The sequence below is a fragment of the Taudactylus pleione genome, unplaced genomic scaffold (assembly GCF_031769625.1).
Source record: "Taudactylus pleione unplaced genomic scaffold, aTauple2 ptg000473l, whole genome shotgun sequence".
Classification (NCBI taxonomy): domain Eukaryota; kingdom Metazoa; phylum Chordata; class Amphibia; order Anura; family Myobatrachidae; genus Taudactylus; species Taudactylus pleione.
The window spans coordinates 6,028,442-6,089,019 of record NW_028284875.1 but is presented as its reverse complement, the minus strand read 5'-3'; the positions used below and the strand labels follow the sequence as shown (position 1 = coordinate 6,089,019).

The window sequence follows — 60,578 nt, the reverse complement described above, 5'->3', positions numbered from 1 at the left end:
CTATCACCCCAGATGGGACTTGAACCCACAATCCATTAGGCCACTGGGGCTTAGTAACATCTTTGAGTGAAACTGATTTATTCATTAGTATAATCATTAATTGTTGCGATATAGGAAAGCCGTTTATTTGTGTTCTTTGCTTTACAAATCCCAGCATGAAATGTGATTGTACTATCCAGACCTAATAGTGTGGACCCTCATGTTACATTGCAGCAAAACAGATTGATGCAACTCTTTTACCAATAAAGAGGTAGTCTTTTGCATTCCATTTTGTTGACTAACTAAAGTAATGTTTAAAGTGCATATGAACCAAAGCAGCTGTGTGTACTGGTACCTTAAAAACAGTCATGTTTGTGTTTTTTTTCTGCCTTCATATCAGGATGTTCAGGAAGCAGATGATAATCATTAACTGTTGACATTAGAAAAAAAATTACATTTGCTCCAGGTGAGGCTTGAATTCACAACCTCAGGATTGCTCAACAGATACTGTCTTATAAGTACCGCGCACAGACCGATTGCGGCACAGAGCACATGGTCAAAGCGCATTATTTTTAGTTGAGTGATTTTAGCATCGAGTTGACTAAGTAAGTTAACTTGGTTTATTAATTTTAAATTAGTTACTTTTTAAATCCACTAAACTACTGCACCCAATACTAAAGTACCTAATAAAAGTAATATTCTAATCATAATTAATCAATTATATTGTGCATTGGTGTTATTGCCCAGTTTTATGTATCCATAGGTGTATATTGCAATGAATTCATGCCATTGTTGTACAGTTCAATATTATCAAAATTGTAAAATAATTCCTGTTTATCTATCTTAAATAATATTTGGTATAGATATATGAAACTTTAATGTTGCATAGGGAAAATATACACTATATTACCAAAAATGCAGTATCTTTAAATAAAAATAAGTTAAATCTCACTTGTGCTCAATATTTAAAGGTAAACATTGTTTTTTTGGTCTGTAGCACCTAAATTGTCAGTAAAGTCAGTGTCCAAAGAAATATAAAAAGCAGAAAATTACCCTTTTGATGACAAGGATGAAAGGACTTCAAGAAACCCATCAGCAATTGCAATAGACATTGTTATTTTGTAGCCACTCTGATATTAAATTGCAATTAAAACTTAATAGGTATGTTTTGGTATATATGGATTTTCTGCAATACCATTAAGACAGTCACCTGCATTGAAAAAAAGCATAACTTCTAGAATGAGTATGAGCAACAAAGGAACATGCATCCTAGATGGGACTTGAAGCCACTGTCCCAGGTGATAGTAAACTTTTCAGGAAACTAATCCACAATGTCATTAGGATAAATGTCTGCTTTTAGATACTGGGCCATAATTTTGCAAGCTGAACAGTTCCAGATTGTTAAGCAGATTAAAGTTTCTGGTGGAGCCATTTGTGCAGTATGAAGCAAGAATAAAAGGAACATCTACAAAATTATTTGAATGAAATAACGCCTATCTCCCCAGATGGGACTTGAACCCACAATCCCTGGCTTAGGAGGCCAGTATCTTATCCATTAGGCCACTGGGGCTTAGTAACATCTTTGAGTGAAACTGATTTTTTCATTAGTATAATCATTAATTGTTGCGATATAGGAAAGCCGTTTATTTGTGTTCTTTGCTTTACAAATTCCAGCATGAAATGTGATTGTACTATCCAGACCTAATAGTGTGGACCCTCATGTTACATTGCAGCAAAACAGATTGATGCAACTCTTTTACCAATAAAGAGGTAGTCTTTTGCATTCCATTTGATTGACTAACTAAAGTAATGTTTACAGTGCATATGAACCAAAGCAGCTGTGTGTACTGGTACTTAAAAACAGTCATGTTTGTGTTTTTTTTCTGCCTTCATATCAGGATGTTCAGGAAGCAGATGATAATCATTAACTGATGACATTAGAAAAAAAATTACATTTGCTCCAGGTGAGGCTTGAACTCACAACCTCAGCATTGCTCAACAGATACTGACTTATAAGTCCTGCACACAGACCGATTGCGCCACAGGAGCACATGGTCAAAGTGCATTATTTTTAGTTGAGTGATTTTAGCATCGAGTTGACTAAGTAAATTAAATTGGTTTATTAATTTTAAATTAGTTACTTTTTAAATCCACTAAACTACTGCACCCAATACTAAAGTACCTAATAAAAGTAATATTCTAATCATAAGGTAATCAATTATATTGTGCATTTGTGTTATTGCCCAGTTTTATGTATCCATAGGTGTATATTGCAATGAATTCATGCCATTGTTGTACAGTTCAATATTATCAAAATTTTAAAATAATTAGTGTTTATTTATCTTAAATAATATTTGGTATAGATATATGTAACTTTAATGTTGCATATGGAAAATATACACTATATTACCAAAAAGTGCAGTATCTTTAATTAAAAATAAGTTAAATCTCACTTGTGCTCTATATTTAAAGGTAAACATTGTTTTTTTGGTCTGTAGCACCTAAATTCTCAGTAAAGTCAGTGTCCAAAGAAATATAAAAAGCAGAAAATTACCCTTTTGATGACAAGGATGAAAGGACTTCAAGAAACCCATCAGCAATTGCAATAGACATTGTTATTTTGTAGCCACTCTGATATTAAATTGCAATTAAAACTTAATAGGTATGTTTTGGTATATATGGATTTTCTGCAATACCATTAAGACAGTCACCTGCATTGAAAAAAAGCATAACTTCTAGAATGAGTATGAGCAACAAAGGAACATGCATCCTAGATGGGACTTGAAGCCACTGTCCCAGGTGATAGTAAACTTTTCAGGAAACTAATCCACAATGTCATTAGGATAAATGTCTGCTTTTAGATACTGGGCCATAATTTTGCAAGCTGAACAATTCCAGATTGTTAAGCAGATTAAAGTTTCTGGTGGAGCCTTTTGTGCAGTATGAAGCAAGAATGAAAGGAACATCTCCAATATTATTTTAATGAAATAAAGCCTATCACCCCAGATGGGACTTGAAACCACAATCCATTAGGCCACTGGGGCTTAGTAACATCTTTGAGTGAAACTGATTTTTTCATTAGTATAATCATTAATTGTTGCGATATAGGAAAGCCGTTTATTTGTGTTCTTTGCTTTACAAATCCCAGCATGAAATGTGATTGTACTATCCACACCTAATAGTGTGAACCCTCATGTTACATTGCAGCAAAACAGATTGATGCAACTCTTTTACCAATAAAGAGGTAGTCTTTTGCATTCCATTTTGTTGACTAACTAAAGTAATGTTTACAGTGCATATGAACCAAAGCAGCTGTGTGTACTGGTACCTTAAAAACAGTCATGTTTGTGTTTTTTTTCTGCCTTCATATCAGGATGTTCAGGAAGCAGATGATAATCATTAACTGATGACATTAGAAAAAAAATTACATTTGCTCCAGGTGAGGCTTGAACTCACAACCTCAGCATTGCTCAACAGATACTGTCTTATAAGTCCTGCGCACAGACCGATTGCGCCACAGGAGCACATGGTCAAAGCGCATTATTTTTAGTTGAGTGATTTTAGCATCGAGTTGACTAAGTAAATTAACTTGGTTTATTAATTTTAAATTAGTTACTTTTTAAATCCACTAAACTACTGCACGGAATACTAAAGTACCTAATAAAAGTAATATTCTAATCATAAGGTAATCAATTATATTGTGTATTTGTGTTATTGCCCAGTTTTATGTATCCATAGGTGTATATTGCAATGAATTCATGCCATTGTTGTACAGTTCAATATTATCAAAATTGTAAAATAATTCCTGTTTATTTATCTTAAATAATATTTGGTATAGATATATGTAACATTAATGTTGCATAGGGAAAATATACACTATATTACCAAAAATGCAGTATCTTTAAATAAAAATAAGTTAAATCTCACTTGTGCTCTATATTTAAAGGTAAACATTGTTTTTTTGGTCTGTAGCACCTAAATTGTCAGTAAAGTCAGTGTCCAAAGAAATATAAAAAGCAGAAAATTACCCTTTTGATGACAAGTATGAAAGGACTTCAAGAAACCCATCAGCAATTGCAATAGAAATTGTTATTTTGTAGCCACTCTGATATTAAATTGCAATTAAAACTTAATAGGTATGTTTTGGTATATATGGATTTTCTGCAATACCATTAAGACAGTCACCTGAATTGAAAAAAAGCATAACTTCTAGAATGAGAATGAGCAACAAAGGAACATGCATCCTAGATGGGCCTTGAAGCCACTATCCCAGGTGATAGTAAACTTTTCAGAAAACTAATCCACAATGTCATTAGGATAAATGTCTGCTTTTAGATACTGGGCCATAATTTTGCAAGCTGAACAATTCCAGATTGTTAAGCAGATTCAAGTTTCTGGTGGAGCCATTTGTGCAGTACGAAGCAAGAATGAAAGGAACATCTCCAATATTATTTTAATGAAATAAAGCCTATCACCCCAGATGGGACTTGAACCCACAATCCCTGGCTTAGGAGGCCAGTGCCTTATCCATTAGGCCACTGGGGCTTAGTAACATCTTTGAGTGAAACTGGTTTTTTCATTAGTATAATCATTAATTGTTGCGATATAGGAAAGCCGTTTATTTGTGTTCTTTGCTTTACAAATCCCAGCATGAAATGTGATTGTACTATCCAGACCTAATAGTGTGGACCCTCATGTTACATTGCAGCAAAACAGATTGATGCAACTCTTTTACCAATAAAGAGGTAGTCTTTTGCATTCCATTTTGTTGACTAACTAAAGTAATGTTTACAGTGCATATGAACCAAAGCAGCTGTGTGTACTGGTACTTAAAAACAGTCATGTTTGTGTTTTTTTTCTGCCTTCATATCAGGATGTTCAGGAAGCAGATGATAATCATTAACTGATGACATTAGAAAAAAAATTACATTTGCTCCAGGTGAGGCTTGAACTCACAACCTCAGCATTGCTCAACAGATACTGTCTTATAAGTCCTGCGCACAGACCGATTGCGCCACAGGAGCACATGGTCAAAGTGCATTATTTTTAGTTGAGTGATTTTAGCATCGAGTTGACTAAGTAAATTAACTTGGTTTATTAATTTTAAATTAGTTACTTTTTAAATCCACTAAACTAATGCACCCAATACTAAAGTCCCTAATAAAAGTAATATTCTAATCATAAGGTAATCAATTATATTGTGCATTTGTGTTATTGCCCAGTTTTATGTATCCATAGGTGTATATTGCAATGAATTCATGCCATTGTTGTACAGTTCAATATTATCAAAATTGTAAAATAATTAGTGTTTATTTATCTTAAATAATATTTGGTATAGATATATGTAACTTTAATGTTGCATATGGAAAATATACACTATATTACCAAAAAGTGCAGTATCTTTAATTAAAAATAAGTTAAATCTCACTTGTGCTCTATATTTAAAGGTAAACATTGTTTTTTGGTCTGTAGCACCTAAATTGTCAGTAAAGTCAGTGTCCAAAGAAATATAAAAAGCAGAAAATTACCCTTTTGATGACAAGGATGAAAGGACTTCAAGAAACCCATCAGCAATTGCAATAGACATTGTTATTTTGTAGCCACTCTGATATTAAATTGCAATTAAAACTTAATAGGTATGTTTTGGTATATATGGATTTTCTGCAATACCATTAAGACAGTCACCTGCATTGAAAAAAAGCATAACTTCTAGAATGAGTATGAGCAACAAAGGAACATGCATCCTAGATGGGACTTGAAGCCACTGTCCCAAGTGATAGTAAACTTTTCTGGAAACTAATCCACAATGTCATTAGGATAAATGTCTGCTTTTAGATACTGGGCCATAATTTTGCAAGCTGAACAGTTCCAGATTGTTAAACAGATTAAAGTTTCTGGTGGAGCCATTTGTGCAGTATGAAGCAAGAATGAAAGGAACATCTCCAATATTATTTTAATGAAATAAAGCCTATCACCCCAGATGGGACTTGAACCCACAATCCATTAGGCCACTGGGGCTTAGTAACATCTTTGAGTGAAACTGATTTATTCATTAGTATAATCATTAATTGTTGCGATATAGGAAAGCCGTTTATTTGTGTTCTTTGCTTTACAAATCCCTGCATGAAATGTGATTGTACTATCCAGACCTAATAGTGTGGACCCTCATGTTACATTGCAGCGAAACAGATTGATGCAACTCTTTTACCAATAAAGAGGTAGTCTTTTGCATTCCATTTTGTTGACTAACTAAAGTAATGTTTACAGTGCATATGAACCAAAGCAGCTGTGTGTACTGGTACCTTAAAAACAGTCATGTTTGTGTTTTTTTTCTGCCTTCATATCAGGATGTTCAGGAAGCAGATGATAATCATTAACTGTTGACATTAGAAAAAAAATTACATTTGCTCCAGGTGAGGCTTGAACTCACAACCTCAGCATTGCTCATCAGATACTGTCTTATAAGTCCTGCGCACAGACCGATTGCGCCACAGGGGCACATGGTCAAAGCGCATTATTTTTAGTTGAGTGATTTTAGCATCGAGTTGACTAAGTAAATTAACTTGGTTTATTAATTTTAAATTAGTTACTTTTTAAATCCACTAAACTACTGCACCCAATACTAAAGTACCTAATAAAAGTAATATTCTAATCATAAGGTAATCAATTATATTGTGCATTTGTGTTATTGCCCAGTTTTATGTATCCATAGGTGTATATTGCAATGAATTCATGCCATTGTTGTACAGTTCAATATTATCAAAATTGTAAAATAATTCCTGTTTATTTATCTTAAATAATATTTGGTATAGATATATGTAACTTTAATGTTGCATAGGGAAAATATACACTATACTACCAAAAATGCAGTATCTTTAAATAAAAATAAGTTAAATCTCACTTGTGCTCTATATTTAAAGGTAAACATTGTTTTTTTGGTCTGTAGCACCTAAATTGTCAGTAAAGTCAGTGTCCAAAGAAATATAAAATGCAGAAAATTACCCTTTTGATGACAAGGATGAAAGGACTTCATGAAACCCATCAGCAATTGCAATAGACATTGTTATTTTGTAGCCACTCTGATATTAAATTGCAATTAAAACTTAATAGGTATGTTTTGGTATATATGGATTTTCTGCAATACCATTAAGACAGTCACCTGCATTGAAAAAAAGCATAACTTCTAGAATGAGTATGAGCAACAAAGGAACATGCATCCTAGATGGGACTTGAAGCCACTGTCCCAGGTGATAGTAAACTTTTCAGGAAACTAATCTACAATGTCATTAGGATAAATGTCTGCTTTTAGATACTGGGCCATAATTTTGCAAGCTGAACAGTTCCAGATTGTTAAGCAGATTAAAGTTTCTGGTGGAGCCATTTGTGCAGTATGAAGCAAGAATAAAAGGAACATCTCCAAAATTATTTTAATGAAATAAAGCCTATCTCCCCAGATGGGACTTGAACCCACAATCCCTGGCTTATGAGGCCAGTGTCTTATCCATTAGGCAACTGGGGCTTAGTAACATCGTTGAGTGAAACTGATTTTTTCATTAGTTTAATCATTAATTGTTGCGATATAGGAAAGCCGTTTATTTGTGTTCTTTGCTTTACAAATCCCAGCATGAAATGTGATTGTACTATCCAGACCTAATAGTGTGGACCCTCATGTTACATTGCAGCAAAACAGATTGATGCAACTCTTTTACCAATAAAGAGGTAGTCTTTTGCATTCCATTTTGTTGACTAACTAAAGTAATGTTTACAGTGCATATGAACCAAAGCAGCTGTGTGTACTAGTACTTAAAAACAGTCATGTTTGTGTTTTTTTTCTGCCTTCATATCAGGATGTTCAGGAAGCAGATGATAATCATTAACTGATGACATTAGAAAAAAAATTACATTTGCTCCAGGTGATGCTTGAACTCACAACCTCAGCATTGCTCAACAGATACTGTCTTATAAGTCCTGCGCACAGACCGATTGCGCCACAGGAGCACATGGTCAAAGCGCATTATTTTTAGTTGAGTGATTTTAGCATCGAGTTGACTAAGTAAATTAACTTGGTTTATTAATTTTAAATTAGTTACTTTTTAAATCCACTAAGCTACTGCACCCAATTCTAAAGTACCTAATAAAAGTAATATTCTAATCATAAGGTAATCAATTATATTGTGCATTTGTGTTATTGCCCAGTTTTATGTATCCATAGGTGTATATTGCAATGAATTCATGCCATTGTTGTACAGTTCAATATTATCAAAATTGTAAAATAATTCCTGTTTATTTATCTTAAATAATATTTGGTATAGATATATGTAACTTTAATGTTGCATAGGGAAAATATACACTATACTACCAAAAATGCAGTATCTTTAAATAAAAATAAGTTAAATCTCACTTGTGCTCTATATTTAAAGGTAAACATTGTTTTTTTGGTCTGTAGCACCTAAATTGTCAGTAAAGTCAGTGTCCAAAGAAATATAAAAAGCAGAAAATTACCCTTTTGATGACAAGGATGAAAGGACTTCAAGAAACCCATCAGCAATTGCAATAGACATTGTTATTTTGTAGCCACTCTGATATTAAATTGCAATTAAAACTTAATAGGTATGTTTTGGTATATATGGATTTTCTGCAATACCATTAAGACAGTCACCTGAATTGAAAAAAAGCATAACTTCTAGAATGAGAATGAGCAACAAAGGAACATGCATCCTAGATGGGCCTTGAAGCCACTATCCCAGGTGATAGTAAACTTTTCAGAAAACTAATCCACAATGTCATTAGGATAAATGTCTGCTTTTAGATACTGGGCCATAATTTTGCAAGCTGAACAGTTCCGGATTGATAAGCAGATAAAAGTTTCTGGTGGAGCCATTTGTGCAGTATGAAGCAAGAATAAAAGGAACATCTCCAAAATTATTTTAATGAAATAAAGCCTATCACCCCAGATGGGACTTGAACCCACAATCCCTGGCTTAGGAGGCCAGTGCCTTATCCATTAGGCCACTGGGGCTTAGTAACATCTTTGAGTGAAACTGATTTTTTCATTAGTATAATCATTAATTGTTGCGATATAGGAAAGCCGTTTATTTGTGTTCTTTGCTTTACAAATCCCAGCATGAAATGTGATTGTACTATCCAGACCTAATAGTGTGGACCCTCATGTTACATTGCAGCAAAACAGATTGATGCAACTCTTTTACCAATAAAGAGGTAGTCTTTTGCATTCCATTTTGTTGACTAACTAAAGTAATGTTTACAGTGCATATGAACCAAAGCAGCTGTGTGTACTGGTACCTTAAAAACAGTCATGTTTGTGTTTTTTTTCTGCCTTCATATCAGGATGTTCAGGAAGCAGATGATAATCATTAACTGTTGACATTAGAAAAAAAATTACATTTGCTCCAGGTGAGGCTTGAACTCACAACTTCAGCATTGCTCATCAGATACTGTCTTATAAGTCCTGCGCACAGACCGATTGCGCCACAGGAGCACATGGTCAAAGCGCATTATTTTTAGTTGAGTGATTTTAGCATCGAGTTGACTAAGTAAATTAACTTGGTTTATTAATTTTAAATTAGTTACTTTTTAAATCCACTAAACTACTGCACACAATTCTAAAGTACCTAATAAAAGTAATATGCTAATCATAAGGTAATCAATTATATTGTGCATTTGTGTTATTGCCCAGTTTTATGTATCCATAGGTGTATATTGCAATGAATTCATGCCATTGTTGTACAGTTCAATATTATCAAAATTGTAAAATAATTCCTGTTTATTTATCTTAAATAATATTTGGTATAGATATATGTAACTTTAATGTTGCATAGGGAAAATATACACTATATTACCAAAAATGCAGTATCTTTAAATAAAAATAAGTTAAATCTCACTTGTGCTCTATATTTAAAGGTAAACATTGTTTTTTTGGTCTGTAGCACCTAAATTGTCAGTAAAGTCAGTGTCCAAAGAAATATAAAATGCAGAAAATTACCCTTTTGATGACAAGGATGAAAGGACTTCAAGAAACCCATCAGCAATTGCAATATACATTGTTATTTTGTAGCCACTCTGATATTAAATTGCAATTAAAACTTAATAGGTATGTTTTGGTATATATATATGGATTTTCTGCAATACCATTAAGACAGTCACCTGCATTGAAAAAAAGCATAACTTCTAGAATGAGTATGAGCAACAAAGGAACATGCATCCTAGATGGGACTTGAAGCCACTGTCCCAGGTGATAGTAAACTTTTCAGGAAACGAATCCACAATGTCATTAGGATAAATGTCTGCTTTTAGATACAGGGCCATAATTTTGCAAACTGAACAGTTCCAGATTGTTAAGCAGATTAAAGTATCTGGTGGAGCCATTTGTGCAGTATGAAGCAAGAATAAAAGGAACATCTCCAAAATTATTTTAATGAAATGTTGCGATATAGGAAAGCCGTTTATTTGTGTTCTTTGCTTTACAAATCCCAGCATGAAATGTGATTGTACTATCCAGACCTAATAGTGTGGACCCTCATGTTACATTGCAGCAAAACAGATTGATGCAACTCTTTTACCAATAAAGAGGTAGTCTTTTGCATTCCATTTTGTTGACTAACTAAAGTAATGTTTACAGTGCATATGAACCAAAGCAGCTGTGTGTACTAGTACTTAAAAACAGTCATGTTTGTGTTTTTTTTCTGCCTTCATATCAGGATGTTCAGGAAGCAGATGATAATCATTAACTGATGACATTAGAAAAAAAATTACATTTGCTCCAGGTGATGCTTGAACTCACAACCTCAGCATTGCTCAACAGATACTGTCTTATAAATCCTGCGCACAGACCGATTGCGCCACAGGAGCACATGGTCAAAGCGCATTATTTTTAGTTGAGTGATTTTAGCATCGAGTTGACTAAGTAAATTAACTTGGTTTATTAATTTTAAATTAGTTACTTTTTAAATCCACTAAGCTACTGCACACAATTCTAAAGTACCTAATAAAAGTAATATTCTAATCATAAGGTAATCAATTATATTGTGCATTTGTGTTATTGCCCAGTTTTATGTATCCATAGGTGTATATTGCAATGAATTCATGCCATTGTTGTACAGTTCAATATTATCAAAATTGTAAAATAATTAGAGTTTATTTATCTTAAATAATATTTGGTATAGATATATGAAACTTTAATGTTGCATAAGGAAAATATACACTATATTACCAAAAAGTGCAGTATCTTTAATTAAAAATAAGTTAAATCTCACTTGTGCTCTATATTTAAAGGTAAACATTGTTTTTTTGGTCTGTAGCACCTAAATTGTCAGTAAAGTCAGTGTACAAAGAAATATAAAAAGCAGAAAATTACCCTTTTGATGACAAGGATGAAAGGACTTCAAGAAATCCATCAGCAATTGCAATAGACATTGTTATTTTGTAGCCACTCTGATATTAAATTGCAATTAAAACTTAATAGGTATGTTTTGGTATATATGGATTTTCTGCAATACCATTAAGACAGTCACCTGCATTGAAAAAAAGCATAACTTCTAGAATGAGTATGAGCAACAAAGGAACATGCATCCTAGAAGGGACTTGAAGCCACTGTCCCAAGTGATAGTAAACTTTTCTGGAAACTAATCCACAATGTCATTAGGATAAATGTCTGCTTTTAGATACTGGGCCATAATTTTGCAAGCTGAACAGTTCCAGATTGTTAAGCAGATTAAAGTTTCTGGTGGAGCCATTTGTGCAGTATGAAGCAAGAATGAAAGGAACATCTCCAATATTATTTTAATGAAATAAAGCCTATCACCCCAGATGGGACTTGAACCCACAATCCATTAGGCCACTGGTGCTTAGTAACATCTTTGAGTGAAACTGATTTTTTCATTAGTATAATCATTAATTGTTGCGATATAGGAAAGCCGTTTATTTGTGTTCTTTGCTTTACAAATCCCAGCATGAAATGTTATTGTACTATCCAGACCTAATAGTGTGGACCCTCATGTTACATTGCAGCAAAACAGATTGATGCAACTCTTTTACCAATAAAGAGGTAGTCTTTTGCATTCCATTTTGTTGACTAACTAAAGTAATGTTTACAGTGCATATGAACCAAAGCAGCTGTGTGTACTGGTACTTAAAAACAGTCATGTTTGTGTTTTTTTTCTGCCTTCATATCAGGATGTTCAGGAAGCAGATGATAATCATTAACTGATGACATTAGAAAAAAAATTACATTTGCTCCAGGTGATGCTTGAACTCACAACCTCAGCATTGCTCAACAGATACTGTCTTATAAGTCCTGCGCACAGACCGATTGTGCCACAGGAGCACATGGTCAAAGCGCAATATTTTTAGTTGAGTGATTTTAGCATCGAGTTGACTAAGTAAATTAACTTGGTTTATTAATTTTAAATTAGTTACTTTTTAAATCCACTAAACTACTGCACCCAATACTAAAGTACCTAATAAAAGTAATATTCTAATCATAAGGTAATCAATTATATTGTGCATTTGTGTTATTGCCCAGTTTTATGTATCCATAGGTGTATATTGCAATGAATTCATGCCATTGTTGTACAGTTCAATATTATCAAAATTGTAAAATAATTAGTGTTTATTTATCTTAAATAATATTTGGTATAGATATATGTAACTTTAATGTTGCATAGGGAAAATATACACTATATTACCAAAAAGTGCAGTATCTTTAATTAAAAATAAGTTAAATCTCACTTGTGCTCTATATTTAAAGGTAAACATTGTTTTTTTGGTCTGTAGCACCTAAATTGTCAGTAAAGTCAGTGTCCAAAGAAATATAAAAAGCAGAAAATTACCCTTTTGATGACAAGGATGAAAGGACTTCAAGAAACCCATCAGCAATTGCAATAGACATTGTTATTTTGTAGCCACTCTGATATTAAATTGCAATTAAAACTTAATAGGTATGTTTTGGTATATATGGATTTTCTGCAATACCATTAAGACAGTCACCTGCATTGAAAAAAAGCATAACTTCTAGAATGAGTATGAGCAACAAAGGAACATGCATCCTAGATGTGACTTGAAGCCACTGTCCCAGGTGATAGTAAACTTTTCAGGAAACTAATCCACAATGTCATTAGGATAAATGTCTGCTTTTAGATACTGGGCCATAATTTTGCAAGCTGAACAGTTCCAGATTGTTAAGCAGATTAAAGTTTCTGGTGGAGCCATTTGTGCAGTATGAAGCAAGAATAAAAGGAACATCTCCAAAATTATTTTAATGAAATAAAGCCTATCTCCCCAGATGGGACTTAAACCCACAATCCCTGGCTTAGGAGGCCAGTGTCTTATCCATTAGGCCACTGGGGCTTAGTAACATCTTTGAGTGAAACTGATTTTTTCATTAGTATAATCATTAATTGTTGCGATATAGGAAAGCTGTTTATTTGTGTTCTTTGCTTTACAAATCCCAGCATGAAATGTGATTGTACTATCCAGACCTAATAGTGTGGACCCTCATGTTACAGTGCAGCAAAACAGATTGATGCAACTCTTTTACCAATAAAGAGGTAGTCTTTTGCATTCCATTTTGTTGACTAACTAAAGTAATGTTTAAAGTGCATATGAACCAAATCAGCTGTGTGTACTGGTACTTAAAAACAGTCATGTTTGTGTTTTTTTTCTGCCTTCATATCAGGATGTTCAGGAAGCAGATGATAATCATTAACTGATGACAATAGAAAAAAAATTACATTTGCTCCAGGTGAGGCTTGAACTCACAACCTCAGCATTGCTCAACAGATACTGTCTTATAAGTCCTGTGCACAGACCGATTGCACCACAGGAGCACATGGTCAAAGCTCTTTATTTTTAGTTGAGTGATTTTAGCATCGAGTTGACTAAGTAAATTAACTTGGTTTATTAATTTTAAATTAGTTACTTTTTAAATCCACTAAAATACTGCACCCAATTCTAAAGTACCTAATAAAAGTAATATTCTAATCATAAGGTAATCAATTATATTGTGCATTTGAGTTATTGCCCAGTTTTATGTATCCATAGGTGTATATTGCAATGAATTCATGCCATTGTTGTACAGTTCAATATTATCAAAATTGTAAAATAATTAGTGTTTATTTATCTTAAATAATATTTGGTATAGATATATGTAACTTTAATGTTGCATATCGAAAATATACACTATATTACCAAAAAGTGCAGTATCTTTAATTAAAAATAAGTTAAATCTCACTTGTGCTCTATATTTAAAGGTAAACATTGTTTTTTTGGTCTGTAGCACCTAAATTGTCAGTAAAGTCAGTGTCCAAAGAAATATAAAAAGCAGAAAATTACCCTTTTGATGACAAGGATGAAAGGACTTCAAGAAACCCATCAGCAATTGAAATAGAAATTGTTATTTTGTAGCCACTCTGATATTAAATTGCAATTAAAACTTAATAGGTATGTTTTGGTATATATGGATTTTCTGCAATACCATTAAGACAGTCACCTGCATTGAAAAAAAGCATAACTTCTAGAATGAGTATGAGCAACAAAGGAACATGCATCCTAGATGGGACTTGAAGCCACTGTCCCAGGTGATAGTAAACTTTTCAGGAAACTAATCCACAATGTCATTTGGATAAATGTCTGCTTTTAGATACTGGGCCATAATTTTGCAAGCTGAACAGTTCCAGATTGTTAAGCAGATTAAAGTTTCTGGTGGAGCCATTTGTGCAGTATGAAGCAAGAATAAAAGGAACATCTCCAAAATTATTTTAATGAAATAAAGCCTATCTCCCCAGATGGGACTTGAACCCACAATCCCTGGCTTAGGAGGCCAGTGTCTTATCCATTAGGCCACTGGGGCTTAGTAACATCTTTGAGTGAAACTGATTTTTTCATTAGTATAATCATTAATTGTTGCGATATAGGAAAGCCGTTTATTTGTGTTCTTTGCTTTACAAATCCCAGCATGAAATGTGATTGTACTATCCAGACCTAATAGTGTGGACCCTCATGTTACATTGCAGCAAAACAGATTGATGCAACTCTTTTACCAATAAAGAGGTAGTCTTTTGCATTCCATTTTGTTGACTAACTAAAGTAATGTTTACAGTGCATATGAACCAAAGCAGCTGTGTGTACTGGTACCTTAAAAACAGTCATGTTTGTGTTTTTTTTCTGCCTTCATATCAGGATGTTCAGGAAGCAGATGATAATCATTAACTGTTGTCATTAGAAAAAAGATTACAATTGCTCCAGGTGAGGCTTGAATTCACAACCTCATGATTGCTCAACAGATACTGTCTTATAAGTACCGCGCACAGACTGATTGCGCCACAGGAGCACATGGACAAAGCGCTATATTTTTAGTTGAGTGATTTTAGCATCGAGTTGACTAAGTAAATTAGCTTGGTTTATTAATTTTAAATTAGTTACTTTTTAAATCCACTAAACTACTGCACCCAATACTAAAGTACCTAATAAAAGTAATATTCTAATCATAAGGTAATCAATTATATTGTGCATTTGAGTTATTGACCAGTTTTATGTATCCATAGGTGTATATTGCAATGAATTCATGCCATTGTTGTACAGTTCAATATTATCAAAATTGTAAAATAATTAGTGTTTATTTATCTTAAATAATATTTGGTATAGATATATGTAACTTTAATGTTGCATATCGAAAATATACACTATATTACCAAAAAGTGCAGTATCTTTAATTAAAAATAAGTTAAATCTCACTTGTGCTCTATATTTAAAGGTAAACATTGTTTTTTTGGTCTGTATCACCTAAATTGTCAGTAAAGTCAGTGTCCAAAGAAATATAAAAAGCAGAAAATTACCCTTTTGATGACAAGGATGAAAGGACTTCAAGAAACCCATCAGCAATTGCAATAGACATTGTTATTTTGTAGCCACTCTGATATTAAATTGCAATTAAAACTTAATAGGTATGTTTTGGTATATATGGATTTTCTGCAATACCATGAAGACAGTCACCTGCATTGAAAAAAAGCATAACTTCTAGAATGAGTATGAGCAACAAAGGAACATGCATCCTAGATGGGACTTGAAGCCACTGTCCCAGGTGATAGTAAACTTTTCAGGAAACTAATCCACAATGTCATTAGGATAAATGTCTGCTTTTAGATACTGGGCCATAATTTTGCAAGCTGAACAGTTCCAGATTGTTAAGCAGATTAAAGTTTCTGGTGGAGCCATTTGTGCAGTATGAAGCAAGAATAAAAGGAACATCTACAAAATTATTTGAATGAAATAACGCCTATCTCCCCAGATGGGACTTGAACCCACAATCCCTGGCTTAGGAGGCCAGTATCTTATCCATTAGGCCACTGGGGCTTAGTAACATCTTTGAATGAAACTGATTTTTTCATTAGTATAATCATTAATTGTTGCGATATAGGAAAGCCGTTTATTTGTGTTCTTTGCTTTACAAATCCCAGCATGAAATGTGATTGTACTATCCAGACCTAATAGTGTGGACCCTCATGTTACATTGCAGCAAAACAGATTGATGCAACTCTTTTACCAATAAAGAGGTAGTCTTTTGCATTCCATTTTGTTGACTAACTAAAGTAATGTTTACAGTGCATATGAACCAAAGCAGCTGTGTGTACTGGTACTTAAAAACAGTCATGTTTGTGTTTTTTTTCTGCCTTCATATCAGGATGTTCAGGAAGCAGATGATAATCATTAACTGATGACATTAGAAAAAAAATTACATTTGCTCCAGGTGAGGCTTGAACTCACGACCTCAGCATTGCTGAACAGATACTGTCTTATAAGTCCTGCGCACAGACCGATTGTGCCACAGGAACACATGGTCAAAGCGCATTATTTTTAGTTGAGTGATTTTAGCATCGAGTTGACTAAGTAAATTAACTTGGTTTATTAATTTTAAATTAGTTACTTTTTAAATCCACTAAACTACTGCACCCAATTCTAAAGAACCTAATAAAAGTAATATTCTAATCATAAGGTAATCAATTATATTGTGCATTTGAGATATTGCCCAGTTTTATGTATCCATAGGTGTATATTGCAATGAATTCATGCCATTGTTGTACAGTTCAATATTATCAAAATTGTAAAATAATTACTGTTCATTTATCTTAAATAATATTTGGTATAGATATATGTAACTTTAATGTTGCATATCGAAAATATACACTATATTACCAAAAAGTGCAGTATCTTTAATTAAAAATAAGTTAAATCTCACTTGTGCTCTATATTTAAAGGTAAACATTGTTTTTTTGGTCTGTAGCACCTAAATTGTCAGTAAAGTCAGTGTCCAAAGAAATATAAAAAGCAGAAAATTACCCTTTTGATGACAAGGATGAAAGGACTTCAAGAAACCCATCAGCAATTGCAATAGACATTGTTATTTTGTAGCCACTCTGATATTAAATTGCAATTAAAACTTAATAGGTATGTTTTGGTATATATGGATTTTCTGCAATACCATTAAGACAGTCACCTGCATTGAAAAAAAGCATAACTTCTAGAATGAGTATGAGCAACAAAGGAACATGCATCCTAGATGGGACTTGAAGCCACTGTCCCAGGTGATAGTAAACTTTTCAGGAAACTAATCCACAATGTCATTAGGATAAATGTCTGCTTTTAGATACTGGGCCATAATTTTGCAAGCTGAACAGTTCCAGATTGTTAAGCAGATTAAAGTTTCTGGTGGAGCCATTTGTGCAGTATGAAGCAAGAATAAAAGGAACATCTACAAAATTATTTGAATGAAATAACGCCTATCTCCCCAGATGGGACTTGAACCCACAATCCATTAGGCCACTGGGGCTTAGTAACATCTTTGAGTGAAACTGATTTTTTCATTAGTATAATCATTAATTGTTGTGATATAGGAAAGCCGTTTATTTGTGTTCTTTGCTTTACAAATTCCAGCATGAAATGTGATTGTACTATCCAGACCTAATAGTGTGGACCCTCATGTTACATTGCAGCAAAACAGATTGATGCAACTCTTTTACCAATAAAGAGGTAGTCTTTTGCATTCCATTTGATTTACTAACTAAAGTAATGTTTACAGTGCATATGAACCAAAGCAGCTGTGTGTACTGGTACTTAAAAACAGTCATGTTTGTGTTTTTTTTCTGCCTTCATATCAGGATGTTCAGGAAGCAGATGATAATCATTAACTGATGACATTAGAAAAAAAATTACATTTGCTCCAGGTGAGGCTTGAACTCACAACCTCAGCATTGCTCAACAGATACTGTCTTATAAGTCCTGCGCACAGACCGATTGCGCCACAGGAGCACATGGTCAAAGTGCATTATTTTTAGTTGAGTGATTTTAGCATCGAGTTGACTAAGTAAATTAACTTGGTTTATTAATTTTAAATTAGTTACTTTTTAAATCCACTAAACTACTGCACCCAATTCTAAAGAACCTAATAAAAGTAATATTCTAATCATAAGGTAATCAATTATATTGTGCATTTGAGATATTGCCCAGTTTTATGTATCCATAGGTGTATATTGCAATGAATTCATGCCATTGTTGTACAGTTCAATATTATCAAAATTGTAAAATAATTACTGTTCATTTATCTTAAATAATATTTGGTATAGATATATGTAACTTTAATGTTGCATATCGAAAATATGCACTATATTACCAAAAAGTGCAGTATCTTTAATTAAAAATAAGTTAAATCTCACTTGTGCTCTATATTTAAAGGTAAACATTGTTTTTTTGGTCTGTAGCACCTAAATTGTCAGTAAAGTCAGTGTCCAAAGAAATATAAAAAGCAGAAAATTACCCTTTTGATGACAAGGATGAAAGGACTTCAAGAAACCCATCAGCAATTGCAATAGACATTGTTATTTTGTAGCCACTCTGATATTAAATTGCAATTAAAACTTAATAGGTATGTTTTGGTATATATGGATTTTCTGCAATACCATTAAGACAGTCACCTGCATTGAAAAAAAGCATAACTTCTAGAATGAGTATGAGCAACAAAGGAACATGCATCCTAGATGGGACTTGAAGCCACTGTCCCAGGTGATAGTAAACTTTTCAGGAAACTAATCCACAATGTCATTAGGATAAAAGTCTGCTTTTAGATACTGGGCCATAATTTTGCAAGCTGAACAGTTCCAGATTGTTAAGCAGATTAAAGTTTCTAGTGGAGCCATTTGTGCAGTATGAAGCAAGAATAAAAGGAACATCTACAAAATTATTTGAATGAAATAACACCTATCTCCTCAGATGGGACTTGAACCCACAATCCCTGGCTTAGGAGGCCAGTATCTTATCCATTAGGCCACTGCGGCTTAGTAACATCTTTGAGTGAAACTGATTTTTTCATTAGTATAATCATTAATTGTTGCGATATAGGAAAGCCGTTTATTTGTGTTCTTTGCTTTACAAATCCCAGCATGAAATGTGATTGTACTATCCAGACCTAATAGTGTGGACCCTCATGTTACATTGCAGCAAAACAGATTGATGCAACTCTTTTACCAATAAAGAGGTAGTCTTTTGCATTCCATTTTGTTGACTAACTAAAGTAATGTTTACAGTGCATATGAACCAAAGCAGCTGTGTGTACTGGTACTTAAAAACAGTCATGTTTGTGTTTTTTTTCTGCCTTCATATCAGGATGTTCAGGAAGCAGATGATAATCATTAACTGATGACATTAGAAAAAAAATTACATTTGCTCCAGGTGAGGCTTGAACTCACAACCTCAGCATTGCTGAACAGATACTGTCTTATAAGTCCTGCGCACAGACCGATTGCGCCACAGGAGCACATGGTCAAAGCGCATTATTTTTAGTTGAGTGATTTTAGCATCGAGTTGACTAAGTAAATTAACTTGGTTTATTAATTTTAAATGAGTTACTTTTTAAATCCACTAAACTACTGCACCCAATTCTAAAGTACCTAATAAAAGTAATATTCTAATCATAAGGTAATCAATTATATTGTGCATTTGAGTTATTGCCCAGTTTTATGTATCCATAGGTGTATATTGCAATGAATTCATGCCATTGTTGTACAGTTCAATATTATCAAAATTTTAAAATAATTCCTGTTTATCTATCTTAAATAATATTTGGTATAGATATATGAAACTTTAATGTTGCATAGGGAAAATATACACTATATTACCAAAAATGCAGTATCTTTAAATAAAAATAAGTTAAATCTCACTTGTGCTCTATATTTAAAGGTAAACATTGTTTTTTTGGTCTGTAGCACCTAAATTGTCAGTAAAGTCAGTGTCCAAAGAAATATAAAAAGCAGAAAATTACCCTTTTGATGACAAGGATGAAAGGACTTCAAGAAACCCATCAGCAATTGCAATAGACATTGTTATTTTGTAGCCACTCTGATATTAAATTGCAATTAAAACTTAATAGGTATGTTTTGGTATATATGGATTTTCTGCAATACCATTAAGACAGTCACCTGCATTGAAAAAAAGCATAACTTCTAGAATGAGTATGAGCAACAAAGGAACATGCATCCTAGATGGGACTTGAAGCCACTGTCCCAGGTGATAGTAAACTTTTCAGGAAACTAATCCACAATGTCATTAGGATAAATGTCTGCTTTTAGATACTGGGCCATAATTTTGCAAGTTGAACAATTCCAGATTGTTAAGCAGATTAAAGTTTCTGGTGGAGCCATTTGTGCAGTATGAAGCAAGAATGAAAGGAACATCTCCAATACTATTTTAATGAAATAAAGCCTATAACCCCAGATGGGACTTGAAACCACAATCCATTAGGCCACTGGGGCTTAGTAACATCTTTGAGTGAAACTGATTTTTTCATTAGTATAATCATTAATTGTTGTGATATAGGAAAGCCGTTTATTTGTGTTCTTTGCTTTACAAATTCCAGCATGAAATGTGATTGTACTATCCAGACCTAATAGTGTGGACCCTCATGTTACATTGCAGCAAAACAGATTGATGCAACTCTTTTACCAATAAAGAGGTAGTCTTTTGCATTCCATTTGATTTACTAACTAAAGTAATGTTTACAGTGCATATGAACCAAAGCAGCTGTGTGTACTGGTACTTAAAAACAGTCATGTTTGTGTTTTTTTTCTGCCTTCATATCAGGATGTTCAGGAAGCAGATGATAATCATTAACTGATGACATTAGAAAAAAAATTACATTTGCTCCAGGTGAGGCTTGAACTCACAACCTCAGCATTGCTCAACAGATACTGTCTTATAAGTCCTGCGCACAGACCGATTGCACCACAGGAGCACATGGTCAAAGTGCATTATTTTTAGTTGAGTGATTTTAGCATCGAGTTGACTAAGTAAATTAACTTGGTTTATTAATTTTAAATTAGTTACTTTTTAAATCCACTAAACTACTGCACCCAATTCTAAAGAACCTAATAAAAGTAATATTCTAATCATAAGGTAATCAATTATATTGTGCATTTGAGATATTGCCCAGTTTTATGTATCCATAGGTGTATATTGCAATGAATTCATGCCATTGTTGTACAGTTCAATATTATCAAAATTGTAAAATAATTACTGTTCATTTATCTTAAATAATATTTGGTATAGATATATGTAACTTTAATGTTGCATATCGAAAATATACACTATATTACCAAAAAGTGCAGTATCTTTAATTAAAAATAAGTTAAATCTCACTTGTGCTCTATATTTAAAGGTAAACATTGTTTTTTTGGTCTGTAGCACCTAAATTGTCAGTAAAGTCAGTGTCCAAAGAAATATAAAAAGCAGAAAATTACCCTTTTGATGACAAGGATGAAAGGACTTCAAGAAACCCATCAGCAATTGCAATAGACATTGTTATTTTGTAGCCACTCTGATATTAAATTGCAATTAAAACTTAATAGGTATGTTTTGGTATATATGGATTTTCTGCAATACCATTAAGACAGTCACCTGCATTGAAAAAAAGCATAACTTCTAGAATGAGTATGAGCAACAAAGGAACATGCATCCTAGATGGGACTTGAAGCCACTGTCCCAGGTGATAGTAAACTTTTCAGGAAACTAATCCACAATGTCATTAGGATAAATGTCTGCTTTTAGATACTGGGCCATAATTTTGCAAGCTGAACAGTTCCAGATTGTTAAGCAGATTAAAGTTTCTGGTGGAGCCATTTGTGCAGTATGAAGCAAGAATAAAAGGAACATCTACAAAATTATTTGAATGAAATAACGCCTATCTCCCCAGATGGGACTTGAACCCACAATCCCTGGCTTAGGAGGCCAGTATCTTATCCATTAGGCCACTGGGGCTTAGTAACATCTTTGAGTGAAACTGATTTTTTCATTAGTATAATCATTAATTGTTGCGATATAGGAAAGCCGTTTATTTGTGTTCTTTGCTTTACAAATCCCAGCATGAAATGTGATTGTACTATCCAGACCTAATAGTGTGGACCCTCATGTTACATTGCAGCAAAACAGATTGATGCAACTCTTTTACCAATAAAGAGGTAGTCTTTTGCATTCCATTTTGTTGACTAACTAAAGTAATGTTTACAGTGCATATGAACCAAAGCAGCTGTGTGTACTGGTACTTAAAAACAGTCATGTTTGTGTTTTTTTTCTGCCTTCATATCAGGATGTTCAGGAAGCAGATGATAATCATTAACTGATGACATTAGAAAAAAAATTACATTTGCTCCAGGTGAGGCTTGAACTCACAACCTCAGCATTGCTGAACAGATACTGTCTTATAAGTCCTGCGCACAGACCGATTGCGCCACAGGAGCACATGGTCAAAGCGCATTATTTTTAGTTGAGTGATTTTAGCATCGAGTTGACTAAGTAAATTAACTTGGTTTATTAATTTTAAATGAGTTACTTTTTAAATCCACTAAACTACTGCACCCAATTCTAAAGTACCTAATAAAAGTAATATTCTAATCATAAGGTAATCAATTATATTGTGCATTTGAGTTATTGCCCAGTTTTATGTATCCATAGGTGTATATTGCAATGAATTCATGCCATTGTTGTACAGTTCAATATTATCAAAATTTTAAAATAATTCCTGTTTATCTATCTTAAATAATATTTGGTATAGATATATGAAACTTTAATGTTGCATAGGGAAAATATACACTATATTGCCAAAAATGCAGTATCTTTAAATAAAAATAAGTTAAATCTCACTTGTGCTCTATATTTAAAGGTAAACATTGTTTTTTTGGTCTGTAGCACCTAAATTGTCAGTAAAGTCAGTGTCCAAAGAAATATAAAAAGCAGAAAATTACCCTTTTGATGACAAGGATGAAAGGACTTCAAGAAACCCATCAGCAATTGCAATAGACATTGTTATTTTGTAGCCACTCTGATATAAAATTGCAATTAAAACTTAATAGGTATGTTTTGGTATATATGGATGTTCTGCAATACCATTAAGACAGTCATCTGCATTGAAAAAAAGCATAACTTCTAGAATGAGTATGAGCAACAAAGGAACATGCATCCTAGATGGGACTTGAAGCCACTGTCCCAGGTGATAGTAAACTTTTCAGGAAACTAATCCACAATGTCATTAGGATAAATGTCTGCTTTTAGATACTGGGCCATAATTTTGCAAGCTGAACAGTTCCAGATTGTTAAGCAGATTAAAGTTTCTGGTGGAGCCATTTGTGCAGTATGAAGCAAGAATAAAAGGAACATCTCCAAAATTATTTTAATGAAATAAAGCCTATCTCCCAAGATGGGACTTGAACCCACAATCCCTGGCTTAGGAGGCCAGTGTCTTATCCATTAGGCCACTGGGACTTAGTAACATCTTTGAGTGAAACTGATTTTTTCATTAGTATAATCATTAATTGTTGCGATATAGGAAAGCCGTTTATTTGTGTTCTTTGCTTTACAAATTCCAGCATGAAATGTGATTGTACTATCCAGACCTAATAGTGTGGACCCTCATGTTACATTGCAGCAAAACAGATTGATGCAACTCTTTTACCAATAAAGAGGTAGTCTTTTGCATTCCATTTGATTGACTAACTAAAGTAATGTTTACAGTGCATATGAACCAAAGCAGCTGTGTGTACTGGTACTTAAAAACAGTCATGTTTGTGTTTTTTTTCTGCCTTCATATCAGGATGTTCAGGAAGCAGATGATAATCATTAACTGATGACATTAGAAAAAAAATTACATTTGCTCCAGGTGAGGCTTGAACTCACAACCTCAGCATTGCTCAACAGATACTGTCTTATAAGTCCTGCGCACAGACCGATTGCGCCACAGGAGCACATGGTCAAAGTGCATTATTTTTAGTTGAGTGATTTTAGCATCGAGTTGACTAAGTAAATTAACTTGGTTTATTAATTTTAAATTAGTTACTTTTTAAATCCACTAAACTACTGCACCCAATACTAAAGTACCTAATAAAAGTAATATTCTAATCATAAGGTAATCAATTATATTGTGCATTTGTGTTATTGCCCAGTTTTATGTATCCATAGGTGTATATTGCAATGAATTCATGCCATTGTTGTACAGTTCAATATTATCAAAATTGTAAAATAATTAGTGTTTATTTATCTTAAATAATATTTGGTATAGATATATGTAACTTTAATGTTGCATATGGAAAATATACACTATATTACCAAAAAGTGCAGTATCTTTAATTAAAAATAAGTTAAATCTCACTTGTGCTCTATATTTAAAGGTAAACATTGTTTTTTTGGTCTGTAGCACCTAAATTGTCAGTAAAGTCAGTGTCCAAAGAAATATAAAAAGCAGAAAATTACCCATTTGATGACAAGGATGAAAGGACTTCAAGAAACCCATCAGCAATTGCAATAGACATTGTTATTTTGTAGCCACTCTGATATTAAATTGCAATTAAAACTTAATAGGTATGTTTTGGTATATATGGATTTTCTGCAATACCATTAAGACAGTCACCTGCATTGAAAAAAAGCATAACTTCTAGAATGAGTATGAGCAACAAAGGAACATGCATCCTAGATGGGACTTGAAGCCACTGTCCCAAGTGATAGTAAACTTTTCTGGAAACTAATCCACAATGTCATTAGGATAAATGTCTGCTTTTAGATACTGGGCCATAATTTTGCAAGCTGAACAGTTCCAGATTGTTAAGCAGATTAAAGTTTCTGGTGGAGCCATTTGTGCAGTATGAAGCAAGAATGAAAGGAACATCTCCAATATTATTTTAATGAAATAAAGCCTATCACCCCAGATGGGACTTGAACCCACAATCCATTAGGCCACTGGGGCTTAGTAACATCTTTGAGTGAAACTGATTTTTTCATTAGTATAATCATTAATTGTTGCGATATAGGAAAGCCGTTTATTTGTGTTCTTTGCTTTACAAATTCCAGCATGAAATGTGATTGTACTATCCAGACCTAATAGTGTGGACCCTCATGTTACATTGCAGCAAAACAGATTGATGCAACTCTTTTACCAATAAAGAGGTAGTCTTTTGCATTCCATTTGATTGACTAACTAAAGTAATGTTTACAGTGCATATGAACCAAAGCAGCTGTGTGTACTGGTACTTAAAAACAGTCATGTTTGTGTTTTTTTTCTGCCTTCATATCAGGATGTTCAGGAAGCAGATGATAATCATTAACTGATGACATTAGAAAAAAAATTACATTTGCTCCAGGTGAGGCTTGAACTCACAACCTCAGCATTGCTCAACAGATACTGTCTTATAAGTCCTGCGCACAGACCGATTGCGCCACAGGAGCACATGGTCAAAGTGCATTATTTTTAGTTGAGTGATTTTAGCATCGAGTTGACTAAGTAAATTAACTTGGTTTATTAATTTTAAATTAGATACTTTTTAAATCCACTAAACTACTGCACCCAATACTAAAGTACCTAATAAAAGTAATATTCTAATCATAAGGTAATCAATTATATTGTGCATTTGTGTTATTGCCCAGTTTTATGTATCCATAGGTGTATATTGCAATGAATTCATGCCATTGTTGTACAATTCAATATTATCAAAATTGTAAAATAATTAGTGTTTATTTATCTTAAATAATATTTGGTATAGATATATGTAACTTTAATGTTGCATATGGAAAATATACACTATATTACCAAAAAGTGCAGTATCTTTAATTAAAAATAAGTTAAATCTCACTTGTGCTCTATATTTAAAGGTAAACATTGTTTTTTTGGTCTGTAGCACCTAAATTGTCAGTAAAGTCAGTGTCCAAAGAAATATAAAAAGCAGAAAATTACCCTTTTGATGACAAGGATGAAAGGACTTCAAGAAACCCATCAGCAATTGCAATAGACATTGTTATTTTGTAGCCACTCTGATATTAAATTGCAATTAAAACTTAATAGGTATGTTTTGGTATATATGGATTTTCTGCAATACCATTAAGACAGTCACCTGCATTGAAAAAAAGCATAACTTCTAGAATGAGTATGAGCAACAAAGGAACATGCATCCTAGATGGGACTTGAAGCCACTGTCCCAAGTGATAGTAAACTTTTCTGGAAACTAATCCACAATGTCATTAGGATAAATGTCTGCTTTTAGATACTGGGCCATAATTTTGCAAGCTGAACAGTTCCAGATTGTTAAACAGATTAAAGTTTCTGGTGGAGCCATTTGTGCAGTATGAAGCAAGAATGAAAGGAACATCTCCAATATTATTTTAATGAAATAAAGCCTATCACCCCAGATGGGACTTGAACCCACAATCCATTAGGCCACTGGGGCTTAGTAACATCTTTGAGTGAAACTGATTTTTTCATTAGTATAATCATTAATTGTTGCGATATAGGAAAGCCGTTTATTTGTGTTCTTTGCTTTACAAATCCCAGCATGAAATGTGATTGTACTATCCAGACCTAATAGTGTGGACCCTCATGTTACATTGCAGCAAAACAGATTGATGCAACTCTTTTACCAATAAAGAGGTAGTCTTTTGCATTCCATTTTGTTGACTAACTAAAGTAATGTTTACAGTGCATATGAACCAAAGCAGCTGTGTGTACTGGTACTTAAAAACAGTCATGTTTGTGTTTTTTTTCTGCCTTCATATCAGGATGTTCAGGAAGCAGATGATAATCATTAACTGATGACATTAGAAAAAAAATTACATTTGCTCCAGGTGAGGCTTGAACTCACAACCTCAGCAATGCTCAACAGATACTGTCTTATAAGTCCTGCGCACAGACCGATTGCGCCACAGGAGCACATGGTCAAAGTGCATTATTTTTAGTTGAGTGATTTTAGCATCGAGTTGACTAAGTAAATTAACTTGGTTTATTAATTTTAAATTAGTTACTTTTTAAATCCACTAAACTAATGCACCCAATACTAAAGTCCCTAATAAAAGTAATATTCTAATCATAAGGTAATCAATTATATTGTGCATTTGTGTTATTGCCCAGTTTTATGTATCCATAGGTGTATATTGCAATGAATTCATGCCATTGTTGTACAGTTCAATATTATCAAAATTGTAAAATAATTAGTGTTTATTTATCTTAAATAATATTTGGTATAGATATATGTAACTTTAATGTTGCATATGGAAAATATACACTATATTACCAAAAAGTGCAGTATCTTTAATTAAAAATAAGTTAAATCTCACTTGTGCTCTATATTTAAAGGTAAACATTGTTTTTTGGTCTGTAGCACCTAAATTGTCAGTAAAGTCAGTGTCCAAAGAAATATAAAAAGCAGAAAATTACCCTTTTGATGACAAGGATGAAAGGACTTCAAGAAACCCATCAGCAATTGCAATAGACATTGTTATTTTGTAGCCACTCTGATATTAAATTGCAATTAAAACTTAATAGGTATGTTTTGGTATATATGGATTTTCTGCAATACCATTAAGACAGTCACCTGCATTGAAAAAAAGCATAACTTCTAGAATGAGTATGAGCAACAAAGGAACATGCATCCTAGATGGGACTTGAAGCTACTGTCCCAAGTGATAGTAAACTTTTCTGGAAACTAATCCACAATGTCATTAGGATAAATGTCTGCTTTTAGATACTGGGCCATAATTTTGCAAGCTGAACAGTTCCAGATTGTTAAACAGATTAAAGTTTCTGGTGGAGCCATTTGTGCAGTATGAAGCAAGAATGAAAGGAACATCTCCAATATTATTTTAATGAAATAAAGCCTATCACCCCAGATGGGACTTGAACCCACAATCCATTAGGCCACTGGGGCTTAGTAACATCTTTGAGTGAAACTGATTTTTTCATTAGTATAATCATTAATTGTTGCGATATAGGAAAGCCGTTTATTTGTGTTCTTTGCTTTACAAATCCCAGCATGAAATGTGATTGTACTATCCAGACCTAATAGTGTGGACCCTCATGTTACATTGCAGCAAAACAGATTGATGCAACTCTTTTACCAATAAAGAGGTAGTCTTTTGCATTCCATTTTGTTGACTAACTAAAGTAATGTTTACAGTGCATATGAACCAAAGCAGCTGTGTGTACTGGTACTTAAAAACAGTCATGTTTGTGTTTTTTTTCTGCCTTCATATCAGGATGTTCAGGAAGCAGATGATAATCATTAACTGATGACATTAGAAAAAAAATTACATTTGCTCCAGGTGAGGCTTGAACTCACAACCTCAGCAATGCTCAACAGATACTGTCTTATAAGTCCTGCGCACAGACCGATTGCGCCACAGGAGCACATGGTCAAAGTGCATTATTTTTAGTTGAGTGATTTTAGCATCGAGTTGACTAAGTAAATTAACTTGGTTTATTAATTTTAAATTAGTTACTTTTTAAATCCACTAAACTAATGCACCCAATACTAAAGTTCCTAATAAAAGTAATATTCTAATCATAAGGTAATCAATTATATTGTGCATTTGTGTTATTGCCCAGTTTTATGTATCCATAGGTGTATATTGCAATGAATTCATGCCATTGTTGTACAGTTCAATATTATCAAAATTGTAAAATAATTAGTGTTTATTTATCTTAAATAATATTTGGTATAGATATATGTAACTTTAATGTTGCATATGGAAAATATACACTATATTACCAAAAAGTGCAGTATCTTTAATTAAAAATAAGTTAAATCTCACTTGTGCTCTATATTTAAAGGTAAACATTGTTTTTTGGTCTGTAGCACCTAAATTGTCAGTAAAGTCAGTGTCCAAAGAAATATAAAAAGCAGAAAATTACCCTTTTGATGACAAGGATGAAAGGACTTCAAGAAACCCATCAGCAATTGCAATAGACATTGTTATTTTGTAGCCACTCTGATATTAAATTGCAATTAAAACTTAATAGGTATGTTTTGGTATATATGGATTTTCTGCAATACCATTAAGACAGTCACCTGCATTGAAAAAAAGCATAACTTCTAGAATGAGTATGAGCAACAAAGGAACATGCATCCTAGATGGGACTTGAAGCCACTGTCCCAAGTGATAGTAAACTTTTCTGGAAACTAATCCACAATGTCATTAGGATAAATGTCTGCTTTTAGATACTGGGCCATAATTTTGCAAGCTGAACAGTTCCAGATTGTTAAACAGATTAAAGTTTCTGGTGGAGCCATTTGTGCAGTATGAAGCAAGAATGAAAGGAACATCTCCAATATTATTTTAATGAAATAAAGCCTATCACCCCAGATGGGACTTGAACCCACAATCCATTAGGCCACTGGGGCTTAGTAACATCTTTGAGTGAAACTGATTTTTTCATTAGTATAATCATTAATTGTTGCGATATAGGAAAGCCGTTTATTTGTGTTCTTTGCTTTACAAATCCCAGCATGAAATGTGATTGTACTATCCAGACCTAATAGTGTGGACCCTCATGTTACATTGCAGCAAAACAGATTGATGCAACTCTTTTACCAATAAAGAGGTAGTCTTTTGCATTCCATTTTGTTGACTAACTAAAGTAATGTTTAAAGTGCATATGAACCAAAGCAGCTGTGTGTACTGGTACCTTAAAAACAGTCATGTTTGTGTTTTTTTTCTGCCTTCATATCAGGATGTTCAGGAAGCAGATGATAATCATTAACTGTTGACATTAGAAAAAAAATTACATTTGCTCCAGGTGAGGCTTGAATTCACAACCTCAGGATTGCTCAACAGATACTGTCTTATAAGTACCGCGCACAGACCGATTGCGGCACAGAGCACATGGTCAAAGCGCATTATTTTTAGTTGAGTGATTTTAGCATCGAGTTGACTAAGTAAGTTAACTTGGTTTATTAATTTTAAATTAGTTACTTTTTAAATCCACTAAACTACTGCACCCAATACTAAAGTACCTAATAAAAGTAATATTCTAATCATAATTAATCAATTATATTGTGCATTGGTGTTATTGCCCAGTTTTATGTATCCATAGGTGTATATTGCAATGAATTCATGCCATTGTTGTACAGTTCAATATTATCAAAATTGTAAAATAATTCCTGTTTATCTATCTTAAATAATATTTGGTATAGATATATGAAACTTTAATGTTGCATAGGGAAAATATACACTATATTACCAAAAATGCAGTATCTTTAAATAAAAATAAATTAAATCTCACTTGTGCTCAATATTTAAAGGTAAACATTGTTTTTTTGGTCTGTAGCACCTAAATTGTCAGTAAAGTCAGTGTCCAAAGAAATATAAAAAGCAGAAAATTACCCTTTTGATGACAAGGATGAAAGGACTTCAAGAAACCCATCAGCAATTGCAATAGACATTGTTATTTTGTAGCCACTCTGATATTAAATTGCAATTAAAACTTAATAGGTATGTTTTGGTATATATGGATTTTCTGCAATACCATTAAGACAGTCACCTGCATTGAAAAAAAGCATAACTTCTAGAATGAGTATGAGCAACAAAGGAACATGCATCCTAGATGGGACTTGAAGCCACTGTCCCAGGTGATAGTAAACTTTTCAGGAAACTAATCCACAATGTCATTAGGATAAATGTCTGCTTTTAGATACTGGGCCATAATTTTGCAAGCTGAACAGTTCCAGATTGTTAAGCAGATTAAAGTTTCTGGTGGAGCCATTTGTGCAGTATGAAGCAAGAATAAAAGGAACATCTACAAAATTATTTGAATGAAATAACGCCTATCTCCCCAGATGGGACTTGAACCCACAATCCCTGGCTTAGGAGGCCAGTATCTTATCCATTAGGCCACTGGGGCTTAGTAACATCTTTGAGTGAAACTGATTTTTTCATTAGTATAATCATTAATTGTTGCGATATAGGAAAGCCGTTTATTTGTGTTCTTTGCTTTACAAATTCCAGCATGAAATGTGATTGTACTATCCAGACCTAATAGTGTGGACCCTCATGTTACATTGCAGCAAAACAGATTGATGCAACTCTTTTACCAATAAAGAGGTAGTCTTTTGCATTCCATTTGATTGACTAACTAAAGTAATGTTTACAGTGCATATGAACCAAAGCAGCTGTGTGTACTGGTACTTAAAAACAGTCATGTTTGTGTTTTTTTTCTGCCTTCATATCAGGATGTTCAGGAAGCAGATGATAATCATTAACTGATGACATTAGAAAAAAAATTACATTTGCTCCAGGTGAGGCTTGAACTCACAACCTCAGCATTGCTCAACAGATACTGACTTATAAGTCCTGCACACAGACCGATTGCGCCACAGGAGCACATGGTCAAAGTGCATTATTTTTAGTTGAGTGATTTTAGCATCGAGTTGACTAAGTAAATTAACTTGGTTTATTAATTTTAAATTAGTTACTTTTTAAATCCACTAAACTACTGCACCCAATACTAAAGTACCTAATAAAAGTAATATTCTAATCATAAGGTAATCAATTATATTGTGCATTTGTGTTATTGCCCAGTTTTATGTATCCATAGGTGTATATTGCAATGAATTCATGCCATTGTTGTACAGTTCAATATTATCAAAATTGTAAAATAATTAGTGTTTATTTATCTTAAATAATATTTGGTATAGATATATGTAACTTTAATGTTGCATATGGAAAATATACACTATATTACCAAAAAGTGCAGTATCTTTAATTAAAAATAAGTTAAATCTCACTTGTGCTCTATATTTAAAGGTAAACATTGTTTTTTTGGTCTGTAGCACCTAAATTCTCAGTAAAGTCAGTGTCCAAAGAAATATAAAAAGCAGAAAATTACCCTTTTGATGACAAGGATGAAAGGACTTCAAGAAACCCATCAGCAATTGCAATAGACATTGTTATTTTGTAGCCACTCTGATATTAAATTGCAATTAAAACTTAATAGGTATGTTTTGGTATATATTGATTTTCTGCAATACCATAAAGACAGTCACCTGCATTGAAAAAAAGCATAACTTCTAGAATGAGTATGAGCAACAAAGGAACATGCATCCTAGATGGGACTTGAAGCCACTGTCCCAAGTGATAGTAAACTTTTCTGGAAACTAATCCACAATGTCATTAGGATAAATGTCTGCTTTTAGATACTGGGCCATAATTTTGCAAGCTGAACAGTTCCAGATTGTTAAACAGATTAAAGTTTCTGGTGGAGCCATTTGTGCAGTATGAAGCAAGAATGAAAGGAACATCTCCAATATTATTTTAATGAAATAAAGCCTATCACCCCAGATGGGACTTGAACCCACAATCCATTAGGCCACTGGGGCTTAGTAACATCTTTGAGTGAAACTGATTTTTTCATTCGTATAATCATTAATTGTTGCGATATAGGAAAGCCGTTTATTTGTGTTCTTTGCTTTACAAATCCCAGCATGAAATGTGATTGTACTATCCAGACCTAATAGTGTGGACCCTCATGTTACATTGCAGCAAAACAGATTGATGCAACTCTTTTACCAATAAAGATGTAGTCTTTTGCATTCCATTTTGTTGACTAACTAAAGTAATGTTTACAGTGCATATGAACCAAAGCAACTGTGTGTACTGGTACTTAAAAACAGTCATGTTTGTGTTTTTTTTCTGCCTTCATATCAGGATGTTCAGGAAGCAGATGATAATCATTAACTGATGACATTAGAAAAAAAATTACATTTGCTCCAGGTGAGGCTTGAACTCACAACCTCAGCAATGCTCAACAGATACTGTCTTATAAGTCCTGCGCACAGACCGATTGCACCACAGGAGCACATGGTCAAAGTGCATTATTTTTAGTTGAGTGATTTTAGCATCGAGTTGACTAAGTAAATTAAATTGGTTTATTAATTTTAAATTAGTTACTTTTTAAATCCACTAAACTACTGCACCCAATACTAAAGTACCTAATAAAAGTAATATTCTAATCATAAGGTAATCAATTATATTGTGCATTTGTGTTATTGCCCAGTTTTATGTATCCATAGGTGTATATTGCAATGAATTCATGCCATTGTTGTATAGTTCAATATTATCAAAATTGTAAAATAATTAGTGTTTATTTATCTTAAATAATATTTGGTATAGATATATGTAACTTTAATGTTGCATATGGAAAATATACACTATATTACCAAAAAGTGCAGTATCTTTAATTAAAAATAAGTTAAATCTCACTTGTGCTCTATATTTAAAGGTAAACATTGTTTTTTGGTCTGTAGCACCTAAATTGTCAGTAAAGTCAGTGTCCAAAGAAATATAAAAAGCAGAAAATTACCCTTTTGATGACAAGGATGAAAGGACTTCAAGAAACCCATCAGCAATTGCAATAGACATTGTTATTTTGTAGCCACTCTGATATTAAATTGCAATTAAAACTTAATAGGTATGTTTTGGTATATATGGATTTTCTGCAATACCATTAAGACAGTCACCTGCATTAAAAAAAAGCATAACTTCTAGAATGAGTATGAGCAACAAAGGAACATGCATCCTAGATGGGACTTGAAGCCACTGTCCCAAGTGATAGTAAACTTTTCTGGAAACTAATCCACAATGTCATTAGGATAAATGTCTGCTTTTAGATACTGGGCCATAATTTTGCAAGCTGAACAGTTCCAGATTGTTAAACAGATTAAAGTTTCTGGTGGAGCCATTTGTGCAGTATGAAGCAAGAATGAAAGGAACATCTCCAATATTATTTTAATGAAATAAAGCCTATCACCCCAGATGGGACTTGAACCCACAATCCATTAGGCCACTGGGGCTTAGTAACATCTTTGAGTGAAACTGATTTTTTCATTAGTATAATCATTAATTGTTGCGATATAGGAAAGCCGTTTATTTGTGTTCTTTGCTTTACAAATCCCAGCATGAAATGTGATTGTACTATCCAGACCTAATAGTGTGGACCCTCATGTTACATTGCAGCAAAACAGATTGATGCAACTCTTTTACCAATAAAGAGGTAGTCTTTTGCATTCCATTTTGTTGACTAACTAAAGTAATGTTTAAAGTGCATATGAACCAAAGCAGCTGTGTGTACTGGTACCTTAAAAACAGTCATGTTTGTGTTTTTTTTCTGCCTTCATATCAGGATGTTCAGGAAGCAGATGATAATCATTAACTGTTGACATTAGAAAAAAAATTACATTTGCTCCAGGTGAGGCTTGAATTCACAACCTCAGGATTGCTCAACAGATACTGTCTTATAAGTACCGCGCACAGACCGATTGCGCCACAGGAGCACATGGTCAAAGCGCATTATTTTTAGTTGAGTGATTTTAGCATCGAGTTGACTAAGTAAGTTAACTTGGTTTATTAATTTTAAATTAGTTACTTTTTAAATCCACTAAACTACTGCACCCAATACTAAAGTACCTAATAAAAGTAATATTCTAATCATAAGGTAATCAATTATATTGTGCATTTGTGTTATTGCCCAGTTTTATGTATCCATAGGTGTATATTGCAATGAATTCATGCCATTGTAGTACAGTACAATATTATCAAAATTGTAAAATAATTCCTGTTTATTTATCTTAAATAATATTTGGTATAGTTATATGTAACTTTAATGTTGCATAGGGAAAATATACACTCTAATACCAAAAAATGCAGTATCTTTAAATAAAAATAAGTTAAATCTCACTTGTGCTCTATATTTAAAGGTAAACATTGTTTTTTTGGTCTGTAGCACCTAAATTGTCAGTAAAGTCAGTGTCCAAAGAAATATAAAAAGCAGAAAATTACCCTTTTGATGACAAGGATGAAAGGACTTCAAGAAACCCATCAGCAATTGCAATAGAAATTGTTATTTTGTAGCCACTATGATATTAAATTGCAATTAAAACTTAATAGGTATGTTTTGGTATATATGGATTTTCTGCAATACCATTAAGACAGTCACCTGAATTGAAAAAAAGCATAACTTCTAGAATGAGAATGAGCAACAAAGGAACATGCATCCTAGATGGGCCTTGAAGCCACTATCCCAGGTGATAGTAAACTTTTCAGAAAACTAATCCACAACGTCATTAGGATAAATGTCTGCTTTTAGATACTGGGCCATAATTTTGCAAGCTGAACAGTTCCGGATTGATAAGCAGATAAAAGTTTCTGGTGGAGCCATTTGTGCAGTATGAAGCAAGAATAAAAGGAACATCTCCAAAATTATTTTAATGAAATAAAGCCTATCACCCCAGATGGGACTTGAACCCACAATCCCTGGCTTAGGAGGCCAGTGCCTTATCCATTAGGCCACTGGGGCTTAGTAACATCTTTGAGTGAAACTGGTTTTTTCATTAGTATAATCATTAATTGTTGCGATATAGGAAAGCCGTTTATTTGTGTTCTTTGCTTTACAAATCCCAGCATGAAATGTAATTGTACTATCCAGACCTAATAGTGTGGACCCTCATGTTACATTGCAGCAAAACAGATTGATGCAACTCTTTTACCAATAAAGAGGTAGTCTTTTGCATTCCATTTTGTTGACTAACTAAAGTAATGTTTACAGTGCATATGAACCAAAGCAGCTGTGTGTACTGGTACTTAAAAACAGTCATGTTTGTGTTTTTTTTCTGCCTTCATATCAGGATGTTCAGGAAGCAGATGATAATCATTAACTGTTGACATTAGAAAAAAAATTACATTTGCTCCAGGTGAGGCTTGAACTCACAACCTCAGCATTGCTCAACAGATACTGTCTTATAAGTCCTGCGCACAGACCGATTGCGCAACAGGAGCACATGGTCAAAGCGCATTATTTTTAGTTGAGTGATTTTAGCATCGAGTTGACTAAGTAAATTAACTTGGTTTATTAATTTTAAATTAGTTACTTTTTAAATCCACTAAACTACTGCACCCAATACTAAAGTACCTAATAAAAGTAATATTCTAATCATAAGGTAATCAATTATATTGTGTATTTGTGTTATTGCCCAGTTTTATGTATCCATAGGTGTATATTGCAATGAATTCATGCCATTGTTGTACAGTTCAATATTATCAAAATTGTAAAATAATTCCTGTTTATTTATCTTAAATAATATTTGGTATAGATATATGTAACATTAATGTTACATAGGGAAAATATACACTATATTACCAAAAATGCAGTATCTTTAAATAAAAATAAGTTAAATCTCACTTGTGCTCTATATTTAAAGGTAAACATTGTTTTTTTGGTCTGTAGCACCTAAATTGTCAGTAAAGTCAGTGTCCAAAGAAATATAAAAAGCAGAAAATTACCCTTTTGATGACAAGGATGAAAGGACTTCAAGAAACCCATCAGCAATTGCAATAGAAATTGTTATTTTGTAGCCACTCTGATATTAAATTGCAATTAAAACTTAATAGGTATGTTTTGGTATATATGGATTTTCTGCAATACCATTAAGACAGTCACCTGCATTGAAAAAAAGCATAACTTCTAGAATGAGTATGAGCAACAAAGGAACATGCATCCTAGATGGGACTTGAAGCCACTGTCCCAGGTGATAGTAAACTTTTCAGGAAACTAATCCACAATGTCATTTGGATAAATGTCTGCTTTTAGATACTGGGCCATAATTTTGCAAGCTGAACAGTTCCAGATTGTTAAGCAGATTAAAGTTTCTGGTGGAGCCATTTGTGCAGTATGAACCAAGAATAAAAGGAACATCTCCAAAATTATTTTAATGAAATAAAGCCTATCTCCCCAGATGGGACTTGAACCCACAATCCCTGGCTTAGGAGGCCAGTGTCTTATCCATTAGGCAACTGGGGCTTAGTAACATCTTTGAGTGAAACTGATTTTTTCATTAGTATAATCATTAATTGTTGCGATATAGGAAAGCCGTTTATTTGTGTTCTTTGCTTTACAAATCCCAGCATGAAATGTGATTGTACTGTCCAGACCTAATAGTGTGGACCCTCATGTTACATTGCAGCAAAACAGATTGATGCAACTCTTTTACCAATAAAGAGGTAGTCTTTTGCATTCCATTTTGTTGACTAACTAAAGTAATGTTTACAGTGCATATGAACCAAAGCAGCTGTGTGTACTGGTACTTAAAAACAGTCATGTTTGTGTTTTTTTTCTGCCTTCATATCAGGATGTTCAGGAAGCAGATGATAATCATTAACTGATGACATTAGAAAAAAAATTACATTTGCTCCAGGTGAGGCTTGAACTCACAACCTCAGCATTGCTCAACAGATACTGTCTTATAAGTCCTGCGCACAGACCGATTGCGCAACAGGAGCACATGGTCAAAGCACATTATTTTTAGTTGAGTGATTTTAGCATCGAGTTGACTAAGTAAATTAACTTGGTTTATTAATTTTAAATTAGTTACTTTTTAAATCCACTAAACTACTGCACCCAATACTAAAGTACCTAATAAAAGTAATATTCTAATCATAAGGTAATCAATTATATTGTGTATTTGTGTTATTGCCCAGTTTTATGTATCCATAGGTGTATATTGCAATGAATTCATGCCATTGTTGTACAGTTCAATATTATCAAAATTGTAAAATAATTCCTGTTTATTTATCTTAAATAATATTTGGTATAGATATATGTAACATTAATGTTACATAGGGAAAATATACACTATATTACCAAAAATGCAGTATCTTTAAATAAAAATAAGTTAAATCTCACTTGTGCTCTATATTTAAAGGTAAACATTGTTTTTTTGGTCTGTAGCACCTAAATTGTCAGTAAAGTCAGTGTCCAAAGAAATATAAAAAGCAGAAAATTACCCTTTTGATGACAAGGATGAAAGGACTTCAAGAAACCCATCAGCAATTGCAATAGAAATTGTTATTTTGTAGCCACTCTGATATTAAATTGCAATTAAAACTTAATAGGTATGTTTTGGTATATATGGATTTTCTGCAATACCATTAAGACAGTCACCTGCATTGAAAAAAAGCATAACTTCTAGAATGAGTATGAGCAACAAAGGAACATGCATCCTAGATGGGACTTGAAGCCACTGTCCCAGGTGATAGTAAACTTTTCAGGAAACTAATCCACAATGTCATTAGGATAAATGTCTGCTTTTAGATACTGGGCCATAATTTTGCAAGCTGAACAGTTCCAGATTGTTAAGCAGATTAAAGTTTCTGGTGGAGCCATTTGTGCAGTATGAACCAAGAATAAAAGGAACATCTCCAAAATTATTTTAATGAAATAAAGCCTATCTCCCCAGATGGGACTTGAACCCACAATCCCTGGCTTAGGAGGCCAGTGTCTTATCCATTAGGCAACTGGGGCTTAGTAACATCTTTGAGTGAAACTGATTTTTTCATTAGTATAATCATTAATTGTTGCGATATAGGAAAGCCGTTTATTTGTGTTCTTTGCTTTACAAATCCCAGCATGAAATGTGATTGTACTGTCCAGACCTAATAGTGTGGACCCTCATGTTACATTGCAGCAAAACAGATTGATGCAACTCTTTTACCAATAAAGAGGTAGTCTTTTGCATTCCATTTTGTTGACTAACTAAAGTAATGTTTACAGTTCATATGAACAAAAACAGCTGTGTGTACTGGTACCTTAAAAACAGTCATGTTTGTGTTTTTTTTCTGCCTTCATATCAGGATGTTCAGGAAGCAGATGATAATCATTAACTGTTGACATTAGAAAAAAAATTACATTTGCTCCAGGTGAGGCTTGAATTCTCAACCTCAGGATTGCTCAACAGATACTGTCTTATAAGTACCGCGCACAGACTGATTGCGCCACAGGAGCACATGGACAAAGCGCTTTATTTTTAGTTGAGTGATTTTAGCATCGAGTTGACTAAGTAAATTAGCTTGGTTTATTAATTTTAAATTAGTTACTTTTTAAATCCACTAAACTACTGCACCCAATACTAAAGTACCTAATAAAAGTAATATTCTAATCATAAGGTAATCAATTATATTGTGTATTTGTGTTATTGCCCAGTTTTATGTATCCATAGGTGTATATTGCAATGAATTCATGCCATTGTTGTACAGTTCAATATTATCAAAATTGTAAAATAATTCCTGTTTATTTATCTTAAATAATATTTGGTATAGATATATGTAACATTAATGTTGCATAGGGAAAATATACACTATATTACCAAAAATGCAGTATCTTTAAATAAAAATAAGTTAAATCTCACTTGTGCTCTATATTTAAAGGTAAACATTGTTTTTTTGGTCTGTAGCACCTAAATTGTCAGTAAAGTCAGTGTCCAAAGAAATATAAAAAGCAGAAAATTACCCTTTTGATGACAAGGATGAAAGTACTTCAAGAAACCCATCAGCAATTGCAATAGAAATTGTTATTTTGTAGCCACTCTGATATTAAATTGCAATTAAAACTTAATAGGTATGTTTTGGTATATATGGATTTTCTGCAATACCATTAAGACAGTCACCTGAATTGAAAAAAAGCATAACTTCTAGAATGAGAATGAGCAACAAAGGAACATGCATCCTAGATGGGCCTTGAAGCCACTATCCCAGGTGATAGTAAACTTTTCAGAAAACATATCCACAATGTCATTAGGATAAATGTCTGCTTTTAGATACTGGGCCATAATTTTGCAAGCTGAACAATTCCAGATTGTTAAGCAGATTCAAGTTTCTGGTGGAGCCATTTGTGCAGTACGAAGCAAGAATGAAAGGAACATCTCCAATATTATTTTAATGAAATAAAGCCTATCACCCCAGATGGGACTTGAACCCACAATCCCTGGCTTAGGAGGCCAGTGCCTTATCCATTAGGCCACTGGGGCTTAGTAACATCTTTGAGTGAAACTGGTTTTTTCATTAGTATAATCATTAATTGTTGCGATATAGGAAAGCCGTTTATTTGTGTTCTTTGCTTTACAAATCCCAGCATGAAATGTGATTGTACTATCCAGACCTAATAGTGTGGACCCTCATGTTACATTGCAGCAAAACAGATTGATGCAACTCTTTTACCAATAAAGAGGTAGTCTTTTGCATTCCATTTTGTTGACTAACTAAAGTAATGTTTACAGTGCATATGAACCAAAGCAGCTGTGTGTACTGGTACTTAAAAACAGTCATGTTTGTGTTTTTTTTCTGCCTTCATATCAGGATGTTCAGGAAGCAGATGATAATCATTAACTGATGACATTAGAAAAAAAATTACATTTGCTCCAGGTGAGGCTTGAACTCACAACCTCAGCATTGTTCAACAGATACTGTCTTATAAGTCCTGCGCACAGACCGATTGCGCCACAGGAGCACATGGTCAAAGTGCATTATTTTTAGTTGAGTGATTTTAGCATCGAGTTGACTAAGTAAATTAACTTGGTTTATTAATTTTAAATTAGTTACTTTTTAAATCCACTAAACTACTGCACCCAATACTAAAGTACCTAATAAAAGTAATATTCTAATCATAAGGTAATCAATTATATTGTGTATTTGTGTTATTGCCCAGTTTTATGTATCCATAGGTGTATATTGCAATGAATTCATGCCATTGTTGTACAGTACAATATTATCAAAATTGTAAAATAATTCCTGTTTATTTATCTTAAATAATATTTGGTATACATATATGTAACTTTAATGTTGCATAGGGAAAATATACACTCTAATACCAAAAAATGCAGTATCTTTAAATAAAAATAAGTTAAATCTCACTTGTGCTCTATATTTAAAGGTAAACATTGTTTTTTTGGTCTGAAGCACCTAAATTGTCAGTAAAGTCAGTGTCCAAAGAAATATAAAAGGCAGAAAATTACCCTTTTGATGACATGGATGAAAGGACTTCAAGAAACCCATCAGCAATTGTAATAGAAATTGTTATTTTGTAGCCACTCTGATATTAAATTGCAATTAAAACTTAATAGGTATGTTTTGGTATATATGGATTTTCTGCAATACCATTAAGACAGTCACCTGAATTGAAAAAAAGCATAACTTCTAGAATGAGAATGAGCAACAAAGGAACATGCATCCTAGATGGGACTTGAAGCCACTGTCCCAGGTGATAGTAAACTTTTCAGAAAACTAATCCACAATGTCATTAGGATGAATGTCTGCTTTTAGATACTGGGCCATAATTTTGCAAGCTGAACAGTTCCGGATTGATAAGCAGATAAAAGTTTCTGGTGGAGCCATTTGTGCAGTATGAAGCAAGAATAAAAGGAACATCTCCAAAATTATTTTAATGAAATAAAGCCTATCACCCCAGATGGGACTTGAACCCACAATCCTTTGCTTATCCATTAAGCCACTGGGGCTTAGTATCATCTTTGAGTGAAACTGATTTTTTCATTAGTATAATCATTAATTGTTGCGATATAGGAAAGCCGTTTATTTGTGTTCTTTGCTTTACAAATCCCAGCATGAAATGTGATTGTACTATCCAGACCTAATAGTGTGGACCCTCATGTTACAGTGCAGCAAAACAGATTGATGCAACTCTTTTACCAATAAAGAGGTAGTCTTTTGCATTCCATTTTGTTGACTAACTAAAGTAATGTTTAAAGTGCATATGAACCAAAGCAGCTGTGTGTACTGGTACTTAAAAACAGTCATGTTTGTGTTTTTTTTCTGCCTTCATATCAGGATGTTCAGGAAGCAGATGATAATCATTAACTGTTGACATTAGAAAAAAAATTACATTTGCTCCAGGTGAGGCTTGAACTCACAACCTCGGCATTGCTCAACAGATACTGTCTTATAAGTCCTGCGCACAGACCGATTGCGCCACAGGAGCACATGGTCAAAGCGCATTATTTTTAGTTGAGTGATTTTAGCATCGAGTTGACTAAGTAAATTAACTTGGTTTATTAATTTTAAATTAGTTACTTTTTAAATCCACTAAACTACTGCACCCAATTCTAAAGAACCTAATAAAAGTAATATTCTAATCATAAGGTAATCAATTATATTGTGCATTTGAGTTATTGCCCAGTTTTATGTATCCATAGGTGTATATTGCAATGAATTCATGCCATTGTTGTACAGTTCAATATTATCAAAATTGTAAAATAATTACTGTTTATTTATCTTAAATAATATTTGGTATAGATATATGTAACTTTAATGTTGCATATGGAAAATATACACTATATTACCAAAAAGTGCAGTATCTTTAATTAAAAATAAGTTAAATCTCACTTGTGCTCTATATTTAAAGGTAAACATTGTTTTTTTGGTCTGTAGCACCTAAATTGTCAGTAAAGTCAGTGTCCAAAGAAATATAAAAAGCAGAAAATTACCCTTTTGATGACAAGGATGAAAGGACTTCAAGAAACCCATCAGCAATTGCAATAGACATTGTTATTTTGTAGCCACTCTGATATTAAATTGCAATTAAAACTTAATAGGTATGTTTTGGTATATATGGATTTTCTGCAATACCATTAAGACAGTCACCTGCATTGAAAAAAAGCATAACTTCTAGAATGAGTATGAGCAACAAAGGAACATGCATCCTAGATGGGACTTGAAGCCACTGTCCCAGGTGATAGTAAACTTTTCAGGAAACTAATCCACAATGTCATTAGGATAAATGTCTGCTTTTAGATACTGGGCCATAATTTTGCAAGCTGAACAATTCCAGATTGTTAAGCAGATTAAAGTTTCTGGTGGAGCCTTTTGTGCAGTATGAAGCAAGAATGAAAGGAACATCTCCAATATTATTTTAATGAAATAAAGCCTATCACCCCAGATGGGACTTGAAACCACAATCCATTAGGCCACTGGGGCTTAGTAACATCTTTGAGTGAAACTGATTTTTTCATTAGTATAATCATTAATTGTTGCGATATAGGAAAGCCGTTTATTTGTGTTCTTTGCTTTACAAATCCCAGCATGAAATGTGATTGTACTATCCACACCTAATAGTGTGAACCCTCATGTTACATTGCAGCAAAACAGATTGATGCAACTCTTTTACCAATAAAGAGGTAGTCTTTTGCATTCCATTTTGTTGACTAACTAAAGTAATGTTTACAGTGCATATGAACCAAAGCAGCTGTGTGTACTGGTACCTTAAAAACAGTCATGTTTGTGTTTTTTTTCTGCCTTCATATCAGGATGTTCAGGAAGCAGATGATAATCATTAACTGATGACATTAGAAAAAAAATTACATTTGCTCCAGGTGAGGCTTGAACTCACAACCTCAGCATTGCTCAACAGATACTGTCTTATAAGTCCTGCGCACAGACCGATTGCGCCACAGGAGCACATGGTCAAAGCGCATTATTTTTAGTTGAGTGATTTTAGCATCGAGTTGACTAAGTAAATTAACTTGGTTTATTAATTTTAAATTAGTTACTTTTTAAATCCACTAAACTACTGCACCCAATACTAAAGTACCTAATAAAAGTAATATTCTAATCATAAGGTAATCAATTATATTGTGTATTTGTGTTATTGCCCAGTTTTATGTATCCATAGGTGTATATTGCAATGAATTCATGCCATTGTTGTACAGTTCAATATTATCAAAATTGTAAAATAATTCCTGTTTATTTATCTTAAATAATATTTGGTATAGATATATGTAACATTAATGTTGCATAGGGAAAATATACACTATATTACCAAAAATGCAGTATCTTTAAATAAAAATAAGTTAAATCTCACTTGTGCTCTATATTTAAAGGTAAACATTGTTTTTTTGGTCTGTAGCACCTAAATTGTCAGTAAAGTCAGTGTCCAAAGAAATATAAAAAGCAGAAAATTACCCTTTTGATGACAAGGATGAAAGGACTTCAAGAAACCCATCAGCAATTGCAATAGAAATTGTTATTTTGTAGCCACTCTGATATTAAATTGCAATTAAAACTTAATAGGTATGTTTTGGTATATATGGATTTTCTGCAATACCATTAAGACAGTCACCTGAATTGAAAAAAAGCATAACTTCTAGAATGAGAATGAGCAACAAAGGAACATGCATCCTAGATGGGCCTTGAAGCCACTATCCCAGGTGATAGTAAACTTTTCAGAAAACTAATCCACAATGTCATTAGGATAAATGTCTGCTTTTAGATACTGGGCCATAATTTTGCAAGCTGAACAATTCCAGATTGTTAAGCAGATTCAAGTTTCTGGTGGAGCCATTTGTGCAGTACGAAGCAAGAATGAAAGGAACATCTACAATATTATTTTAATGAAATAAAGCCTATCACCCCAGATGGGACTTGAACCCACAATCCCTGGCTTAGGAGGCCAGTGCCTTATCCATTAGGCCACTGGGGCTTAGTAACATCTTTGAGTGAAACTGGTTTTTTCATTAGTATAATCATTAATTGTTGCGATATAGGAAAGCCGTTTATTTGTGTTCTTTGCTTTACAAATCCCAGCATGAAATGTGATTGTACTATCCAGACCTAATAGTGTGGACCCTCATGTTACATTGCAGCAAAACAGATTGATGCAACTCTTTTACCAATAAAGAGGTAGTCTTTTGCATTCCATTTTGTTGACTAACTAAAGTAATGTTTACAGTGCATATGAACCAAAGCAGCTGTGTGTACTGGTACTTAAAAACAGTCATGTTTGTGTTTTTTTTCTGCCTTCATATCAGGATGTTCAGGAAGCAGATGATAATCATTAACTGATGACATTAGAAAAAAAATTACATTTGCTCCAGGTGAGGCTTGAACTCACAACCTCAGCATTGCTCAACAGATACTGTCTTATAAGTCCTGCGCACAGACCGATTGCGCCACAGGAGCACATGGTCAAAGTGCATTATTTTTAGTTGAGTGATTTTAGCATCGAGTTGACTAAGTAAATTAACTTGGTTTATTAATTTTAAATTAGTTACTTTTTAAATCCACTAAACTAATGCACCCAATACTAAAGTCCCTAATAAAAGTAATATTCTAATCATAAGGTAATCAATTATATTGTGCATTTGTGTTATTGCCCAGTTTTATGTATCCATAGGTGTATATTGCAATGAATTCATGCCATTGTTGTACAGTTCAATATTATCAAAATTGTAAAATAATTAGTGTTTATTTATCTTAAATAATATTTGGTATAGATATATGTAACTTTAATGTTGCATATGGAAAATATACACTATATTACCAAAAAGTGCAGTATCTTTAATTAAAAATAAGTTAAATCTCACTTGTGCTCTATATTTAAAGGTAAACATTGTTTTTTGGTCTGTAGCACCTAAATTGTCAGTAAAGTCAGTGTCCAAAGAAATATAAAAAGCAGAAAATTACCCTTTTGATGACAAGGATGAAAGGACTTCAAGAAACCCATCAGCAATTGCAATAGACATTGTTATTTTGTAGCCACTCTGATATTAAATTGCAATTAAAACTTAATAGGTATGTTTTGGTATATATGGATTTTCTGCAATACCATTAAGACAGTCACCTGCATTGAAAAAAAGCATAACTTCTAGAATGAGTATGAGCAACAAAGGAACATGCATCCTAGATGGGACTTGAAGCCACTGTCCCAAGTGATAGTAAACTTTTCTGGAAACTAATCCACAATGTCATTAGGATAAATGTCTGCTTTTAGATACTGGGCCATAATTTTGCAAGCTGAACAGTTCCAGATTGTTAAACAGATTAAAGTTTCTGGTGGAGCCATTTGTGCAGTATGAAGCAAGAATGAAAGGAACATCTCCAATATTATTTTAATGAAATAAAGCCTATCACCCCAGATGGGACTTGAACCCACAATCCATTAGGCCACTGGGGCTTAGTAACATCTTTGAGTGAAACTGATTTATTCATTAGTATAATCATTAATTGTTGCGATATAGGAAAGCCGTTTATTTGTGTTCTTTGCTTTACAAATTCCAGCATGAAATGTGATTGTACTATCCAGACCTAATAGTGTGGACCCTCATGTTACATTGCAGCAAAACAGATTGATGCAACTCTTTTACCAATAAAGAGGTAGTCTTTTGCATTCCATTTGATTGACTAACTAAAGTAATGTTTACAGTGCATATGAACCAAAGCAGCTGTGTGTACTGGTACTTAAAAACAGTCATGTTTGTGTTTTTTTTCTGCCTTCATATCAGGATGTTCAGGAAGCAGATGATAATCATTAACTGATGACATTAGAAAAAAAATTACATTTGCTCCAGGTGAGGCTTGAACTCACAACCTCAGCATCGCTCAACAGATACTGACTTATAAGTCCTGCACACAGACCAATTGCGCCACAGGAGCACATGGTCAAAGTGCATTATTTTTAGTTGAGTGATTTTAGCATCGAGTTGACTAAGTAAATTAAATTGGTTTATTAATTTTAAATTAGTTACTTTTTAAATCCACTAAACTACTGCACCCAATACTAAAGTACCTAATAAAAGTAATATTCTAATCATAAGGTAATCAATTATATTGTGCATTTGTGTTATTGCCCAGTTTTATGTATCCATAGGTGTATATTGCAATGAATTCATGCCATTGTTGTACAGTTCAATATTATCAAAATTGTAAAATAATTAGTGTTTATTTATCTTAAATAATATTTGGTATAGATATATGTAACTTTAATGTTGCATATGGAAAATATACACTATATTACCAAAAAGTGCAGTATCTTTAATTAAAAATAAGTTAAATCTCACTTGTGCTCTATATTTAAAGGTAAACATTGTTTTTTTGGTCTGTAGCACCTAAATTCTCAGTAAAGTCAGTGTCCAAAGAAATATAAAAAGCAGAAAATTACCCTTTTGATGACAAGGATGAAAGGACTTCAAGAAACCCATCAGCAATTGCAATAGACATTGTTATTTTGTAGCCACTCTGATATTAAATTGCAATTAAAACTTAATAGGTATGTTTTGGTATATATGGATTTTCTGCAATACCATTAAGACAGTCACCTGCATTGAAAAAAAGCATAACTTCTTGAATGAGTATGAGCAACAAAGGAACATGCATCCTAGATGGGACTTGAAGCCACTGTCCCAAGTGATAGTAAACTTTTCTGGAAACTAATCCACAATGTCATTAGGATAAATGTCTGCTTTTAGATACTGGGCCATAATTTTGCAAGCTGAACAGTTCCAGATTGTTAAACAGATTAAAGTTTCTGGTGGAGCCATTTGTGCAGTATGAAGCAAGAATGAAAGGAACATCTCCAATATTATTTTAATGAAATAAAGCCTATCACCCCAGATGGGACTTGAACCCACAATCCATTAGGCCACTGGGGCTTAGTAACATCTTTGAGTGAAACTGATTTTTTCATTAGTATAATCATTAATTGTTGCGATATAGGAAAGCCGTTTATTTGTGTTCTTTGCTTTACAAATTCCAGCATGAAATGTGATTGTACTATCCAGACCTAATAGTGTGGACCCTCATGTTACATTGCAGCAAAACAGATTGATGCAACTCTTTTACCAATAAAGAGGTAGTCTTTTGCATTCCATTTGATTGACTAACTAAAGTAATGTTTACAGTGCATATGAACCAAAGCAGCTGTGTGTACTGGTACTTAAAAACAGTCATGTTTGTGTTTTTTTTCTGCCTTCATATCAGGATGTTCAGGAAGCAGATGATAATCATTAACTGATGACATTAGAAAAAAAATTACATTTGCTCCAGGTGAGGCTTGAACTCACAACCTCAGCATTGCTCAACAGATACTGTCTTATAAATCCTGCGCACAGACCGATTGCGCCACAGGAGCACATGGTCAAAGTGCATTATTTTTAGTTGAGTGATTTTAGCATCGAGTTGACTAAGTAAATTAACTTGGTTTATTAATTTTAAAATAGTTACTTTTTAAATCCACTAAACTACTGCACCCAATACTAAAGTACCTAATAAAAGTAATATTCTAATCATAAGGTAATCAATTATATTGTGCATTTGTGTTATTGCCCAGTTTTATGCATCCATAGGTGTATATTGCAATGAATTCATGCCATTGTTGTACAGTTCAATATTATCAAAATTGTAAAATAATTACTGTTTATTTATCTTAAATAATATTTGGTATAGATATATGTAACTTTAATGTTGCATATGGAAAATATACACTATATTACCAAAAAGTGCAGTATCTTTAATTAAAAATAAGTTAAATCTCACTTGTGCTCTATATTTAAAGGTAAACATTGTTTTTTTGGTCTGTAGCACCTAAATTGTCAGTAAAGTCAGTGTCCAAAGAAATATAAAAAGCAGAAAATTACCCTTTTGATGACAAGGATGAAAGGACTTCAAGAAACCCATCAGCAATTGCAATAGACATTGTTATTTTGTAGCCACTCTGATATTAAATTGCAATTAAAACTTAATAGGTATGTTTTGGTATATATTGATTTTCTGCAATACCATTAAGACAGTCACCTGCATTGAAAAAAAGCATAACTTCTAGAATGAGTATGAGCAACAAAGGAACATGCATCCTAGATGGGACTTGAAGCCACTGTCCCAAGTGATAGTAAACTTTTCTGGAAACTAATCCACAATGTCATTAGGATAAATGTCTGCTTTTAGATACTGGGCCATAATTTTGCAAGCTGAACAGTTCCAGATTGTTAAACAGATTGAAGTTTCTGGTGGAGCCATTTGTGCAGTATGAAGCAAGAATGAAAGGAACATCTCCAATATTATTTTAATGAAATAAAGCCTATCACCCCAGATGGGACTTGAACCCACAATCCATTAGGCCACTGGGGCTCAGTAACATCTTTGAGTGAAACTGATTTTTTCATTAGTATAATCATTAATTGTTGCGATATAGGAAACGCCGTTTATTTGTGTTCTTTGCTTTACAAATCCCAGCATGAAATGTGATTGTACTATCCAGACCTAATAGTGTGGACCCTCATGTTACATTGCAGCAAAACAGATTGATGCAACTCTTTTACCAATAAAGAGGTAGTCTTTTGCATTCCATTTTGTTGACTAACTAAAGTAATGTTTAAAGTGCATATGAACCAAAGCAGCTGTGTGTACTGGTACCTTAAAAACAGTCATGTTTGTGTTTTTTTTCTGCCTTCATATCAGGATGTTCAGGAAGCAGATGATAATCATTAACTGTTGACATTAGAAAAAAAATTACATTTGCTCCAGGTGAGGCTTGAATTCACAACCTCAGGATTGCTCAACAGATACTGTCTTATAAGTACCGCGCACAGACCGATTGCGCCACAGGAGCACATGGTCAAAGCGCATTATTTTTAGTTGAGTGATTTTAGCATCGAGTTGACTAAGTAAGTTAACTTGGTTTATTAATTTTAAATTAGTTACTTTTTAAATCCACTAAACTACTGCACCCAATACTAAAGTACCTAATAAAAGTAATATTCTAATCATAAGGTAATCAATTATATTGTGCATTTGTGTTATTGCCCAGTTTTATGTATCCATAGGTGTATATTGCAATGAATTCATGCCATTGTAGTACAGTACAATATTATCAAAATTGTAAAATAATTCCTGTTTATTTATCTTAAATAATATTTGGTATAGTTATATGTAACTTTAATGTTGCATAGGGAAAATATACACTCTAATACCAAAAAATGCAGTATCTTTAAATAAAAATAAGTTAAATCTCACTTGTGCTCTATATTTAAAGGTAAACATTGTTTTTTTGGTCTGTAGCACCTAAATTGTCAGTAAAGTCAGTGTCCAAAGAAATATAAAAAGCAGAAAATTACCCTTTTGATGACAAGGATGAAAGGACTTCAAGAAACCCATCAGCAATTGCAATAGAAATTGTTATTTTGTAGCCACTCTGATATTAAATTGCAATTAAAACTTAATAGGTATGTTTTGGTATATATGGATTTTCTGCAATACCATTAAGACAGTCACCTGAATTGAAAAAAAGCATAACTTCTAGAATGAGAATGAGCAACAAAGGAACATGCATCCTAGATGGGACTTGAAGCCACTATCCCAGGTGATAGTAAACTTTTCAGAAAACTAATCCACAACGTCATTAGGATAAATGTCTGCTTTTAGATACTGGGCCATAATTTTGCAAGCTGAACAGTTCCGGATTGATAAGCAGATAAAAGTTTCTGGTGGAACCATTTGTGCAGTATGAAGCAAGAATAAAAGGAACATCTCCAAAATTATTTTAATGAAATAAAGCCTATCACCCCAGATGGGACTTGAACCCACAATCCCTGGCTTAGGAGGCCAGTGCCTTATCCATTAGGCCACTGGGGCTTAGAAACATCTTTGAGTGAAACTGGTTTTTTCATTAGTATAATCATTAATTGTTGCGATATAGGAAAGCCGTTTATTTGTGTTCTTTGCTTTACAAATCCCAGCATGAAATGTGATTGTACTATCCAGACCTAATAGTGTGGACCCTCATGTTACATTGCAGCAAAACAGATTGATGCAACTCTTTTACCAATAAAGAGGTAGTCTTTTGCATTCCATTTTGTTGACTAACTAAAGTAATGTTTACAGTGCATATGAACCAAAGCAGCTGTGTGTACTGGTACTTAAAAACAGTCATGTTTGTGTTTTTTTTCTGCCTTCATATCAGGATGTTCAGGAAGCAGATGATAATCATTAACTGATGACATTAGAAAAAAAATTACATTTGCTCCAGGTGAGGCTTGAACTCACAACCTCAGCATTGCTCAACAGATACTGTCTTATAAGTCCTGCGCACAGACCGATTGCGCCACAGGAGCACATGGTCAAAGCGCATTATTTTTAGTTGAGTGATTTTAGCATCGAGTTGACTAAGTAAATTAACTTGGTTTATTAATTTTAAATTAGTTACTTTTTAAATCCACTAAACTACTGCACCCAATACTAAAGTACCTAATAAAAGTAATATTCTAATCATAAGGTAATCAATTATATTGTGTATTTGTGTTATTGCCCAGTTTTATGTATCCATAGGTGTATATTGCAATGAATTCATGCCATTGTTGTACAGTACAATATTATCAAAATTGTAAAATAATTCCTGTTTATTTATCTTAAATAATATTTGGTATACATATATGTAACTTTAATGTTGCATAGGGAAAATATACACTCTAATACCAAAAAATGCAGTATCTTTAAATAAAAATAAGTTAAATCTCACTTGTGCTCTATATTTAAAGGTAAACATTGTTTTTTTGGTCTGAAGCACCTAAATTGTCAGTAAAGTCAGTGTCCAAAGAAATATAAAAGGCAGAAAATTACCCTTTTGATGACATGGATGAAAGGACTTCAAGAAACCCATCAGCAATTGTAATAGAAATTGTTATTTTGTAGCCACTCTGATATTAAATTGCAATTAAAACTTAATAGGTATGTTTTGGTATATATGGATTTTCTGCAATACCATTAAGACAGTCACCTGAATTGAAAAAAAGCATAACTTCTAGAATGAGAATGAGCAACAAAGGAACATGCATCCTAGATGGGACTTGAAGCCACTGTCCCAGGTGATAGTAAACTTTTCAGAAAACTAATCCACAATGTCATTAGGATGAATGTCTGCTTTTAGATACTGGGCCATAATTTTGCAAGCTGAACAGTTCCGGATTGATAAGCAGATAAAAGTTTCTGGTGGAGCCATTTGTGCAGTATGAAGCAAGAATAAAAGGAACATCTCCAAAATTATTTTAATGAAATAAAGCCTATCACCCCAGATGGGACTTGAACCCACAATCCTTTGCTTATCCATTAAGCCACTGGGGCTTAGTATCATCTTTGAGTGAAACTGATTTTTTCATTAGTATAATCATTAATTGTTGCGATATAGGAAAGCCGTTTATTTGTGTTCTTTGCTTTACAAATCCCAGCATGAAATGTGATTGTACTATCCAGACCTAATAGTGTGGACCCTCATGTTACAGTGCAGCAAAACAGATTGATGCAACTCTTTTACCAATAAAGAGGTAGTCTTTTGCATTCCATTTTGTTGACTAACTAAAGTAATGTTTAAAGTGCATATGAACCAAAGCAGCTGTGTGTACTGGTACTTAAAAACAGTCATGTTTGTGTTTTTTTTCTGCCTTCATATCAGGATGTTCAGGAAGCAGATGATAATCATTAACTGTTGACATTAGAAAAAAAATTACATTTGCTCCAGGTGAGGCTTGAACTCACAACCTCGGCATTGCTCAACAGATACTGTCTTATAAGTCCTGCGCACAGACCGATTGCGCCACAGGAGCACATGGTCAAAGCGCATTATTTTTAGTTGAGTGATTTTAGCATCGAGTTGACTAAGTAAATTAACTTGGTTTATTAATTTTAAATTAGTTACTTTTTAAATCCACTAAACTACTGCACCCAATTCTAAAGAACCTAATAAAAGTAATATTCTAATCATAAGGTAATCAATTATATTGTGCATTTGAGTTATTGCCCAGTTTTATGTATCCATAGGTGTATATTGCAATGAATTCATGCCATTGTTGTACAGTTCAATATTATCAAAATTGTAAAATAATTACTGTTTATTTATCTTAAATAATATTTGGTATAGATATATGTAACTTTAATGTTGCATATCGAAAATATACACTATATTACCAAAAAGTGCAGTATCTTTAATTAAAAATAAGTTAAATCTCACTTGTGCTCTATATTTAAAGGTAAACATTGTTTTTTTGGTCTGTAGCACCTAAATTGTCAGTAAAGTCAGTGTCCAAAGAAATATAAAAAGCAGAAAATTACCCTTTTGATGACAAGGATGAAAGGACTTCAAGAAACCCATCAGCAATTGCAATAGACATTGTTATTTTGTAGCCACTCTGATATTAAATTGCAATTAAAACTTAATAGGTATGTTTTGGTATATATGGATTTTCTGCAATACCATTAAGACAGTCACCTGCATTGAAAAAAAGCATAACTTCTAGAATGAGTATGAGCAACAAAGGAACATGCATCCTAGATGGGACTTGAAGCCACTGTCCCAGGTGATAGTAAACTTTTCAGGAAACTAATCCACAATGTCATTAGGATAAATGTCTGCTTTTAGATACTGGGCCATAATTTTGCAAGCTGAACAATTCCAGATTGTTAAGCAGATTAAAGTTTCTGGTGGAGCCTTTTGTGCAGTATGAAGCAAGAATGAAAGGAACATCTCCAATATTATTTTAATGAAATAAAGCCTATCACCCCAGATGGGACTTGAAACCACAATCCATTAGGCCACTGGGGCTTAGTAACATCTTTGAGTGAAACTGATTTTTTCATTAGTATAATCATTAATTGTTGCGATATAGGAAAGCCGTTTATTTGTGTTCTTTGCTTTACAAATCCCAGCATGAAATGTGATTGTACTATCCACACCTAATAGTGTGAACCCTCATGTTACATTGCAGCAAAACAGATTGATGCAACTCTTTTACCAATAAAGAGGTAGTCTTTTGCATTCCATTTTGTTGACTAACTAAAGTAATGTTTACAGTGCATATGAACCAAAGCAGCTGTGTGTACTGGTACTTAAAAACAGTCATGTTTGTGTTTTTTTTCTGCCTTCATATCAGGATGTTCAGGAAGCAGATGATAATCATTAACTGATGACATTAGAAAAAAAATTACATTTGCTCCAGGTGAGGCTTGAACTCACAACCTCAGCATTGCTCAACAGATACTGTCTTATAAGTCCTGCGCACAGACCGATTGCGCCACAGGAGCACATGGTCAAAGCGCATTATTTTTAGTTGAGTGATTTTAGCATCGAGTTGACTAAGTAAATTAACTTGGTTTATTAATTTTAAATTAGTTACTTTTTAAATCCACTAAACTACTGCACCCAATACTAAAGTACCTAATAAAAGTAATATTCTAATCATAAGGTAATCAATTATATTGTGTATTTGTGTTATTGCCCAGTTTTATGTATCCATAGGTGTATATTGCAATGAATTCATGCCATTGTTGTACAGTTCAATATTATCAAAATTGTAAAATAATTCCTGTTTATTTATCTTAAATAATATTTGGTATAGATATATGTAACATTAATGTTGCATAGGGAAAATATACACTATATTACCAAAAATGCAGTATCTTTAAATAAAAATAAGTTAAATCTCACTTGTGCTCTATATTTAAAGGTAAACATTGTTTTTTTGGTCTGTAGCACCTAAATTGTCAGTAAAGTCAGTGTCCAAAGAAATATAAAAAGCAGAAAATTACCCTTTTGATGACAAGGATGAAAGGACTTCAAGAAACCCATCAGCAATTGCAATAGAAATTGTTATTTTGTAGCCACTCTGATATTAAATTGCAATTAAAACTTAATAGGTATGTTTTGGTATATATGGATTTTCTGCAATACCATTAAGACAGTCACCTGAATTGAAAAAAAGCATAACTTCTAGAATGTGAATGAGCAACAAAGGAACATGCATCCTAGATGGGCCTTGAAGCCACTATCCCAGGTGATAGTAAACTTTTCAGAAAACTAATCCACAATGTCATTAGGATAAATGTCTGCTTTTAGATACTGGGCCATAATTTTGCAAGCTGAACAATTCCAGATTGTTAAGCAGATTCAAGTTTCTGGTGGAGCCATTTGTGCAGTACGAAGCAAGAATGAAAGGAACATCTCCAATATTATTTTAATGAAATAAAGCCTATCACCCCAGATGGGACTTGAACCCACAATCCCTGGCTTAGGAGGCCAGTGCCTTATCCATTAGGCCACTGGGGCTTAGTAACATCTTTGAGTGAAACTGGTTTTTTCATTAGTATAATCATTAATTGTTGCGATATAGGAAAGCCGTTTATTTGTGTTCTTTGCTTTACAAATCCCAGCATGAAATGTGATTGTACTATCCAGACCTAATAGTGTGGACCCTCATGTTACATTGCAGCAAAACAGATTGATGCAACTCTTTTACCAATAAAGAGGTAGTCTTTTGCATTCCATTTTGTTGACTAACTAAAGTAATGTTTACAGTGCATATGAACCAAAGCAGCTGTGTGTACTGGTACTTAAAAACAGTCATGTTTGTGTTTTTTTTCTGCCTTCATATCAGGATGTTCAGGAAGCAGATGATAATCATTAACTGATGACATTAGAAAAAAAATTACATTTGCTCCAGGTGAGGCTTGAACTCACAACCTCAGCATTGCTCAACAGATACTGTCTTATAAGTCCTGCGCACAGACCGATTGCGCCACAGGAGCACATGGTCAAAGCGCATTATTTTTAGTTGAGTGATTTTAGCATCGAGTTGACTAAGTAAATTAACTTGGTTTATTAATTTTAAATTAGTTACTTTTTAAATCCACTAAACTACTGCACCCAATACTAAAGTACCTAATAAAAGTAATATTCTAATCATAAGGTAATCAATTATATTGTGTATTTGTGTTATTGCCCAGTTTTATGTATCCATAGGTGTATATTGCAATGAATTCATGCCATTGTTGTACAGTACAATATTATCAAAATTGTAAAATAATTCCTGTTTATTTATCTTAAATAATATTTGGTATACATATATGTAACTTTAATGTTGCATAGGGAAAATATACACTCTAATACCAAAAAATGCAGTATCTTTAAATAAAAATAAGTTAAATCTCACTTGTGCTCTATATTTAAAGGTAAACATTGTTTTTTTGGTCTGAAGCACCTAAATTGTCAGTAAAGTCAGTGTCCAAAGAAATATAAAAGGCAGAAAATTACCCTTTTGATGACATGGATGAAAGGACTTCAAGAAACCCATCAGCAATTGTAATAGAAATTGTTATTTTGTAGCCACTCTGATATTAAATTGCAATTAAAACTTAATAGGTATGTTTTGGTATATATGGATTTTCTGCAATACCATTAAGACAGTCACCTGAATTGAAAAAAAGCATAACTTCTAGAATGAGAATGAGCAACAAAGGAACATGCATCCTAGATGGGACTTGAAGCCACTGTCCCAGGTGATAGTAAACTTTTCAGAAAACTAATCCACAATGTCATTAGGATGAATGTCTGCTTTTAGATACTGGGCCATAATTTTGCAAGCTGAACAGTTCCGGATTGATAAGCAGATAAAAGTTTCTGGTGGAGCCATTTGTGCAGTATGAAGCAAGAATAAAAGGAACATCTCCAAAATTATTTTAATGAAATAAAGCCTATCACCCCAGATGGGACTTGAACCCACAATCCTTTGCTTATCCATTAAGCCACTGGGGCTTAGTAACATCTTTGAGTGAAACTGATTTTTTCATTAGTATAATCATTAATTGTTGCGATATAGGAAAGCTGTTTATTTGTGTTCTTTGCTTTACAAATCCCAGCATGAAATGTGATTGTACTATCCAGACCTAATAGTGTGGACCCTCATGTTACAGTGCAGCAAAACAGATTGATGCAACTCTTTTACCAATAAAGAGGTAGTCTTTTGCATTCCATTTTGTTGACTAACTAAAGTAATGTTTAAAGTGCATATGAACCAAAGCAGCTGTGTGTACTGGTACTTAAAAACAGTCATGTTTGTGTTTTTTTTCTGCCTTCATATCAGGATGTTCAGGAAGCAGATGATAATCATTAACTGTTGACATTAGAAAAAAAATTACATTTGCTCCAGGTGAGGCTTGAACTCACAACCTCGGCATTGCTCAACAGATACTGTTTTATAAGTCCTGCGCACAGACCGATTGCGCCACAGGAGCACATGGTCAAAGCGCATTATTTTTAGTTGAGTGATTTTAGCATCGAGTTGACTAAGTAAATTAACTTGGTTTATTAATTTTAAATTAGTTACTTTTTAAATCCACTAAACTACTGCACCCAATTCTAAAGAACCTAATAAAAGTAATATTCTAATCATAAGGTAATCAATTATATTGTGCATTTGAGTTATTGCCCAGTTTTATGTATCCATAGGTGTATATTGCAATGAATTCATGCCACTGTTGTACAGTTCAATATTATCAAAATTGTAAAATAATTACTGTTTATTTATCTTAAATAATATTTGGTATAGATATATGTAACTTTAATGTTGCATATCGAAAATATACACTATATTACCAAAAAGTGCAGTATCTTTAATTAAAAATAAGTTAAATCTCACTTGTGCTCTATATTTAAAGGTAAACATTGTTTTTTTGGTCTGTAGCACCTAAATTGTCAGTAAAGTCAGTGTCCAAAGAAATATAAAAAGCAGAAAATTACCCTTTTGATGACAAGGATGAAAGGACTTCAAGAAACCCATCAGCAATTGCAATAGACATTGTTATTTTGTAGCCACTCTGATATTAAATTGCAATTAAAACTTAATAGGTATGTTTTGGTATATATGGATTTTCTGCAATACCATTAAGACAGTCACCTGCATTGAAAAAAAGCATAACTTCTAGAATGAGTATGAGCAACAAAGGAACATGCATCCTAGATGGGACTTGAAGCCACTGTCCCAGGTGATAGTAAACTTTTCAGGAAACTAATCCACAATGTCATTAGGATAAATGTCTGCTTTTAGATACTGGGCCATAATTTTGCAAGCTGAACAATTCCAGATTGTTAAGCAGATTAAAGTTTCTGGTGGAGCCTTTTGTGCAGTATGAAGCAAGAATGAAAGGAACATCTCCAATATTATTTTAATGAAATAAAGCCTATCACCCCAGATGGGACTTGAAACCACAATCCATTAGGCCACTGGGGCTTAGTAACATCTTTGAGTGAAACTGATTTTTTCATTAGTATAATCATTAATTGTTGCGATATAGGAAAGCCGTTTATTTGTGTTCTTTGCTTTACAAATCCCAGCATGAAATGTGATTGTACTATCCAGACCTAATAGTGTGAACCCTCATGTTACATTGCAGCAAAACAGATTGATGCAACTCTTTTACCAATAAAGAGGTAGTCTTTTGCATTCCATTTTGTTGACTAACTAAAGTAATGTTTACAGTGCATATGAACCAAAGCAGCTGTGTGTACTGGTACTTAAAAACAGTCATGTTTGTGTTTTTTTTCTGCCTTCATATCAGGATGTTCAGGAAGCAGATGATAATCATTAACTGATGACATTAGAAAAAAAATTACATTTGCTCCAGGTGAGGCTTGAACTCACAACCTCAGCATTGCTCAACAGATACTGTCTTATAAGTCCTGCGCACAGACCGATTGCGCCACAGGAGCACATGGTCAAAGCGCATTTTTTTTAGTTGAGTGATTTTAGCATCGAGTTGACTAAGTAAATTAACTTGGTTTATTAATTTTAAATTAGTTACTTTTTAAATCCACTAAACTACTGCACCCAATACTAAAGTACCTAATAAAAGTAATATTCTAATCATAAGGTAATCAATTATATTGTGCATTTGTGTTATTGCCCAGTTTTATGTATCCATAGGTGTATATTGCAATGAATTCATGCCATTGTTGTACAGTTCAATATTATCAAAATTGTAAAATAATTCCTGTTTATTTATCTTAAATAATATTTGGTATAGATATATGTAACTTTAATGTTGCATAGGGAAAATATACACTATACTACCAAAAATGCAGTATCTTTAAATAAAAATAAGTTAAATCTCACTTGTGCTCTATATTTAAAGGTAAACATTGTTTTTTTGGTCTGTAGCACCTAAATTGTCAGTAAAGTCAGTGTCCAAAGAAATATAAAAAGCAGAAAATTACCCTTTTGATGACAAGGATGAAAGGACTTCAAGAAACCCATCAGCAATTGCAATAGAAATTGTTATTTTGTAGCCACTCTGATATTAAATTGCAATTAAAACTTAATAGGTATGTTTTGGTATATATGGATTTTCTGCAATACCATTAAGACAGTCACCTGCATTGAAAAAAAGCATAACTTCTAGAATGAGTATGAGCAACAAAGGAACATGCATCCTAGATGGGACTTGAAGCCACTGTCCCAGGTGATAGTAAACTTTTCAGGAAACTAATCCGCAATGTCATTTGGATAAATGTCTGCTTTTAGATACTGGGCCATAATTTTGCAAGCTGAACAGTTCCAGATTGTTAAGCAGATTAAAGTTTCTGGTGGAGCCATTTGTGCAGTATGAAGCAAGAATAAAAGGAACATCTCCAAAATTATTTTAATGAAATAAAGCCTATCTCCCCAGATGGGACTTGAACCCACAATCCCTGGCTTAGAAGGCCAGTGTCTTATCCATTAGGCAAATGGGGCTTAGTAACATCTTTGAGTGAAACTGATTTTTTCATTAGTATAATCATTAATTGTTGCGATATAGGAAAGCCGTTTATTTGTGTTCTTTGCTTTACAAATCCCAGCATGAAATGTGATTGTACTATCCAGACCTAATAGTGTGGACCCTCATGTTACATTGCAGCAAAACAGATTGATGCAACTCTTTTACCAATAAAGAGGTAGTCTTTTGCATTCCATTTTGTTGACTAACTAAAGTAATGTTTACAGTGCATATGAACCAAAGCAGCTGTGTGTACTGGTACCTTAAAAACAGTCATGTTTGTGTTTTTTTTCTGCCTTCATATCAGGATGTTCAGGAAGCAGATGATAATCATTAACTGTTGACATTAGAAAAAAAATTACATTTGCTCCAGGTGAGGCTTGAATTCACAACCTCAGGATTGCTCAACAGATACTGTCTTATAAGTACCGCGCCCAGACTGATTGCGCCACAGGAGCACATGGACAAAGCGCTTTATTTTTAGTTGAGTGATTTTAGCATCGAGTTGACTAAGTAAATTAGCTTGGTTTATTAATTTTAAATTAGTTACTTTTTAAATCCACTAAACTACTGCACCCAATACTAAAGTACCTAATAAAAGTAATATTCTAATCATAAGGTAATCAATTATATTGTGTATTTGTGTTATTGCCCAGTTTTATGTATCCATAGGTGTATATTGCAATGAATTCATGCCATTGTTGTACAGTACAATATTATCAAAATTGTAAAATAATTCCTGTTTATTTATCTTAAATAATATTTGGTATACATATATGTAACTTTAATGTTGCATAGGGAAAATATACACTCTAATACCAAAAAATGCAGTATCTTTAAATAAAAATAAGTTAAATCTCACTTGTGCTCTATATTTAAAGGTAAACATTGTTTTTTTGGTCTGAAGCACCTAAATTGTCAGTAAAGTCAGTGTCCAAAGAAATATAAAAGGCAGAAAATTACCCTTTTGATGACATGGATGAAAGGACATCAAGAAACCCATCAGCAATTGTAATAGAAATTGTTATTTTGTAGCCACTCTGATATTAAATTGCAATTAAAACTTAATAGGTATGTTTTGGTATATATGGATTTTCTGCAATACCATTAAGACA

At 33.2% G+C, this 60,578-nt stretch overlaps 7 non-coding genes across 7 annotated transcripts; all 7 read right to left on the bottom strand.

Moving 5' to 3' along the window:
• Positions 1-4,451: 4,451 nt before the first annotated feature.
• TRNAR-CCU (transfer RNA arginine (anticodon CCU)) lies at positions 4,452-4,524 on the bottom strand. The gene has a single exon. It is a non-coding gene; the product is annotated as a tRNA-Arg (tRNA).
• A 4,401-nt stretch (positions 4,525-8,925) lies between these two features.
• Positions 8,926-8,998, bottom strand: TRNAR-CCU (transfer RNA arginine (anticodon CCU)). The gene has a single exon. It is a non-coding gene; the product is annotated as a tRNA-Arg (tRNA).
• Positions 8,999-35,565: 26,567 nt separating this feature from the next.
• Positions 35,566-35,638, bottom strand: TRNAR-CCU (transfer RNA arginine (anticodon CCU)). Its single transcript has one exon. It is a non-coding gene; the product is annotated as a tRNA-Arg (tRNA).
• Positions 35,639-40,066: 4,428 nt separating this feature from the next.
• Positions 40,067-40,139, bottom strand: TRNAR-CCU (transfer RNA arginine (anticodon CCU)). Its single transcript has one exon. It is a non-coding gene; the product is annotated as a tRNA-Arg (tRNA).
• Positions 40,140-44,526: 4,387 nt separating this feature from the next.
• Positions 44,527-44,599, bottom strand: TRNAR-CCU (transfer RNA arginine (anticodon CCU)). The gene has a single exon. It is a non-coding gene; the product is annotated as a tRNA-Arg (tRNA).
• Positions 44,600-50,450: 5,851 nt separating this feature from the next.
• TRNAR-CCU (transfer RNA arginine (anticodon CCU)) lies at positions 50,451-50,523 on the bottom strand. Its single transcript has one exon. It is a non-coding gene; the product is annotated as a tRNA-Arg (tRNA).
• A 4,386-nt stretch (positions 50,524-54,909) lies between these two features.
• TRNAR-CCU (transfer RNA arginine (anticodon CCU)) lies at positions 54,910-54,982 on the bottom strand. Its single transcript has one exon. It is a non-coding gene; the product is annotated as a tRNA-Arg (tRNA).
• Between the last annotated feature and the right edge of the window lie 5,596 nt (positions 54,983-60,578).